This window comes from Schistocerca americana, chromosome 6 (genome assembly GCF_021461395.2).
Source record: "Schistocerca americana isolate TAMUIC-IGC-003095 chromosome 6, iqSchAmer2.1, whole genome shotgun sequence".
Classification (NCBI taxonomy): Eukaryota; Metazoa; Arthropoda; class Insecta; order Orthoptera; family Acrididae; genus Schistocerca; species Schistocerca americana.
This window is the reverse complement of record NC_060124.1, coordinates 117,905,197-117,977,285: the sequence shown is the minus strand read 5'-3', so window position 1 is coordinate 117,977,285 and position 72,089 is coordinate 117,905,197. Positions and strand designations below refer to the sequence as shown.

Sequence of the window (72,089 nt, the reverse complement as noted above, 5' to 3'; positions counted from 1 at the left end):
CAAGAAAACACTAAGAAATCTAACACGAAAACTACGTAAAGTTTTATCAAGACCTGTTAGTTACTATGCAGAGCAGATAAACACAAATAGAATCCCTTCCTTAGTGGAAGGTCGTAAACAAAATGCAAAATAAACGCTTTATACAAACAGTACTCGCTGCTGCTGGTGCTGTCGCTCTGGCTGTCACAAGACAACCTAGAAAGTATTTACGATAAAACTGACGTGGTATTGACTCTCGTTAATGACCGCAGAAGACGCTGGAAACGTCCCCCCGGTTGAGACAGACTTTGATAAAGTATTTGTCAAAAACAATTCAGTCTTCAACTCTTGAGCAAACAGTTCTCTTTTCTGTGAAGTATGGAAAGTAGGAGATCAGGTACTGGCGGAACTAAAGCTGTGAGGGCGAGGTGTCAGTCGTGCTTGGGTAGCTCAGTTGGTAGAGCACTTACCCGCGGATGGCAAAGGTCCCGAGTTCGAGTCTCGGTCCGGCACACAGTTTTAATCTGCCAGGAAGTTTCAGTTCTCCATAAGTTTTACAGGAATTGTTGTTTGCATTACACTCGACGATGAACACTCGTGAGCACCATGTTGTGTTGAATTCAACTGATCACTAAACACGTCTGCTCCTCTCACTCATTACAACGTAAAGGCACAGTGAAATATCGGGACATAGCATGGGGGAGATACACTTGAGCTGCCACGTAACAGCAGTCGCTTGGTGCATCGAAAACGCTGTTTCCATTTCCTGTGACGAGCACAACTCCTGTTCGTTATAAAAGTGTCAGTTCGTCATCGTCGGCCACGGTGGCCGAGCGGTTCTAGGCGCTTCAGTCCGGAACCGCGTGACTGCTACGGTCGCAGGTTCGAATCCTGCCTCGGGCATGGATGTGTGTGATATCCTTAGGTTAGTTAGGTTTAAGTAGTTCTAAGTTCTAGGGGACTGATGATCTCAGATGTTAAGTCTCATAGTGCTCAGAGCCATTTGAACTATTCAGTTCATCAGCCATAAAAATATTTTCTGGGACAGATTTCTTTTAGTATATGCTCCTTCAGCCACTGAACAAAGCAAGGTGGTGGGTAAATTGCAACTGAGCGAGGTGGCTCATTAATTAGCACAATGGACTCGCATTCGGGAAGACAACGGTTCAATCTCGCGTCCGCCCATCCTGATTTAGGTTTTCCGTGATTCCCTTAATCGACGGGATGCCTCCTTTGAAAGGGCATGGCCGATCTCCTTCCCCAGCCTTCCCTAATCCGAGCTTGTGCTCCCTCTCTAATGAGCTCGTTGTCATCGGGTCCTTAAACACTAACATCTCCTCCTCCTTCGGTACATCGCACTAATATTTGTCGGTTATCTTTCCTGTCCCATTCACGCATTGAGCAAAAAACAATACAGGCCCTAATCTCTCTTACCTTCACGGTCACTACACGAAATGTATGTTGGCGCCAGCGTAATGTGGCAAAATCTTGTTCTGTCTTGTTCCAAGGAAATGACAAGCAAGTCTTAATAACAGGATGAAGTTTCACAAGCACAGCAAGGAAGAAGTTACAAGGCATGCAGCACGAAAGCGCAACAACAGCAGATAGAGGGACACCAGCCAACACTTCAGAAATAACACTGTTAGCTGTAGATATAATTCAGAGCGAGAATGAGAGAGGGCTAAGGGAGAGCCTCTGGAAGAGGCACATGTAAGCCATGAAGAGCCTAGGGCAGATCCAGGACATGAATGTACAACAGAAACCTCTCTCCCTCCACTCATCTTCTGAAAAACAGTGCATAATTAGAGCCATTGAGACGGCGAGGGTCTTTCAATATTATGTCAAGTCAGGCACTGGCGGAGGCGAAGGGGAAATTGAATAAAGCTCGCATGGAGATACTACGAAGAGAGAGAGTCGCGGCAGTTGGAGCAGACAGTAGTAATGGACAGATAGTACAGACACGTCCTAGCGGAAGTGGAGAAATAGGAGTATGGGCAGAAACAACTGAAGTTATTGGCCGAGGAAGGGTGAGCCGAGTTATCTGCAATAGTTCGGAACAGTAGATGGAATTCTAGCTGGATAGCTGAGGACTCCTGCTTGTCGTGGGTGCAGCCAAAGTTAGTACTGACAGGCGCTTTTAGTACATGGAACGTTGCTAGTTAGCCACCGTCTTTGCGCAAATATTTGATCTTTCGTGGATACAGTCATTCAGGACAAATGAACACCAGATCGAGTTTGAATAAAGTCAGACTTTATAAAACACTCAGTGTTCGTCATTCAGTACTAATTCCAATCCCTATCTTTCGTAACAATGGAATTTTAACATTGAGTTACTACTCCCTACCACTTAGGCCAACCAACTATTCCCCTATTTCCCCGAACCCTGTCGCTTATTCCCGACCAACGCTCACCTTCGGAACGCGACATTTCGAATTAAACTCTCTAAATTTACCCAACGCAAAATATACAGTGGTGGCATCATGACGGTCACACAGTCTTCTTCTTCTTCTACTACAGTGTGGCAGCTGTGCATTAGGATTCCTACGTTGGCAGTACATCATGCGGTTTGCCGCTGGTTAGCGCGGCGCGACGCTCTGGTGGAGGAACTTTTTGTGTGTCGACGCAGATGTCTGAGAGAGAGAGAGAGAGAGAGAGAGAGAGAGAGAGAGAGGACTGTGTGCAGAGCCATGGGTATTGATGTTGCTGGTCGGCTGTCGCTAGTAGCTTGCTAGCAGGTCGAGAGCTGGCTTGTTTGTGTGAGGTCACCTACAAGGACAGCAGTTACTGTGGGCTGGCTGAGCTGAGCAGACTTGAGGCGTGGGAACCTGTGGAATATCGATACTGGTTGTAGAGCACTGATGTTCCTTGCATGCCAGACAGATGGAGTTGTACTATGTCCATGATGTATGTGCCTAGCTGTGCTAAGCAGCATTTTATAGTTAACAGATACAGCTATCTGGTGTCTGCTAAAATTGCGCTTGATCTAAGAACTATCCACAGACAGTGCATCGCTAGACTGTACTAATAACTGATGATATGAGTTGGTTATCCGCAGTGTATTATGTTTGCTATATAGCATACAGATCTTTCATTCACACATTGCCTATTACCAGATGGTCAGTCAGTATGCTAGACAATTTTATATGTAACGACTAACGACACTGTTGTACTGGTCACGTGCATCGTGAGTAGCATATTGATGGAATAAGACGTGGTAGTTTCCTGGTTCTAATACTGTACTGTTTCAGTTTAGTTTCTGCGATATTCCTAGTGCCCTTTATGTGCGGATGTGGACTAAGGTTCGTGTAACTGGACGGGTATTTATGGCAATTTTCAAACAGCAAACATCACTGGACCTTCAAAAAGCAAGCTAATGCTCCTAATTGTTATGGTATTCATTGTAAACATGTAATCTTTTAGACTCAATATCTTTCTGAAGTTGCCTCATGCCGGCTCGTCGTCGTATGCTGTTGTTCTTTTAATCGTAAATTCTTTGAAATATATTAATTTGAGTTTTTATTAATAATTTGATGCTGTTGTCAATATTTTATTCTGGGAGTATTTAATTTATGAATCCTGTGGTTGTAGCCAGTCATTTTGATGTGGTCTTAATTACTTTCTAAAAACACTTAAATTTTATTTAATCTGACCCTTTGTTAATATTGTATTGGTGTATTAGTATTTGATTATGGAAAAGTTCGTTTGTGAATCGGGAGGCCGTAGCCACATGGTCTGACGAAGTAAAATCTGTGTCTGTATGATGCTGTTTATTAGTGCTATCAATAAATGTTTAAATGTTGTACTGATACCACACACTCAATCTGTTCCACCCTTTAATCCTAAGGGCCCAACTACACGTATCCAGAGGTTCTCTAAGTGTACTCAAAATAGTTTCGCGACAATGACGTCGTATTTTTTCCAAGGATTCTGATTGATACTGTCTGAGCATTCTTGTCACACTTTCGTAAGGGCATGACGTTTCGCGATCCTATCAGTTTATCGCTAAATTCATTCAATGTCTCTTGTCCTGCCTGTAGGTACTCACATCTTGTATGTGATGTATCACGATTTCGCAGAGCCTTACCAACAAATCTAGGTGTTCCTTTAGCCTCACCTAATACTGATTTCATATCATCACCCCTAAACAGCAGAGGTACAGTGGTGGATGTAATTATCATAAGGCATCTGCGTTAATGAGGAACCGATTTACGTTGGCAAAAGTTAGTTCTAATTTTGCTCACCAGGTGCAAATCTGGTGTTGTGAATTCAAGAAAGACGCACATAAATGTTTCAACGTGTAATGGATTAGGAACAGGACGTGGGCAGGAAAGGCCAAAGAAGTGAGAACCGACACCAACACAATTCGTTCAATATCAGCACCGGAAACATCGACGACATGCTGTACAGTGCCAGATTTTCACCTGGCCGCTAAAACTGGGCAGTTCCAGCGTTAATGGGTTCCACATTAACGCATTAGCGTCTCCACCATATTTTTCTGCCGTACTATAATCACAGCCAACACTGGACCTCCGCCAGTAGCTGCACTTGAATTATAAACACCCGGTACTAATACGATATCACGTGCTGAAGATTTCACCATTACTCATGTAATCAGGTACCACTGGCTTCTTTCTCTTTGGTATTGACATTATATTACGCTTATAGACTTTTAAAAAGAGCTGCTGCTCAACAAGAGGAAATATGATTCAAGTCCTTCTGCAAAACCTTACGTTCATCTAACGACGATACTTTTCTGCAGATAACAGCATCGCCACAGAACAATTTCGTACTGCTCCTCACCTATCTGATTTACCCCTTTAGGTATACTGAGAAAATTGTAAGTAGTATTACGCTTTATTGGAACGCATGTGATGTCAAAGTCTTTTCTGTAGAATATTTTCTGTTCAGGATAACGTACTATGTTGTTGTTGTTGTGGTCTTCAAAGAATGCTTTGATGAAGCTCTCCGTGCTACTTTATCCTGTGCAAGCTTCTTCATCTTGTGAGTTAACGAGCATTGTGCTCTCATTTAAATATATGGCCGAAAGAGTCAGCCTACAGAAATTGTGAAACGAACCTTGTCGTCGAGGACCGTGTGCCACAAATTGCGCAGATTCACCACGAGATGGGGAAATTCACAGGCGTCTATTGTCTGTTGAGGTCTAAGCGCTGTAATGTGCGAGTGAGACAGACGAGACCCTACGTCATAGGGAAACCCAGTAGAAGCCACTTGCGGCTGAGGAGACATAGCAGTGTTAAATATGGCGGACCTAAGTCGGCCATAAAAGGAAACATTTATGAAAACTAATTAATTCTGTAGTAATGTAGGGAATCAAGTCACAGTAATTTTAATCTGCCATTGTCCATAAATTTTCATGGTGATCCCCATAAAACTTGAATATTGATAATATCTATAATAGTTTAGGATTTACTATCAAAGTGAAATTAACAAGTTTTGTAACAAAGACCTGTATGCTAAAACCTGAACGCTTTAGTCTACCTTAACGATCGACAGTTCATATAGAAGCGCATCATTAAAATGACAGATGTTGTAAGTATTACCTCTGCAACTTTATTTGTAGAGAAGATATAGTAAATTTAAATTATCAGTATTTTCAGTTAATCATCAGATCAGCATTTCCTCCACACAAAACACACTGAACGATGCCAGCATGACACCTCATTGAATCATCAGGTAATAGAATGTTTGTCGAAAAGTTTAGTGCATAATACTTACTTTTGTTCCTTATTTACTTATCAGAAAGCACATTGGTACAAGGCTACTGGCCGCGACATTCAAAGTTAAGAAGAAAGTTGTATTGGCTTTATGTAAAAGAATTTAACGTTTATTATGTAATGGATATTATTGTTACTTTACTTAGAACGTGAAAGTGGTCAAGCTTTGATTATTTAAATACGTTAAAATGTAAAATAATGTAGAATAAGCTGTAGCAAATCAGATGGACGGCTTCAGGAAAGGGAACTGCCCAATTCAGTTGAGCGACGATGTTCGGCACGCGGCGGACGCGGCCAGGGACAGACAGATACGGTGCTGGTGCACACGCGAAAGCTGACATTTCGGCTGGAGACACCAAAGGGTACAGTTCCGATTGAGACGTGAAAGCGGACAGTCGGTCTTTAGCCAGCTACGAAGTGAAACGACTTAGAAAATTTCGTGTTGTGTGGTATCGCGGTACTTAGTCTCTGAGCGGTGAGCAGCCGAGTGCCTGGTGTGAACTCTACTTTTCACGTGGATAACTTGTATTCCGCGATGAGATTGTGAATGATCGAACTGTGTCAAATGGATATGCGCTTGAATGTAACAGTAACTCTAAATACGACCACTTTCGCTATTAGTTTGCTTACTGAATAAACAAATCGCAACTGTGTGGCCTACTTCATTTATGGGGCGTTAATTTAGTTCCCGATATTATTAGTACTATTGTAATATTTTATGTTAACTTTGTGTTTCGCAAACTTACCATCAGCCACACAATTTAGCCGAAGGGTCACAAGTGTCTAATTTAGGGCGTGTAATGCGACACGTGCGGTTCAACCCCTAGACGAGTTTGAGCCAAGACATTTCGACGAAGAGGAACCTCAGGTGAGCCAAAACATCTATGGGATGTTAGCTCGCAGTCTGCAACCCACAGCCGTTTGAACCTGCTTACCGTATTCGTCTCTTGGTGTTCCTCTGCAGTTTTTACCCACTACATTTCCTCCAATACTAGATGTCCCAGAATGTATGCTGTCTTTTAGTGAAGTTATACCCAAATTTCTTTTCTCCCTAATGCCATTCATTACTATTCATCGTTGCGCAATCTACCCATTCGATCTTCAGCACTCTTCTGTAGCACCACATATCAAAAATCTCTATTCTATTCTTCTTTCAACAGCATATTGCCCTCGTTTTGCTAGAGTTCGAGGAAACACTCTAGCCATATGTCTTCAGGAAATTCTTCCTAACACTTAATTTTTAAATTTGCTGTTAGCAAATTCCTCTTCTTGAGAAAAGGTTTTCTTGCAATTGCCTTTCTACATTTTACATCCTCTCTTCTTCAATCACTAATTACTTTGTTGCCTAAATAGCAAAAATCATCTGCTACTTTTAGTGTCTCATGTGCGTGTATGGCAACACCTTAGGTGCCATTGTTGTATCTTTCTCGAGCACTTTAATAATATACCTGAACAGAGACTTCAGACCACAGGCAGCCCCTACGACACTACTTTGCTTCTGCATGCCCGCAAGCAGCCTCTAGAGCAACAGCGGAGAACCACCGACTTAACGGGTAGCGAAGTCTCTGTACAAGTATATTTCTTGGGGTGTTGCCGAACTGGGGAACCCTTTGCCATTTTATTCACGCATCCCCCTCCTCCCGCTCTTCACCTAGATCACGCCAAATGAGGGAGCAAAACAGGATGGCTGAAAGAGCATAAACACGCTTTGGTGCTTCGGATTACGTCGAAATGGTTTCCAACAGTCCCTAGTGGTTCCACCATGTATACCAGAGAAAACGTGCGGTCGCGCTATATACCAAATGGGTCAGATCACGTTGATGGGGTTGTAGCCGCGGGAAGTCGTAGAGAAGGGCTGAATCGTCCGGGAATATCAGCAGTGTCGAATGTTGTCAGAAACTCGGTCCTGTTGCTCAGCACACTGTATACTGTCGTCTTCGACAACGAAATGTATGGCAATGAGTCCCCCAGGGGAAGGGGTGGTGTCATAGACACCCTTAATGCCACCCCTGACCTCTTTTCGTGTAGATTCAGAGCGGCGGTGTGTCTGAAATGTTTTCCTCGGTCACACTTAAGTAAACCGCTTGATTTAAACTCTGAGCCCTGTATTTCTGATCTGTAATGCAGTGGCGTCAAAAAAAGGATTGAAGTGGGGATGAGACGGTGTGTGACGACCTTCCCAGCTTGTGATATGTCATCGGTGTCGTTGGACAGAATTGTGCTGAAATTTGGTGCGAATTTGACATCATTAGCCCACCTCATACTTCAATTGAACATCTGAGCTCTGGCCTTTATTTTCACATGTGTCGACACCTTGTCATTTGAAGCGTCACCGAGCCCAAGTATGACGTCGCATGACACCACAGTTTTGCACACTTACAGAGGAAGGTTGAAGGCATCTTTGAGCAAAATTTCGCGACCGCTACGGTCGCAGGTTTGAATTCTGCCTCGGGCATGGATGTGTGTGATGTCCTTAGGTTAGTTAGGTTTAAGTAGTTCTAAGTTCTAGGGGACTGATGACCTCAGATGTTAGGTCCCATAGTGCTCAAAGCCATTTGAGCAAAATTTCAGACTTCTCCTTTGCAGTGGGAGACAATCCGGGTCTTCAAAAAACTGAATCTTGAATTTAGCTGCTCAGTGTATGTAAACTTTTTGTGAACGAAATAAAAAGGATGCAAACATTGGAAACCTGATTAGCTTTTTGGTCTGTTTCAAGCTAGCACCATGGAGTAATAGATTGATATGAAATTGTTTGAAACATTTTACACTGTTTCTTTTGGGAAGTCAGCGGTTATAACCAATTTTAAAATTTTTTATAATAAAATAGCAGTGGTTATATGCCTCCTAGAGTGGCACCTGCTCCACACCAATTTCAGCAGACTCCCATGGATTAAGCGGTCTGATGACAACCAGAACAGTCGTCGAAACCGGTCACCATTAAATAAATAAGAAATTTTATGTGGCTGAAGCTGTTTTACTGTGGAAATGTTAAGTACGTTAATTGCTCCCATTTTGATGAACTATGTTGCGATTGGTAACGTCTCCAACACACTAAGTGACACAGACTGTCAGGATATCAGTTCACAAAGCTCGTACGACAGTTATGTAGGATTGCTAAGTCTCAAATAACAAGGTATTCGCTTTCCACCTAAAAACATTACTTTCCTGCTCAAAGTTCGTGCTTTCTACCAAGGCGTCCTTTCTATTGGGTTTTGCTTTTTGTCCCCTAATATGTGGTTAAACATAGAATCAAACAGAGGATCATAAATTTTAAAGTAATTCAGGGTGCAAATGCACGATGTATATGGTCTTCGTAACGCCTCATTGACGTGTTGGCAACTTTGAATTGATCTTTCAATTTTCTCTTTGAGGTTCCATTCTGCAGAGCCCTCTGGAGTTATACATGTAGATCCATTTTGGAAAATGTTCACCGTTCATCCGTTTTACACAAGATGTCCGTTTATTGCGATATTCTAAGATTTTTAACAGTCAAACCCTAAATGTAGAGTGTCTGTCTAAGTCTTCATTTTCCTCCCTGTCCATTTTTGTCACCCCCCCCCCCCCCCACACACACACAAGTGATCAAACATATCGCATTTCGGAGTATTGGACTTCAGTGTGGATCTGTGCTTCAGTCCCATATAAAACTGCTATTAGTGTCATAGAATTGTAGAAATTGAACATTTTCTGACATGAAACCTCCGTGTTCCTCATACGTTTTTATTTACAAACTAAGAAAAAAAAACGAAGCAGCACTAAGGATTTTTCTCAATTTGACGAAAATCTGTGTATGTCATGTACTTGTACAGACAAAAAAGGTTCATAATTTCAGGAGAATTGAATGATTTATTCAAGAGAAAGAGCTTCACAAATCGCGCCACTCACAAGGGAACCTCCCCATCGCACCCCCCTCAGATTTAGTTATAAGTTGGCACAGTGGATAGGCCTTGAAAAACTGAACACAGATCAATCGAGAAAACAGGAAGAAGTTATGTGGAACTATGAAAAAATAAGCAAAATGTACCAACTGAGTAGTCCATGTGTATGATAGGCAACATCATGGCCAACGGGAGCTTGGGAGTGCCGTGGTCCCGTGGTTAGCGTGAGCAGCTGCGGAACGAGAGGTCCTTGGTTCAAGCCTACCCTCGGGTAAGAAGTTTGAGTTTTTATTTTCAGTTTATGTAACAAACGCTTATATTTTCATCAATTTTTGGGAGTGATTATCACATCCACGAGAAAACCTAAATCGGGCAAGGTAGAAGAATCTTTTTACCCATTCGCCAAGTGTACAAGTTAGGTGGCTAGACAACATATTCCTGTCATGTGACGCACATGCCGTCACCAGTGTCGTATAGAATATATCAGACCTTGCGATCAAATGTTTTCGGTTTCCATTGGAGAGGCACGTCCTTTCGTCTACTAATCGCACGGTTTTGCGGTACGGCCGCAAAACACAGATACTAAACTTATTACAGTGCACAGAGACGTCAATGAACGAACGGACAGATCATAACTTTGCGAAAATAAAGAAAGTAAACTTTTCACCCAAGGGAAAACTTGAACCAAGGACCTCTCATTCCGCAGCTGCTCACGCTAACCACGAGACCACGGCGCTCCTGAGGTCACACTATCCTTTATGTTGCCTATCTTGCACATGGACTACTCAGTTTGTATATTTTGCTTATTTTTTCACAGTTCCACACAACTTCTTCCTGTTTTTTCGATTAGTCTGTGTTCAGTTTTTCAAGGCCTATCCACTGTGCCAACTTATGACTAAATCTGAGGGGGGTGCGATGGGGAGGTTCCCTTGTCAGTAACGTTTCCGTCGACCTCTTGGCCGTACACAAGCAGGTATTCGGCTTGGCAGTGACTGAAAGTTCTTTGGGCATCCTCTGTGACCGAGTGGTTCTAGGCGCTTCAGTCTGGAACCGCGCGACCGCTACGGTCGCAGGTTCGATTCCTGCCTCGGGCATGGATGTGTGTGATGTCCTTAGGTTAGCTAGGTTTAAGTAGTTCCAAGTTCTAGATGACTAATGAAAAAATGTTCAAATGTGTGTGAAATCTTATGGGACTTAACTGCTAAGGTCATCGGCCCCTACGGTTACACACTAATTAAGCTAAATTATCCTAAGGACAAACACACACGCCCATGCACGAGGGAGGACTCGAAGCTGCGCTGGGATCAGCCACACAGGACTGATGACCTAAGATGTTACGTCCCATAGTGCTCAGAGCCTTTTTTTTTTTTTTTTTGTGCTCCTGAAAAATGTCGTGCCAAATTCTATCGAACTGGCGAGTTAGATCGTCAAAATACCAAGGTGGTTGGAAGTCATTGTGCTCCGAACTTTGTGAATTGGTAACAGATCTGACCATCTTGCTGCAGAAGATAGGGTTTGACAAGCACGAAAATAAGCATTAGAAACTGTCGTTCTGTTCAAAATGGTTCAAATGGCTCTGAGCACTGTGCGACTTCTGAGGTCATCAGTCGCCTAGAGCTTAGAACTAATTAAACCTAACTAACCTAAGGACATCACACACATCCATGCCCGAGGCAGGATTCGAACCTGCGACCGTAGCGGTCGCCCGGCTCCAGACTGTAGCGCCTAGAACCGCACGGCCACTCCGGCCGGCTATCGCTCTGTGTGGGTGGCCATTATCTTCTTGAAATGTAATCTCTCGATAGCTTGTCATGAAGAGCAAGAAAATGGGGCGTAGAATATCGTCGGCGTACCACTGTTTTGTTTGAGTGCCGCTGATGACAACCGAAAACGTGTTGTTGTTAAGGGAAATGGCTGCCGACATCATCAGTCCTGGTTGTTGGGCATTATGGCGACAGACAGACAGGCAGGTTGGTATCCCACCGCTGTCCGGGGCGTCTCCAGACACGTCATCGGCCTGGAATCTCGTTGAACGGAGTAGAATTGTCTTCAATGGCGAGTTCCGTTTCGAACTGATCCCCAGTGAACAGCGATGGCGTGCGTGCAGACGCGGCACCCTTACAACACAGTGGTACTTCGACGATATTCTAAGTCCCGTTTTGTTGCCCGTCATGGCAAACCATACTGGGCTTACATTTCAGTAAGATAATGCCCACCTACAGACTGCGAGAGTTTCTATTGCTTGTTTTCGCGCTTACCAATCCCTAACTTGGCCAGCAAGGTCGTCGGATCTCTTCCCAATTGACAGCGTTTTGAGCATCGCGGGTTGCTCCCTCGAACCATCCTGGGATTTTGACCATCTGACCAGGAATTGGAGATAATTTGGCCTGAGGAGGACATCCAACAACTCTGTCAATCAATGCCAAGCCGAATAACTACTCGTATAAGGGTCAGAAGTGGACCAACCCGTTATTGACTTCTTCTATTTGTGACGCTCTTACTCCTGAATAAATCATCCAGCATTTTTTAATTTTTATTTTTTAATTTTTTATTAAATACCTTTGTCTCAGACTGTGATGTATGCGGGAAGTACTGTTTGAGTTCCGGCTGTGACATTCACAGCCCGCCTCGCTCAGAATGCTGTGGCATGAGTTAGAAGAAGGCTCTCTTGTGTTATGCCGTTCTGGAGGTCAGCGCGGTTTTCGAGTCTGATGTTAGTGATTGCTTTTTCGGTACGTTGAGAGGGTGATATGTAGCTTGCCTATGTGCATTAATGGCAAAGTTCCAATACTATTTTTTTAATTATTCACCATGACCGTGTCATTTACGGGTAACTATTTTATTTATTTCCATCGAAATGTTACTGCAACTTACATGTGTTGGATGCGTATCTCACGTGTCGAGATTCTGTCTTTTTATTTAGTGAGGAGAGTACGTTTCGGGGCTCGCTACAGAAACTGCTGTTTATTCGTCCCAGTGGTCGTCAGGGCGTCTTGTCAATGTCCTTTGTCTACGATTTGCCACATGGAAGGATTGCTCTATATTTCATTTTATTGCTGGAGCTCCGTGTTCCACATGATATCTATGTACTTACAACTAGCAGTGCAGTTAAATTACTTTCTAGGAACCAGTTGTATAGATTCACATGCAAGTATTCTCTCACAACCATTTTCCTTGCTGCAAATTTTCCTATGTAGATGAACTGCGCTGAATTGCACTCAACTGGTGGAATGCTATAACGTGATGAAAAAACGTACTGTTTTCTATCAGCAGGTGAGAGAGAATCTTTAGAAATTTCTTACTGCAATTAATATCAACAATAGTAGTAATCTTTACTTGTATTATACTTTGCATTGCTTTGCAAGCTTTCAGCAAAGAAATATACAGCTTGGCGTTTACGCAGCTGGCAAAGACGCAGTGCTTTATTGTACAGAAATTGTGCTTATTTGATGCCTTGTGTATCTGAGTTATTATAACAGATTGGGTTCATTTGCACGGAGCTGTAAACCGTGTTGCTTTAGACAGCTTTATTCTTCTTGAGACATTTGGCGCGACTGTTCACGTTCAGGTAAATTCATTTCCTTTTGCTGGGCCCATTGTGAATCGTTGCGCAAGTAAGTGGGTGTTAAGTATCCAAGTAATTTTCTACAAAGTCGTAACAGTCGTTGCTAATTTGATACGTGGGTCTGAATATTGTATTTAATGGCGCATTTTTGCTAAATTTGGTGCACATTCAGACTTACATTCACGTGTAATCCGTGTTTAAAACAGAGGAGTAACTTTCAAGATGTAACGCGTGGTTACCTATAACAAGCACGAATAAACAAACGAATTAAGAGCTGCAGTAAACTAGGATTTGTATATCACATACATGGAGCAAGTTGACATGTTCACTATGAAGATGGGAGCAAATGATTATCCACCATTACCTTAAGTTCAGAACACAGTTGCATTGATTTCAATAGAAAATGCTGCTGATCAATGAAACCTTGAGCAATAGAAAAATTGGCCAGGTGCGAGTACAACTCACGTACTGAAGATTCCTTACAAACTTATATATGTATGACATAAAGGACAGTATTATTTTCTCCATTTTGGTCAAAGAACATCGCAGCTGTTTTCGTAAATTACACTGTAGGAAATACTGCAACCAGTCACAAGATTTTTTTAAAATGATTTTACTATTCCATTGCTAGTTTCGGGGACTGATCCCATCGTCAGATGGTAGCGTTGACTTCTTTTCAAGTTCTACATTTGTTTCCTAAAATATAACCAAATTTTTGATGCTTTGTCTACAAAAGGTTTTACATTTGCGTCATAAATTATATATGTTGTGATTAGATAACTTACACATATAGATGCTCTATAAATTGGACTTACTTCTTGAAAAGCCCTACATATTGTAGGACAGAGGTTCGATTTTCTTTTACAATCCATACTGATCAATGACCTGAACTAAATACAAGATGGCGGATGCATTTGTTAACATCGGCTACTAATTCGATGTGCCAAAGAGAGTGATATGTGCAGAGATTTTCACTCTTTTGGAGTTATTTCAAAGACACTTCTTCACAGTACAGATAATTTTATACAGTTATACACTTTATTATATACGTTTGAAAGATGCTGTTAATGGCTAATGAAGAATTTTATGTCTACCTATTAATTATTAATTCTATCATTTCAAACTGTAGGAGTTGTATGATTTTTGAGGGCACATTGGTTTTTTAATTCTCGTTAATCATTCAGTATGCAGTCAGGTTTATTACTTTACTGTGAACGTGATTGTGACATTTTTAGGGAGTAAACGTAAAAACTTTTGTGAAAGATGCATCACAATTTTTTATTTTATTTTAGGACACAAATGTAAAACTTGCAGAGAAATCAACGCTACTGCCTTTCGATAGGATTAGGCCTGAAACTAGTAATGCTACAATAAAATCATTGAAAAATAAATAACTAAATAAGAACATAAAATGATTTTTTTTAAAAAAATGTGGTTGCAGTATTTCCTACCGTGTAATGAATAAATCCTAGTTCCTTTTGATTTCATTGACTTAGAAGCTAATGTTTATTACACCGCCAAGAAACCATAGAAGTAATACAAATTTCAATTTGACACGTCAACGCGTTCCTTAGTAGACAGAAAGACAGACAGGTCTGACAACAGATGACTATTTTCTAACAATTTTCGGATATTTTTTTCCTTATATTGTACTGCGGAAACTTGCTTCTTCGCAAATTCCATGATTCTAAGTCAACTGGAAATACCGTGTATGTCTTGATAAGTGAGTTTGTGGGTCTCAAAATATAAAATAAATATATAAATGGTCTATCCTTTGATTGTACTCACTCAAAAGCTTTACTTTTATACGCCATCAAGTGGCCGTAGACCTTAATATGTGACGTAAATTTCAACTTGATACCTTTACCCCTCCCTGAGGAAAAGGGTTTTGAACTGTCGGAAAGACAGAGAGACAAATGGACAAGAGAGTGGTCCTATAAGGGTTCCACTTTCATCGACTGAGGCACGGAAACGCAAAAACAAAACAAAAAAAATGTTGTTCTTACTAACGGGAAGGTTTGTCACTTAGTAGCTAATTAGAACCCCCAATTCAATTAACAATATTTAATTGCACAATACGATAAATTTAAGAACAAGTTAATTATTTTCTTCATGGTACGCCCTGTTTCGAAGGAGAACTGCCGAGCAGGAACGTCCTATTTTTTTGTGGCTACGAATCAGACTTGTAGTAACATAGAGTAACTCAGCGTGAGCATCAGCCAGATGTGGAAATGATTCCACTGTATTCATAAAGTGTACTTGTTTTGAGCAATATAACTCCAAAAGTCAAAAATGCATTAGCTGCGATGAAGAAACCCAGCATGTGGCTTTAATGTCTGCTGGAGTTGGTTTATAAAACATTGTCTGTACATTCACAAAATATGAATTTGCTCCTATGTTTCAAGCGTGCATTTGTAACCGAATACCTTGGCGCATGTTCTTTTTGATTACATTGATTTCAGTGACTAACTCTTTCATCAGTGTTCCATTTTTTTCTGTCATTCATCGGATCTTTAACCTACGAAAACATTTGCGTTTATATAAATAATATGAAGTTCAACGGTGTTAAAGAGTGCAGTATGAATCGTTCACCTCTTTACATCTGACGGGGTAAGTCAGTTGCACCGTCAGAGAAAGGCAAACGAGTATCACCTGCAATAGTAAACCATTGCGACGATAAAATGAACTGACCTATTGAGAACTGATATTTTCAAATTTAATGACTACTCGATTTGTCAACTTTATTTCTGAGTTCTCTCTTGTCGTGAAAACACGCTGAATGTGAGTTTCTCATATTACAACCCTGTAAGTCCTTGAGACAGTTATTTGTTTAGACACAAAGGAATTATATATTACTGTATATTATCCGGGCATGTCCGAAAGAACAGACACCATTTTGATCCCGCAGCCGTTATCAATCAAGATACAAAGGACTTAGGACATGTAGCTGTTACTGGGCATCGATTTAAATCAATTGGGAAAGTTGAAAACGTGTTGCGGACCGGCATTCGAACCCGAATCTGCTGTTTTCTAGGCAGATACACTGACCACTCAGCCATCCAGACACAGAGGTCTGCACGGACTATCCTAGCACGCCTCCCGTCAGACCCAAATTCTCAGCTTATCCACACACTACGACTGTAGTGCCTCTTGCCCATTAGCCTCATAACTTGCGTAATTTCGCGGGTTCCCGTAAGAGTGGGAGCCTGATGTACATCTTCGCTATAGCGATCATTGATCATCCTCCCCTTGACTATATATATGGCCGAAAGAACAGAAACACACACTATACACAGGTTCACTATTGGAAGCCCGAACTCACCATTACATCAGTGGCTCTACACATGAAGAATGCAACCTCTACAATTCCTAGCGGAAATCATATTAGTAGCATTTTAGTTTTCATTTAGTAGTTTTACTCGTATTTTACCAACGTTAACCTGAAAACCTTTTCCTGTTAACTGAAATTAACAAATCATCCTCAAATTTGGAAGTTACTCAGTAATATTTTAATGTTTCACAGTTTTTTGTGAAGCATCCATTACTGTAGGCAAGCTCTATTATGCAATCAACTATTTTAGTTCCCTTACAATTAGACATCAAAAACTATCCTCCTACACATCACTCTAAATCACTCTACGCATCACTCAAAATTACTCCGTGCTGTGTGATCGACTTGGTCGGCGTAAGTGTTTGACTCGTTGCATTCCTGTAGAGCCGTTACCGACGACTAGTCAGAAAGACGCAGTGGAATGTGCACGCTAGTATTTCTCAGTGGAAAGCTTGCTGCCGTTAGAAACACTGTCTTCTTGTTCTTGCGCGCATGTCAGTGGCTGCAAACTTTCCGTGATACATACATTTAAGAGTGGTCTTTGTAATGTATTTGGCTATCAATACTTTCATTCCAAGATGTGAAAAAAGAAGCACTGCCACATGTAAACTTTACGTGTATTTATTTGTATTATGATCGACATACATGAACGTATTTAGAAACGCTGAGTAATTCATCTACCGACAAAGATTATAATATTGAGAATAAAAAATCGTTCGCTGTGAAGAACTCTAAATAGAGATATAAAAATGGCTGTTATTGAACCTCATAATTATGGTTTAGCACATGAGTAAAGCAGTTCCCTCGATAGACTGTAGTACACCAGTGTGTGTGTGTGTGTGTGTGTGTGTGTGTGTGTGTCCTGATCCTCCCCTTAGAATTGCAGCAAGCCATTCTCATTTGCAATTAAAAGTGCAGTGAATATGTAAAACGTGATCAGCTGACACCCTGTCCTTATGAGAGGCAAAGAGTTATAAGAACAGTCATAAAAATCGGGACGTGAAAGTAAGTTTTAACAATGAATCTTTTTCTTCAAAATTATGCATTAGTATGTAAGCTATTATAATAATTTATTTACATTTTTGATACATACTGTACATCAGTACTGTTCATTAACAATTGACTAGAACAATCAAGATACAATCAAGTCATGTTTACATGCCGACGTCATCTAGAACACTATTGGTCAATCTTAATATGAACGATAAATTTTTAAGAAAATACATTTCAAGATAAAAGCGTTTCTTAATCAGATAGATATATTGCATAACCTTGTACTCGAGCGCTCGAGATTATAGATGAGAAATAACATTTGGTACAAGGCTTAAATAATACAATCTTTGTCTGAAGAGACGAAGTGTTGTTACTCCTCAGTACCGTTCCGTGGTGTCAAGGGGAAACTGGCACCAAGATATGGCGATGTGTTAGAAAGGAGATAAATTCATGGGAACAGAAAAATATTAGACACAGTATCGTTTCATCTTTTGTTGAGAAGACAAAAATCTGCATCATTGCACATTTTATTAGATCTCAAGCATACTTAAATTAAGATACAGTGTTCTGTTACATTGGAACACAATCCCTGAGAAGTTAAAATAATGAGGCATTGCAAAGCTACGTTAGTTCTAATTGTTACGTGGTATTACATTATATGATTCACTGGAAGTTCAGTTGGAGCTATTCTACGGAAATAATACAACACGCAAAAATTTTCTTGACGCCTCCAAGTCATGTTAGAGCAAAAAGGTCGTCTTCAGAATAGAGAATAAGTAATTTCTACAGAATGGCACTGTACTATGTATTATTATGGTTTACTAAGTCTTAATTGTGTAACAGTCTACTATTACACTCAGACAGATTAATTGAAAATGATGACGTGAGAAGATTATAAACAGTCCTATCGAAGTTAATTTACGATATAACAATAGTGAACAGAATTTAACTGAAATAATGGTTACAGCAACCACTAAAATCTTTCTGCTTTATAAACTATCGTTGAACTAATGTCGTCTTGAGGAATAAATTTAGTAACTATTGACGCAATTAAATCAGTCGCCAGCTGGGAGTAACTGTGGATCCTGGTGACTGGGAGACGTCAAGAACCGCTGGTAGCGATGCGGGAGAGCCTACGTCATTAATCCTTCTTGCAGTGGTAGCATTGGCAGCTCTTTGCCGACTTGAACACCAAATCTCGGGGCCCGTCGAGACACATCACACGGACCTCCACCTGAAACACAGTGCATTACCGTCTATAGCGAAACATTGACCCGAAATGGTAACACCAGGATGTCTGCTCACGTAAGCATGAGGAAACAGCAGCAGCTACCATTTTCCTGAAATAGTGCGATATGTTAAATCACAGTTTTGTTCTGCTCCATTTCATTTTTCTTTTCTCAGACAACTGTACGATCCTTTTTTTTTTTTTTTTTTCCAAGGTGGTAAGGATCCTGGAGGAAGGAAAAGTTACTACAGTGCCGGCACTTAAGAGAAAGCCGGCCGGAGTGGCCGAGCGGTTAAAGGCGCTGCAGTCTGGAACCGCACGACCGCTACGGTCGCAGGTTCGAATCCTGCCTCGGGCATGGATGTATGTGATGTCCTTATGTTAGTTAGGTTTAAGTAGTTCTAAGTTCTAGGGGACTTATGACCACAGCAGTTGAGTCCCACAGTGCTCAGAGCCATTTGAACCATTTTTGAACTTAAGAGAAAGAAGAACACCATTATGCATTTTTGGAAAGAAGGGTCACGAAAATGTAGCATTAACAGTAAAGAATATAATGCACTGAGTTTTGATTTGCGTCTATTTGCAAGTAAATTCATTTACATTTTGCCACAGACGTTTCGCCCCAATTTAGTATGAAGCACCTTTAGTAGCCTGAAGTATATACATAGTTACGTACTGCTCCTGCCATTTATTCAGCTACACTTGGATGTAATCTCAGAATTATCAATACATTGGTGCTATACTTTGCTCGTCGTAATTTTAACATGGATGTCAGCATTACTTTTGATGTACTTCGTTCATTGTAAGATTAACACGAATGTTAACGTTGCTCTACGTAAGTAAAGTAAAGCTACATCAATCTTTTCATCAATCTGAAGACTATTTTCAATACCACAGTGTATTACCACGCATGTGTTGGAGTTGGTACGTCCTTGCCGTCCTCCGACTTTTGAACTGACTTACCCAGCCTGTTACAGAGGCCACTACTATCTAAATTACACTCCGACCCGCGGTGCAACTTAGAATTTTTCACATCAACAAACATTGTCAGAGGGCAAGAAGTAATAAGTGAGAGATAAAATCCTATGACTGACCAGGGATCGAACTTGAGACTTTTGGATTTGTATTTTACCACTAAGCTCCATGAATTAACCGACAGAGGAAAGAGAAGATATGCCCAGAATATCAGCACAATGTTTACGTCTGGGAAAGAGACGGAGAGAATAAAAGCGTACATTGCAGTGATCTTAAGTCTAGTACGCTATGAGACGCAAAGCTGCGACTCAGTGTCAGAAGGCTGCTTCTGGACGGCAACTCGTATGAATTCGTTGCATTGCATCTAAAATCCAGCGCCTGCAGCACAGTATTTCCCAGGCATTTTGAGTTCCACTCGAAATGACATTCTCAGACTCGGCTTTGCGGAATATTGTCGGTGCAGACGTGAGTCAGAGAAAAGCGACAAGTTAGTATCGCACTGTGCCGCCATGCAGTGTACACTCTGACAAGTTGCAGCACACCACACATTGCATAAATGGGTTAATAATCGCAGGTTCAGTGACCCAGTGGGTGTTTATATTCGCGTTGCAGCAGTACGTTCTCACTACGTATGGTGTGTAACCGGAAAGAAACTGAAGAACTTATAGTTCTTTGCAGAGAAAAGCAGGAATTGTGGGATCCTAAAGACAATATACACTCCTGGAAATGGAAAAAAGAACAGATTGACACCGGTGTGTCAGACCCACCATACTTGCTCCGGACACTGCGAGAGGGCCGTACAAGCAATGATCACACGCACGGCACAGCGGACACACCAGGAACCGCGGTGTTGGCCATCGAATGGCGCTAGCTGCGCAGCATTTGTGCACCGCCGCCGTCAGTGTCAGCCAGTTTGCCGTGGCATACGGAGCTCCATCGCAGTCTTTAACACTGGTAGCATGCCGCGACAGCGTGGACGTGAACCGTATGTGCAGTTGACGGACTTTGAGCGAGGGCGTATAGTGGGCATGCGGGAGGCCGGGTGGACGTACCGCCGAATTGCTCAACACGTGGGGCGTGAGGTCTCCACAGTACATCGATGTTGTCGCCAGTGGTCGGCGGAAGGTGCACGTGCCCGTCGACCTGGGACCGGACCGCAGCGACGCACGGATGCACGCCAAGACCGTAGGATCCTACGCAGCGCCGTAGGGGACCGCACCGCCACTTCCCAGCAAATTAGGGACACTGTTGCTCCTGGGGTATCGGCGAGGACCATTCGCAACCGTCTCCATGAAGCTGGGCTACGGTCCCGCACACCGTTAGGCCGTCTTCCGCTCACGCCCCAACATCGTGCAGCCCGCCTCCAGTGGTGTCGCGACAGGCATGAATGGAGGGACGAATGGAGACGTGTCGTCTTCAGCGATGAGAGTCGCTTCTGCCTTGGTGCCAATGATGGTCGTATGCGTGTTTGGCGCCGTGCAGGTGAGCGCCACAATCAGGACTGCATACGACCGAGGCACACAGGGCCAACACCCGGCATCATGGTGTGGGGAGCGATCTCCTACACTGGCCGTACACCACTGGTGATCGTCGAGGGGACACTGAATAGTGCACGGTACATCCAAACCGTCATCGAACCCATCGTTCTACCATTCCTAGACCGACAAGGGAACTTGCTGTTCCAACAGGACAATGCACGTCCGCATGTATCCCGTGCCACCCAACGTGCTCTAGAAGGTGTAAGTCAACTACCCTGGCCAGCAAGATCTCCGGATCTGTCCCCCATTGAGCATGTTTGGGACTGGATGAAGCGTCGTCTCACGCGGTCTGCACGTCCAGCACGAACGCTGGTCCAACTGAGGCGCCAGGTGGAAATGGCATGGCAAGCCGTTCCACAGGACTACATCCAGCATCTCTACGATCGTCTCCATGGGAGAATAGCAGCCTGCATTGCTGCGAAAGGTGGATATACACTGTACTAGTGCCGACATTGTGCATGCTCTGTTGCCTGTGTCTATGTGCCTGTGGTTCTGTCAGTGTGATCATGTGATGTATCTGACCCCAGGAATGTGTCAATAAAGTTTCCCCTTCCTGGGACAATGAATTCACGGTGTTCTTATTTCAATTTCCAGGAGTGTATTTCGGATATCTTGAATAGGTACATGCAACTCATAAAGGAATCTGCTGTTGCCAAAAAGTTTGTTTGATACTGCAGTTGTGCAGTATGTGTCCATTATTCGTGATATATAACATATATTAAGCCTTCTAACGACATTCGATAAAAATATTTCAAACTGCAGAGTCTTGCCGACAAGTAGTTATTTGAAAAGATTATTTACACAGCACATTGCTCTACTTGTTAACACAGATGTTAAACACTGACACCAGCTCTTTTTTAGATGCCGGTACAGCACGATAAATGCGGCACTTGCAATCTTAACTTGCTCCAGCTGCAAAACTGCTGCGCCACTATTCACGACGCGGCGTGGCTTACTCCTAACTGAGTGAGCGTGAACCCTCGTATCCTTTCGACGTACCGACAACAACCGGGACGTATTCGACACAAAGAGGTCAGTGTCAGTGGACCTTAACGTGTTCCGAATACTTAACACATAAGACCGGTAAATGAATTTCCACTGACTAGAAACAGATATTGATCTGTTATAATAAGTTATTTAGATACGGTGGCCACTTTCCTTTGGAGAAAGATATGACCTAAAATACAGCAACCGAAAAGTAGCAGCACTGCTTATAAATGTTGGTGGATGCTTGAGTTTCAGTAAGAAACATGCATGGGTACAACCTTCTACATACCTATAAAGTGGAGGATGGGATGGGATTCAGAAATTACTTGTGGATGATGACAAACATTTTCTAAACGCTGGCAGAGATGGTTGGGAGACGCATTTCGAAAAAAGAGAGGCGACATTTTCAGACTTACAATTTCTGCCACCCTGGGATCAGCAGACGCACTTCGCACTCATAATTCACTGCATATTCTTCGTACAGCAGGAAATGAGTTACTTAACTTCGTAGAATCGTAATAAATATGACCAATAATCAAAACATAGCCACTTCATTATTAGACTACGGTATGAGACTAAGATGCAAAAGAATCAAATAGAATAATTTCCCTGCGATATTTTGACAATGACTGCATAGAGAAAAAAACATGCGAATCCAGATTCCGTCGTTTTTAATTTTTTATGCATTTCTTTTCTTTTTTAGCGGCGCAGCAGATGACTCAACTTTCAGCTTTAAGTTTTCCTTCAATCAAATCTAGATACGTACACGATTCTTTGCGTGGCAGCGTGAAAACGTCTGTTACAAAGAACTGTGGCAATGAGTTTGAAGACTGAATCATTGCGTACTGCGATCTACAGGAGCAGTGCCGCCGCCTTTTTTGTACATACCTAGATCAGACCTTTTCAGGAGGCAGTGGAGAGCACACGCGTTGTGATAAAATGGGGAGGCCAGACAGCGGCATGTTGCGCAAATTGTGCGCTTTCTTTCGAAGCACGACCAGATGCTGATCATAAGCGAAGCCATTCACAACACTATGATGATAGTGAATACTTTCTCTACGGTAATGGGAATACTGTGTAACAAAACAGGTCCCACAGACTTCTATAAGAATTTTTCTCGCCCTGTGTTTCCTCGACACACAAGCTTGTAGTCACGCTTATGCCCACGTCTGAAATCATACGCCGGCCGGAGTGGCCGTGCGGTTCTAGGCGCTACAGTCTGGAGCCGAGCGTCCGCTACGGTCGCAGGTTCGAATCCTGCCTCGGGCATGGATGTGTGTGATGTCCTTAGGTTAGTTGGGTTTAATTAGTTCTAAGTTCTAGGCGACTGATGACCTCAGAAGTTAAGTCGCATAGTGCTCAGAGCCATTTGAACCATTTTGAAATCACACACCTGTGTCTAGAACGTTTATTTTGCAGTATAAAAGTCGGCATGAGGCATATGCTGAATCGATTTCTGTCCTCACTGTGAAGTAATTTTTGACGATAGCTGTGTACGTCATTTACAGTGACTTTTTTCGGGTTACTGTTCAGTGGCAACAAAACTAAAGATAAAAAAGAAACTTACACATCTACATATATTTTATCGACTCAGCTGTTTATGTCCAGTAATAAACGAAAGGCAGTGCTGTTCATTAGGAATTTCTTTCCCAACATTTAGCTCTTGAATAGGAAAAACTTCACTAAGCTGTTTCTCTTTCTCGTCTTAATCCGAAAGACATTGAGAAGGTAGTGATGTCGGAGGCATTCAGTTCGTATCCGTCGACATGGTTGGCGAATTAACAACTGACTAACGATAAAACACTGAGCGAGCCGGTATCTCGGTGGGGTAAATAATGAACTGCCCAACAATACAGGCAAGTAGCCAGCTGCAGCTAGTTGTTATCGCCTAATGTTCACGAAGTTCCAATAATGTCTGTCGTTAATACATTCACTGTGGCCACATCAATGTACCGTCGGGCGTTAATGCTCATTTTTGACACTTTTAGAGTTAGTAACCTATCTTAAACTTATTAGTCCAATGAGGTAGTGTAATCGATTTTTTTAATGCACTTTAGTTACGTGACTGAACAGTAATGCAACCCTTCGTGTTTTTAGCCCCAGAAAATTTCGTTTTACCCCTCATGGGGTATTTACGCCCGGGTTGGGAACCACTGATGTAAAGGTATTAGACAGGGGTTTTCACACTGTGCGTCGCAGTTCCGAGAGGCAGTGCGGCCTTACAGTAGGGGCGACGCAATGGTTTCATAAAAAAAATAATATTTGGTTTATTAGCTTTTTGAATAAAGGAACAACGTGTGCACTAATAGTGGCATGTAGCAGGCCGAACAGTTAATGTGGTTACTATGACAGCGTGCAGTCTAACTGTATTATGTGAGTCGTTCTTATTCAATAACAATCAGTCTGAAGATTGGTTTTGTCTTATGCTGATGGTTTTAACTGTTGTTTATCTTATGTGATTTGTGCTTCTTTGTCAACTATATTTTAAATGTATCATGCAGTCTCGAAGAGAAAAATAGAATAAAAAGCATGAAGTATGACGACTGTTAACTGAATTTTGGTTTTATGTGCACTACTTCTTTAAGTGAAGAACGACCACAGTGTGTTATTTGTGTCCAAGTGTTAGCTACTGAAATCATGCTCCCTAATAATATAAAACGACATTTGCAGTCAAACTATGGTCGTTGGTAAACAACCCACGAGAATAATTTTCTCACAAGTTAAAAATACGACAGAATAAAAAAAACTTTCACTACATAAGCTATGATTCCTAGAAAGACTCTTCTTTAATCATACAAAGCTGCCTACAGTGTAGCAAAGACCAAGAAAGCGTACACCATAGAGGAATACCTTATTTTACTGGCTGCTCCGGACGTGGTATCTACACTCTTGGAAATGGAAAAAAGAACACATTGACACCGGTGTGTCAGATCCACCATACTTGCTGCGAGAGGGCCGTACAAGCAATGATCACACGCACGGCACAGCGGACACACCAGGAACCGCGGTGTTGGCCGTCGAATGGCGCTAGCTGCGCAGCATTTGTGCACCGCCGCCGTCAGTGTCAGCCAGTTTGCCGTGGCATACGGAGCTCCATCGCAGTCTTTAACACTGGTAGCATGCCGCGACAGCGTGGACGTGAACCGTATGTGCAGTTGACGGACTTTGAGCGAGGGCGTTTAGTGGGCATGCGGGAGGCTGGGTGGACGTACCGCCGAATTGCTCAACACGTGGGGCGTGAGGTCTCCACAGTACATCGATGTTGTCGCCAGTGGTCGGCGGAAGGTGCACGTGCCCGTCGACCTGGGACCGGACCGCAGCGACGCACGGATGCACGTCAAGACCGTAGGATCCTACGCAGTGCCGTAGGGGACCGCACCGCCACTTCCCAGCAAATTAGGGACACTGTTGCTCCTGGGGTATCGGCGAGGACCATTCGCAACCGTCTCCATGAAGCTGGGCTACGGTCCTGCACACCGTTAGGCCGTCTTCCGCTCACGCCCCAACATCGTGCAGCCCGCCTCCAGTGGTGTCGCGACAGGCGTGAATGGAGGGACGAATGGAGACGTGTCGTCTTCAGCTATGAGAGTCGCTTCTGCCTTGGTGCCAATGATGGTCGTATGCGTGTTTGGCGCCGTGCAGGTGAGCGCCACAATCAGGACTGCATACGACCGAGGCACACAGGGCCAACACCCGGCATCATGGTGTGGGGAGCGATCTCCTACACTGGCCGTACACCACTGGTGATCGTCGAGGGGACACTGAATAGTGCACGGTACATCCAAACCGTCATCGAACCCATCGTTCTACCATTCCTAGACCGGCAAGGGAACTTGCTGTTCCAACAGGACAATGCACGTCCGCATGTATCCCGTGCCACCCAACGTGCTCTAGAAGGTGTAAGTCAACTACCCTGGCCAGCAAGATCTCCGGATCTGTCCCCCATCGAGCATGTTTGGGACAGGATGAAGCGTCGTCTCACGCGGTCTGCACGTCCAGCACGAACGCTGGTCCAACTGAGGCGCCAGGTGGAAATGGCATGGCAAGCCGTTCCACAGGACTACATCCAGCATCTCTACGATCGTCTCCATGGGAGAATAGCAGCCTGCATTGCTGCGAAAGGTGGATATACACTGTACTAGTGCCGACATTGTGCATGCTCTGTTGCCTGTGTCTATGTGCCTGTGGTTCTGTCAGTGTGATCATGTGATGTATCGGACCCCAGGAATGTGTCAATAAAGTTTCCCCTTCCTGAGACAATGAATTCACGGTGTTCTTATTTCAATTTCCAGGAGTGTATAACGAGAGGTGAGTCAGATATGAAACAACTGGCAAGTGTGCCTGTGTCAGACAACAATATTCGTTGTCGAGTACTCGATATGGCTGCGAAGTTAGTGATCAGTTAGTTGAAAAACTCAACGGCAATGATTTTCAAATCCAGCCACACGAAGCTACAGACAATCACAACAGGAGTTCCAAAACTTTTCCTCTTACAGAACGCTTTTAAAATCCTACTACTTTAATGGAAAATGAAAATGAAAGAAACCGATTTTTCAGTGACTACTCCAATTTTAAATCATAACTACCACTTAATATATTTCCATTTATTGAGATGTTTCGGCTACTGGCATCATCAGATCAAGACTGAAAATACGAAGAACCAAGTTCACTGTCAATTGTTGCGAAACCTATGCCTAACCGAAACGTACATTTACAATGACGCATCGCTTTCAATCTGACCTACAGTTATTTTCTTATTTAAGAAAAATCACTTTGGAATTTTGCGGAAATTTTTGGCCATGTTCGCCATCTTGGATCGAATTTCATGAAAGAGAAAGAATTCCAAATTTAATTTCCTATGCATACATATTTGTTTTTGTTTTCGGGCAATTTTTTTTTTTTTTTTTTTTTTTGCAAATTTAGCCGTGGGCCGTCACACAATACTTGGACTAACTAGCATCGGGGTGGGGCACCTGCATTAGCGTGCCTATCCGACGGACCGATCACCATAAACAGTATCGCGTGCTGTCATGCCATGAGTCACTGCGGAGAGGTTTCGATACTAATCAAGGGCATTGGCCCGAAGTCTGGTACTGGCGACTAAATTTTCTTCCACCACCAAGTTTAAAAGTGGTTACGACAGAGTCAAGCTCTTCAGCGACCTCGGCCATGCCACCGTAGCTGGAAAGGGATTTGGGGGAGGGGGGGGGGGGGGGGCCGGAGAGGTTTACATTGCTCCGTGTATGCAGACACCACGTGAGCCAGCGGCCGGACTTACGTCTTCCGTCTCCATGATGTTGCAGCACTGCCCGATGCTGGTGATGGCCTGGTGTGGGTTGACGCGCAGCGTGTTGAGCGCCGACGGCACGGACCACGACTCGCAGAAGCCGCGGCACGCGTTCGTCGTGATGGGGAACTCGATGCAGTCCGGGATGCTGATCTTCCGCGTGTGCCCTGCAACACCAGCATGTGGCCGTCACACAGGTGCGTGCAGCCAGGCCAGCGGCGGTTGCCTCACTACGTGCAAACAGGCTATTCTTCTACAGAATCCTTGTAATACTCAAGCCGCTGACACTGGTATCTAGTAACTAAAAAGACACGTTTACACGTTTGATCTGCGCAGTAATAACTGAAACCACTGACAATAAAAAGAAAGTTACTGCCATCAGATTAAGGAAAAAAATGTGCAGCTTTCGGAGTTCAGAGTATATCAGCAAAATGAAACAAATGTCTCCGACTTTCAAAAAAATAAAAAAAAATTATGATTTTCAGAGGAAGGGACTGCATCAGATTAAAACATCAAAACTGTAAATCAAGTTGACAACTTAAAAAATTAAGAAAGGGTTCAATTAATGACGAAGTTCTTACGGCCGCAGCAAAAGCTCGTATCGGGATTCCTAACAACTGTGCCGGTACTTTTCAATGGCACTTTACAGAAATCAGGGGAAACCCGTACCAGTAAGACCAGACGGAGATTTGAAACGACGTCCCCCTGGATACGAGTCCATAATCGTTGTCACTGTGCCACCTCAGTTGTGTGGATGGTGATGGATAGTGTCAATATAAATAGTATAATTCAGCATCTTACACTTGCAGATCTAGCATCGATAAAGAAGGACATGCCATTTACACAAAAGAAGTGTAAAAATGCAAAACTGTAGAAGTAAGCAAATTTTCTGTCGATCAGCATTTTGAAGGTTGTGCATGTGAACTACACCTAGATAATGTAGTATTGCTATTAGTAACAGTGCAAGATCCCCATTAGGAGATTGGAAGCTACTCACAAAAATGTTTGACTCTCTATTATGCTGTCTGTCGAACAAAAACAAGAAGTTATTAATACAGTGTAAACTTTCTAAGCAATTCTGATAGGAAAGGTAAACTATAAGTGTTATTAATGACTTGTAACTTAGAATAAGTGATCAATTTCCCTACACATATAGCTCAAGACAGTAGCACTCTAAGAGGTAATGTATCTGTACAGCAAGACAATGTAAAACTAAAACATGCTTCCCCTGTGATAAACGGATTATCAGACCATGATGCGCAATTGATTAACTTACAAAATCTAGCAGGGTGTACAGTTCAGACACCATTAAGTGAAAGTGCAAGGTTGCTCAACCTGATGCCTATAGAGAACTTCAGAGAAAGTTTAAGAAATATTAACTGGGGAGATGTATGAAATGAGTCAAATTATAACGATAAATTCAACATATTTCTTGATAAATTTATATCCCTTTTTGAACAATGTTGCCCAAAGAAATTACTAAATGTAACACCAAATAGTTCTGGGTTTCAGAGAAATCTTGAATTACTACAGTTATTAAAGTGTCTTCAGAAAGAAAAAGAAACTGTATGAGTCAGAAAGAATTAGTAAAGACCCAGAAGTAGTTTTACATTGTAAAAATTATAGTAACATACTGAAAAAAGTTGTCAGGAGATCACGAAACATGTACGTTAGAGATGAAATCAACAACTAGGGCAATAAAATCAAATCAGTATGGTATGTGGTTACAAGGGAGACAGGAAAAGTAACCATTGGGATAGTTAGTATTACTATTAAAGAGAATGAGACCATCTTAATCAACAGTAACAAGTAGCTATTTCACAACCAACTCATAAGTGTACGTGAAAAAATTGGTGAGAATAGTTTTAAAAAAAAGCCAGCAGTACATGGAAGAGTCAATCTTGAGAAATTTTAGTCGGACTAATTTTCACTTAATAACCTCTTGTGAAATAAAGAAAATCATTAAATCTTTGAAAAATAAATGTCCTGTTGGAATAGATGACATCTCTAACTAACAACATATTAAAGCGATAGGGGGCAGTTACAGTTGATGTTCTGAGTCACATACCGGTATGTAATGCATCACGAACTCAAGATTCTTTCCAGACACGTTAAAATATGTGATTATTACATCTCTCTACAAAATAGGGACACCAAAATGTCAATGACTACTGTCCAGTATCTTTGCTTACAGCATTTACAAAAATCATTGAGAAAGTAATGTACTCGAAATTTCCCATCTCAACAGTAATGGGATACTGAGCAAATCACAGTTTGAATTTCAAAAATGCTGTTCTACTGAGATAGCAATATACAGTCTCACTACTCACACAATAGAGTCTTTAAATAGTAAAATGCCACCAATAGGAATTTTCTGTGACTTGTTCAGAGCATTTGATTGTGTGAACTATGACATTATGTTACAGATATTACAATTCTAAGTTATGAAGGGAACAACATGTGAGTGGTTTAAGTCATATCTACAGAACAGGAAGCAAAACATTTCTTTATATGGTTTAAGTGAGTACAGGAAGTTTTCCACCTGATCTAACTGGTGTGAAATTACATTAAGTGTTCTGCACTGTTCGATAATGGGTCCCATTCTGTTCTTGGTATATGTGAATGACTTCCCTTCTTGGCTGAAACAAGAAGCTAAACTGACACTATTTGCTGATGCTGCAAGCTTCATTATTAATCCAGTAAAAGAAACTCCAGTAGAAAGTGATACAAATAACATCTTTAGAAAAGTATTATTAACTAGTTTCCTGCGAATGGGCTTGCCCTGAACTTTGAAAAACCACAGTAATCCAATTTTCTGCTGCAAGGTGTACAGTTCCTTCAATAAATATAACATATCAACAAAATTCAGTAGCCAGGGTAGAGCATACTAAATTTTTGGGTGTACGTGTAGATGCGAATCTTAATTGAAAAATTCTTATTTTGGATCTCCTAAAGCGACTAGGTGCACCAACTTTTGCAATCAGAATAATTGCCAATTTTGAGGATGCAGAAATTAGTAAGCTAAAATACTCTGCACACTTTCACTTTCTGATATCATACGGAATAATGTTTTGGGGTAATTCAACACTTAGGCAAAAAAGTATTCACTATTCAAAAGAAAGTGGTTAGAATAAATTGTGGGGCTCATAGTCCCACATCGTGTATGCATGTGTTTAAAAGGTTAGGAATTTTTACAACAGCCTCACAGTACATTTAGTCTGTAATAAAATCTGTTCTCAATAACATGGACCAGTTTAAAAACAACTGTGACATTCCTGATTTTAATACCAAAAGAAAAAAAGACTTACATTATCCTCTACTTAATCTATCGTTGGTAGAGAAAGAGGTAAAATATGATGCTGTAAAACTTTTCGATAAATTACCAGATGAAATAAAGTATGTGATAGGCAGCTTTAATCGTTTCAAAAATTAATTGAAATCATATCTCCTTGACAGCTCCTTCTATACCATAGATGAATTCTTGAATGGGAATAAATAAATTTGTAGGTATAAGATAAGCATTTTGTGCCATTTAAGGGAATGGGGTAGGTAATAACAATTTTAAGCTTGAGGCATGTGTGCATTTCTTATGCACTTGACACGTTCCACATCATAACGGTTACCGTGTGATTGATCAACGGAACACGTAACTAAATAACTAACTAAAACTTTAAAATAGAAAAATTATGTGTTTTCATATTTCGATGGTCTACTTAAAGTTGAAAAAGAAACCAGTTACCATAATGAATCTTCCACTATACATCTACATCCATACTCCGAAAACCATTGTGAAGCGCATGACAGACGACAGCTCGTATCGTACCAATTGTTAGAGCAACTTTCCTTTCCACTCACGAATGAATGATTGCTTAAACTCCTCTGTATGATTTGTAATTAGTCTAATATTGCCATGCAGCGTATGATACCGTATTGATTGGCCTTTTCCTGGCACATGACTCATAACCCTTCCGGTGTTTTATTTGTGAATTTGTGAGTAATGTGTACTATTCGGAGGTCTAGGCCATCTTACTGTTGCTGTTAACTGCGCATATATCACTGGTTGTAAGCTGTGAGAAACTGATAGGAGTACTGATATCAGTTATAACAGTGCAATGAAGACGCACCACCCCGTTTTCCACCGACGGTGTCACCGCGCCTTATCGTAACATGGATTGGTCGAGGTTGTCTTGTAGCCTGACCTGAGCCCATTGGATTTCTGGCTAGGGGAATATTTAAAGACAATGGGGTACGCTCAATCCATCAAATCTGTGCCGACGTTACAGGATCCTGTGACCAATCTGTGTGTCACAATCTGAATTGAACGAGATGTAGTTGAAAGAATATGTGGTTCATTCCAAAGGCGTCAGGATGTGAGGTACCTACGTGCAACACAGCCTATAGTATCTACTCCTACCTAACAGACAGATGGGAATGAGAGGACAGATTATTCCAAACCTCAGCAGGTAATGGTTTCTGGACATATTATTGTAGGAACGTTTCTTCTAGTTTTGTGCAATACTACCTCCTGCAGGAATCTCTTCTTCGTCTTCTTGGCCTCATACCATTTCCCTACGGGATCGGAATTGTTATATTGTTATGAATCCGTTAGTGACAGATGGTGTCCGAATGTCTTTCCTGAAGCCAGATCGTAATGTGTGTATCACATTTCTCTGTGTTTAGAGTATAAATCTTGTTGGAATGCGAGAACGTTTTTTAAAAGTTTGCGTAACACGTATATGAGACGAGACATGTATACCAGCCCGGTGGTCACCTTTTTGGACATGGTAAACAGCCTAAAAACCAGATGCAGGCTGACTGCTGCAGCAAACCTGTCGTTAATCCACGAGGCGTGGCAGGTTCGCTCCGATCGTGCCGAATTCATTTTACAAAAATACTGCCAATGATGAAGACCTGATGTGGGGAGGCATCAGTTTAAAGGAGAGATTCACGTCTGTGTTGGTGGTAGGAGGAATATTCTTGACGCTCAGAAATACAGATGTGAAGTAACGATGTCAAAAGTGCCTTTTTTTTTCAGTGGTACATTTGATCTGAAATACCCAGTCAGACACTATAATATCCGTCCGTATCCTGCTGCTCTGGTCGATGAATTTCTCCCTGGTGGAGACTTCCGCCGCATGGATTGGCTGAAAAGTTTTCCACGTGGTGTAGAGCTTGGTTAGGGTATATGAAGGAAGATAACTGCAGCCTATCCAGCTACACCCGACGCTATTCCAAGCCCTCTTAGAGATGTTTTCCTGAAAAGATTCAACTGTTGACTGGGCTTCTGATTATTTGCGCTCGCTTCGATACTACTCCCACCTGGCGCAGGTCTTCCATGATTTTATCCATCCATCACTTTTTGTGTCTGCCAAAAGGACGTGTTCCCTCAGGAATGACCACCATCACTGCTCTGCGTCTACGGTGCTCAGCTCTGTGATCCACATGTTCCGTTCATCAAAGATTTCTTGCAATCATATTAGGCACACAGTTTTGTTGTGCATCATTTGATGCATTTCCAGGTTCTTTTTGCGTGTACACTCATCCACATCTCACATCCCACATCTCACATCCCACATCTCACAACGGGCTAAAAATGTAGCTACAGATTTTTCTTTTACATACTAACTGCCTCCTTTTGCTCGCTTTTGTGGTATTCAAGGCCTATTCTATATACAAAGCCTCTGGAGCTATTATTAAATTATGTGTGCTGAAGAGCGAATATGATATCATTATTTACTCATAGGGAGTAAATTTCACGTTTGTACCGAGTATATGTGACATACTCCCTTAAGCTCAAATGGTTCAAATGGCTCTGAGCACTATGGGACTTAACATCTGAGGTCATCAGTCCCCTAGAAATTAGAACTACTGAAACCTAACTGCCCTAAGGACATCACACACATACATGCGCGAGGCAGGATTCGAACCTGCGACCGTAGCGGTTCTAAGTCCTGGATCAATGCCCTGGTAAGCCACGGAAGTTTCAACTTCATTATGACTAGTAAGCCTTATAATTCCACAGAAGTAAAGTAGTAGAAATGATTCCAAAACCGGAAAATGGGGTAGTAATAATTTCAGTCGTGAATTTTGTGTGTCGCAGTAGGCTATTTGTAGTGGAAACTTTACCATGTAATACCGCTGTTTGGCGGTTATATGAAAGGAAGATGGTCAGCATATTCTTTCCCATCGTTACTGGTCGAATTTCGGTCCATCACTATAACACGCAGATCCAGTCTATTCAAAATGACCAGGCTTCGGTTCATTTGTAGCGAAACTATGCCCTCACCAATGTTTATTTCTCCGTAAATTAGCAGTTACGCATCGTGTGGCCAATTAGTTAAATATCCAGCCCAGTGCGTTTCGTGGAAGGCGTTCCGCTTCATTGTTTCAAAGGAAATCAAATAGCGGCCATTTTGACAACAGAAAGAGTTTCTGTCTTCTTTCAAAGAAGTAAAGAAATATTCTTGTTTCTGTGCAGTTAAATTGCCTCGCGTTCATATGCAGTGAAGCAGAAAATTACTCTGTGCTGTTAATTGTTACTGTCTAGTATAAATTACAAAACATTTGTCTGAAGGAAGCAGTTTAGTACAATAGCAGACAAGTTTATGTGTTTCAGTTCATATTCGATTAATGTCAAAGCAGTACCTGAGTCTAGAAATGAGTGGGAATAATTTTTTGCTATAGATTTTTGATGTGTTTACTTTCTGGAATATGCAATGCAGAGGTTCCAGTTTTACAGGATTCGTGTAAAATGTTTAAGATGCAAATACGGTATCACCCTTGACATAGATCTGATTAATCTTAGCGAGACATAAACGACACTTAAAATTTGTTTTTACGGTAGGGAAGCAATGTGAAATAATCCTTACTTTCTAACGGTTGAACAAACGCCCTCCTGCAAGAAGTAATAGCAGTGGTACATAAAAATTGGAAACCTAAAAGTCTAAGGACGTGTGAACTTTAGAAACATAAATTGCTCGAATACTTTTATTCCGGAAAATCAGAAGTGTCAACGGAAAGCAGTTTGTAAATGAATACAAAGCTGCAATTAACTACCTCTTTCGTTCAACACTTTTAATGTCCTTGTGATTTGATGCGAGTAAGACATCAACATTACACAATACCAAGGCTAGTCGTCAAATTTCCATTATCACCCCGAAAAGTAATATGGACACTATTTCACAGGTTAAAATTCTAGGACACTTGGAAGTTTGTCAGATAGAAACTATGATCTGAGCAGCATAGTGGCATTTCTAGGCTTTAGCGATGGTTGCAAGACACAGGGAATGCCCATCACATGCCAGACCATGCACTCATTCCACAGTACGACCCATACCAGCACCTTAGTGTACGGCGAAATCGGATATGTCTCAAAGGTAACTGCCTTCACATCTTCTATTTCAGACGTTCTAATTTCCCTACAAACTGTAAACAGGGCGTTCATACGTTTACGGTAAGGTTACCACAGGGTCCTATGCGACGTATTTCCAGATAAGAATCTCATGATCTCATATAGATATTTAGTTTGTTAATAACATAAGCAACTTAAACCTCATTGTTGTTGTTATGGTCTTCAGTCCGAGGACTGGTTTGACGCAGCTCTCCACGCTACTCTATCCTGCCTAAGTATCTTCATATCTGAATAACTACTGCAGTCCACACCAATTTGAACCTGTTTACTGTATTCATCTATTACTCTCCTCTGTTATTTTTACCCCTCGCCCACAGATCCCTCTAGTACTAAATTGACAATTACTTGATGGCTAAGAGTGTCCTGTCAACCGATCCCTTCTTCTAGTCGAGCTACGCCACAAATTCTCACAGATTTCGTTCAGTACCTCCTCTTTAGTTAGGCGATCGACCCATCGAACCTTCTGTTTTATTTTGTATTACTAGATTTCAAAAGCTATATCCCCACTACGTCGTCCATCTTATGTTATTTTACTGCCCTAATATCGAAACTCATCCGCTACTTTTAGCGTCTCATACACTAATCTAATTTCCTCAGCCCGCCTTATTTAATTCGACTACATTCCATCACCAGTATTTAACTTTTGTTAATGTTCATCTTATATCCTCTTTTCAAGCATCTATCCATTCTTCTCAACTGCACTTCCAAGTCCTTTGCTGCCTCTGATAGAACTACAGTATCATCGATAAACCTCAAAGCTTTTGCTTCTTCTCCCTGGACTGTAACTCCATTTCGAAATTTCCCCTTGCTTTCCTTCACAACTCTCTCAGTGTGCAGAGTGTCCTTCGGCTCTTATAACTGCCATCTGGTTTATGTATGACTTGCTGTTTCGTGTATCTTACGCTTGCTACCTTCAGAAGTTTACCTTCAGAAATTTAAAAAGTATATTCCAGTCAAGGCTGTCAAAATAGTGTTTCAAATCTACAAATGCTATAATCGTAAGTTTGCCTTTACCTTAAGCTAACTTCTAAGAGAAGCCGCAGAGTTAGTTTTGCCTCGCGTGTATCTGCTTTCCTTCGGAACCCAAAATGATCTCCTGCGAAGTCGGTTGCCACCAGTTTTTCCCATTCTTTTGTAAATAATTCGTGTCAATATTTTGCAACGATGACCTATTACGTATATATGAGGTGTGACAATAATGATACTGATGTGAAAAAAAAGTTGCTTACCGTTTTAGTCAAGTTTAGTGTTGTCTCCTTCAAAGTAGTTCCCTTCTGATTGCACACACTTTTTCCAGCGCTTCTGCCATTTATGGTAACATTTCTGGAACTCATCTTCTGTAATATCCTCCAAGACCCTCGTCATAGCTTTTTGGAGATCCTGTGTTGTTTGAAAATGTTGTCCCTTGACAGCCGTTTTGACTCTTGGAAATAGATAAAAGTCGCAAGGAGCGATATCTGGTGAATAGGGTAGCTGTGGTAGTACTGAAATTTGTTTTGAGGTAAAAAATTGCTGTACTGACAGAGCAGTATGGGATGGCGGAATATCGTGACGCAGAATGCAAATATCAGCAATGTTGGCACGGACACTAAGAACTCTTTCACGAAGTCTTTCTAAAATTTCTTTGTAGCAATACCGTTTAACTATTTGTCCAGGAGGCACCCACTCCTTATGAACAATGCCCTTGGAATCAAAGAAGCACACAAGCATGCATTTCACTTTTGACTTTGACATGCGAGATTTTTTGGGTCTGGGTGATCCCTTTGAACACCATTGCGAACTTTGGCGTTTTGTCTCTGGATCGTACTGAAAAATCCAACTTTCATCACCAATGATAACACAGCTCAACAACTCTGGATTGATTTCCGTTTGCTCTAACAGATCGGCCGCCACAATTTTCCGTGTTTCTCGCTGTTGTGGTGTGAGATTTTTGGGGACCATTTTTGCACAAATCTTTCTCATACCAAGACCTTCAGTTATTATTAGACGAACCGTTTCTCGATTGATGTTCAGTTCTTCTACAATCATTTTCTCGGATATTCTTCGAGCAGATCGTACGAGTTCACGCACCCTGGCCAAGTTGACATTCGTCCGTGAGCTTGATGGTCGTCCACTGCGGTCTTCATCTTCAACATCCGTAATGCCTTCACTAAACATATTATGCCAATGAAAAACTTGAGCTCTTGTCATAACCTCCTCTCCAAACGCCTACTGAAGCTTACTGTAAGTTGTCGTAATGGCATACCGTTGCGCAATATCATGCGGTTCTATTTCCGTGACGAGAGACACAATCACATGTTAACTTATTGCAGTACAACTCACGACTGAGCGGTAGCATCGATGTGTCGCTTGGACAAGAAGCAGCTTATAGACCAAGGTCAAAGATACTGTGCCTACGCAAGCCTGCAGGGTTGCCACATCTTGCAAAGAAAATCAGTTTCATCACTTTATTGTCGCACCTCGTAGCATGGTAATTTTCACATTTGTTAGCACCTGATTTCTTTGGAATTGGAATTCTTATACTCTGAGGACATCGCCTGTGTCTCAGATGTCTTGTACACCAGGTGGAAGATTTTAGTCTTGGCTGGCTCTCCCTGGGATAGCAGCAGTTCTGAGGGAATCTCGTCCACCTTAAAACTCCGCCAAGTGACTAGCACCAGTCTAGTTCCGTGCATTACACATTTCAATGTAATAACTTAATGTATTGAAAGTACTAAACTCTGGGTTGGAATTATACTGAGTGCCGTGCCCGAACGTTGCGCTAGACGTCGCGTATTTTGGGAGTATGCACGCAATCTGTTACAAGGAGGAGGGTAGTGAACATGGCTGTGCGTCGCGAGTTGACTGTTGGCTGTGAACGTGGGTTGATAATCTGTGCAAGACGTATGGGTCGTAGTACATCGAGGATAACACAAGAAACCGAGTTTTCCGAGGTCAGCGGTGACTAAGAAGGATATTCAGTATAGCAAAGAAAATGTTTCCACACGCATTAGCCGCCGCACTGGACAATCGCAGGTGTTTCACGAGTGAACTTCATGTCGAATTCGTAGAGCCATAAATGGCGATCGACGGTCTGCTGGGAGTCAGACCGCTGTTGATTCGAATTCAGGGTGTATAGAAAAAAAGCCTACCGACATAGTATGGGCGCAAATGCAATATATAGGCTTCAGCAGCCGACGACCGTCTCGTGTTCCAGCGTCTTCCCAAGATTTTCAGCCACTCACTGTTCTCGACACTGTATTATTTGGAGTCAAAATTGTAAGGGCATTTTGACGTATTGATTAAACTTTCCCGCATGATACAGCACTATTTCCAAAAGTTCTCTTGTGCAAGAAATTCTTTGACGAGCCTGTTACATACTTCTCTGTTGATTCAATAAACCGGTTTCTCCATTCCATCCAGTACGATATTTTTAATCCGTGCGGTGGTACGATATGAAATCGAAAGTGCTTTGTAACGAAGCAACTGCCTCCTTCGCATCCCATGCGGGGGCCATACCGGCTCTTCACCTCGCCGACTTAAAGGAGTTGCACGCCCGCTCTCATTGACAACTGCAGGATGGCTATACAAGAGCAAGTGTTGTCAGCCAATCATGCAGCACGTGGATGCTACGATCACTGGCCAAAATCGAATATGACTCTGAACGTGTGTGATTCTCTGATCTACCAACTAATATGCCGACAGGCACATGACTTGGGTTTGGTGGAAGACAGCCTTGGAGATTTGTCTGCTATTTGAGTCTACGGAACTTCACGGGATTAGTGAGCCATAGTCGTTGGACTTATTGTTGAGCAACTTATTGTGCAGACTCTGCGAAGTTATTCGAGACCATTCGCTGTGCCATAGGTTCTTTAAACTGCGTGTGCTGTATCGTTCGAGGATTGAGTTAACACCGATTTCATTTAAAGAGTTTCCCGGTTCCAACTTGGCTAACTTACATCGATAAAACTGTTTATGCCACAATTATTAGGTGTTGGTTCTCTAGCTACTAGCTGTCGAGTTTCTACCCTGTTGATAATTTATGAATATTATGTGTACTGGCTATACGTGTAATTTATTTTGTACACAGGAGTAAAGTGTTTTACTACGTGCTGCTTATCTTGCCTTTGCGGAGTTGTCGTTTAAATTTTGTTTGTACATTCTTTTATAGAATTAACCTGAATTATTACACCCTAAAATTAAGCTACGTGCATTAGTACATTCTTTGTTGGCAGAGGCCACAATTATTCGGAGTGTGTTCTCTAGCTATTAGCTGTTGGGTTTCTACCCTGCTGATAATTTATGGATATTATGTGTGCTGGCTACATGTGTAATTTATTTTGTACACAGGAGTAATGTGAGTTGTTTTTTACTACGTGCTGCTTATCTTGCCCTTGCGGCGTTGTTGATTCAGTTTTGTTTGTACATACTTTTATAGAATTAGCCTGAATTATTACACCTTAAAATTAAGCTACGTTCATTAGTACATTCTTTGTTGGCTGGGATTTATTTTGTAATTAATATCATGTTGGCTATTTGTTACTAAACTCAATTCTTTCAATGAGACTACCGCTGCCTAAGAATAACCATTGAAAAAGTGTTTAACTGAATTAAACGTTTTTGTTTCATATTACTTCTATAGTCGCTCATTCCTTGTTGTGATCTCGTGTGCTCACAGGTGTTAACTGATGTGTTAACTAAATCCTTACTGATGCTTAATGTATTATCCTCGAACATTTGTCAATTGAAATGTTTTTCAGTATGTTCTAGTAGTAACTGAATGCATACTCTGCTTTAAAGGATTTAGTTTGGGACAGTACCACATAAGTGACGTGAAACTCTATGCCATGTCAGGATTTGAAATCTCAAATTAATGCTGATCAAATTTGAAATACTAAATTTTTATTGCTGATTTTTTGAATTGTTATAAATAATTGCATTCATTTCAGTTTGTTAAATTTTACGCGATAGTGAAACCACAATAACAGTTTGCAAAACTTGTTAAATAAAATCAGATTATCTTTTACAAATGGCATATTATATTTTTTGTGGCTTGTTACCTTAACACTTCCAGCTTGCAGTCGTTTGGCATTATAATAACGTCCTTATGGAAACTGTACATTTATTTGGCTTTACAGGTATTATATACTACTACGTCATAGGCTGAATGCATGTCTTCTAATCCCTGCAAGGAATAATGCTCCATTTTCGAGAATCAATCACACGCTGTTAACAGCGGTCAGTCCGATTGTAGATTTAGCACAGACCGTTAAGTAAGTCTATTGATTTTCAAAGTAGTGCTACCAATGTGATGTTCTTTGTTATTGTATTATCGACTGTTGATTCAACATGTTATAATACTGAATCTAGCACACAGGCCTCGGCCAATGTGTATACAGTACCAGACACTTGTGAGTGCGTGTTCTGGTCATTGAAGTGGAATGATGGGATCGTTATTTTTAACATGGAAATTGGATTATGAATGCTATTCACACACGAAAAAAGTTGCTCGTCGGCAGATAAAGTACAAGAAGCCACTATGAAATAAACTGTAAGCGTCTCGTATCGATATCCCCCTCCTACTCCCCCGTCCCTCTCTCCACCGAGTCGAGAGTTCGCAGTACAAGTAGTTTTGGATTGTGAGTCAAGTTACTTGGCGTCAAAACTACTGTGAAGTGACAAGCTTGTGCCGTAATTCGTGGTAAAAATATGGACGGTCAGTAAATACGTATGTTTTGCATCAATTGATACGCAGGATCAAGACTGAGTGTCATTTTTTTTTGTTTGTGCACGCCGAGTGCCACGTATATAATGTGGAACAACGAAATTAAGTGCGTAAAGGAACATTACGTACTCGACGACCAGAAATAAACAACAGCGTTAAGAATATGTTCTGAAATAATGGAATTAATGCTTGAACTGACTACAAATTTACTGTAATGTAACTTTCATAGTGTTCAGTGACTATTTAGTTAACTTTAATAAAGATCTCGTGCTGTGACTTCCCTGAATCGCTCCAGGCAGGCGCTTGGATGGTTCCTTTGAAAAGGCTCGGGCGATTTCCTTGACGTAATCCGAGCTTGTGCTCGGTCTCTAATGACCTCGGTGTCGACGGGACGTTAAACCCAATCTTTTTTCCTTCCTTCTTGATCCTGTGCTCCGGAACATTTTCTCAAATTACACGAAGTGTCATCAGTACAGGTGAGCGTTTTGCGCTGATAGTTCATAATATCTTTTAATAGCAGTAATCATCTATTAAAGTAGGAACAACAAAAACATTAAATATGTTTGAGATGTTAAGCTGACTTCATCAGTACGCTCCGGCCTGGTGTGCTTGTATTGCATCAGTGTTAGTGCAGTGGATGACCACAGATTTGAAAAAACAACTGTAATGATATTTGTAGGTGAACCGACGTCTGACATCGAAGGTAAATATAATTAGGCACCTGTATTATTATCTTAATCCTGGTCTTTATCTGTGGGGTAGGACGTTCCTGCTTGGTAAACTAACAATACATAAAAATTGTAATAAAAAGTGTATGCACACTCGCAGACTGCTAGACGACCAGCTTATAGAAAATCAGTTGGACGGTGGAGTGGTGATAATCCGGTATGAGAAAATGTTATGTCGGAAGGTGCGAGGAGCTTTTAAACGTCGTTGGGCTAAATGTCCAGAAACCTATAAAGTACATAATAAAGGGTGATGTTCCAATGATGTGGTTGGTTCTGACTTCGTCTTTTCCCGTCCCCATTGTGGTTCTCTGCTGAATGAACTTCTCCCAAATGAAGAAATTCTTCGCAGAGACTGGCCAAAGTGGCCTTCAAATATATATAGATCACAGCAGCTACATATTGGGTAAAGAAAGAGTAGGCAGTCTGGTATCGAAGACTCTTTTCAGTTTCCTCAAGAGTCCGTCTCAGAGCACTTAAGCCACTCTTAATAGAGCTCACGGAAGTCTAATAGAGGGAGAATTTTACTTTACGGTCAAGTATGTGTGTTAGTTAGCAGTACCCGTAAGCCCCATGAGCCGTTACGTTATTTTGGAAAGAAACATTCATTATCTGCGAAAAATGATCACCTGTGGCTAGTTTAAATTGAAAAATACACATGACCCTGGGTCGGCGAACCCCTGTATCACAACAGCTACAAATGAAGCGCCAAATAGCTGGTGTGCCACAGGGAAACTGACAACACAACAAATCCCACTTGATAATTTAAAGAGCGCTGCCACTCTGATGATGACCTCGGCATATTATAAGAACGAGGCCGCTGCTATTGCCCAGGAGATGTCAGTGTTCAGCTATTACCAACAATTCTTAAATGTGATTTGCAGAGTATCCACGTAGATGTAGATCCTAGTATCCTTTGCATGAACTGTCGCTGTTAGCAGTATAAACAGGATAAAACCGTCCAGACTGTCATAGAGGTTTCCTTGCTCACTGCTGTCTTATCACTTTTTAACCTCTGCCCTAAGCCACTATCTTAGAAAGATTCCTGTTACTGTCTTAATGGGTGATTGCACACAGTTGTTTGCACAGCATCACAGACCAGCATTGTGTGATATCCTGATAAACACTCTTTCACAGAGCTGTCAGCAAAACTTTTTGTGATGGTCATCATTCAAGTGCAGGGGTGAAAGGAGTCCATTTCTTTCTTTCATTCTTTGAGAAACAGATTTTTTTATTTTAGTTATCGGACACGCTCATTATCAGTCGCAGCCAACCACCCACTGTAATGCTCCTCCAGTTAAGGTACGTTTACAAGGGCAATCAGAAGTGAGTATGGTAAACAATATATCCCGACAATGTTGTCAGACAAAATATCGGCCACACAGATTGTAGCTACATGTAGTAAAACATTACCGGAGACCACACTTGTGCCACAAAATGGGCGATCATGAGTGAGTGGAAGTGAGTGCGGCTCTACTGCTTTTACGTGTCGCGAGGAATCAGATAAGAAGGAACAAGAGAAACTGAGCTCTGAGGATACGTTCTTTCTTAATTCTTGAATGGATCAGAAAACTTAATTTCTGGAGGACACATACTTGTTCCAGAATTTTACCAGAATGTCGAAACACAATATCGAATGTCTCATACAAGCAATTGGTCCGAGAAGTGGTAAAGAAAGCCGACAGGAGATCCCCTTTCGGTTTTTAGCTACTGGCGTGTCGTAAAGAAGTTTAAAGGACCTCTCTAAAGTTCAGTATTCATCAACAATCCTCAAGGTACCAGAATTACGCAACGCTTTGGTAGAAGGACTGAAAGATTTCATTAAGGGAAGTTGGACATAAGAACAAAATTTTTACTTTTATTTTATTTCTGTTCACCAACACATACCTCTGTTTACACTATCAATTGAGGCGGTGAGAACCATAAGGGCCTAAAGCACACTCCTGTCGACTTTCAAATTGTAGCATGTATCATACTACTGATATATGTTGATATTTATGAGTGCTGTACTCCCACACTCTGCATATCAACAGAAGCGAAAAGCTGTCTAGCCAATCTCTGTGTTATATACTGCCAAACTTTCATTGCTCTAGGAACATGAACTGCCTACACTGATGCCAATTCCTTCATAAAAGCTGGCGGCCAGTGTGGCCGAGCGTTTCTAGGCGCTTCAGTCTGGAACCGCACGACCGCTACGGTCGCAGGTTCGAATCCTGCCTCGGGTATGGATGTGTGTAATGTCCTTAGGTTAGTTAGGTTTAAGTAGTTCTTAGTTCTAGGGGACTGATGACCTCAGATGTTAAGTCCTATTGTGCTCAGAGCCATTTGAGCCATTTTTCATAAAAGCTGTAAGCTCTTGAAGGAATGACCCAACATAACCATACATTCCATGGTTACAGCACTCCAGTCAGTAAATTGGACGCTGAGAATATCAGAACCCTTAAGAGTGTTTCTGATGTCTTTTCCAAACCAAAATCTGATGTTTGGGGTAGCAATGAATATCTTAGAAATTTTACAAAGATAAAGTCTTGAACAGGTTCCCATGAAGTGTTGTTGAAAGTAACATATTCTTCGTTGGAGTCGTGGAAGGCCATCACTTTCTTTAAGTCACGTCACGGGAGACCACAGTTTGTTCATTCCCCCACAGCCTTGCAAAATCTAACATCCAAATACTTAGATGAAAGGCAAATATTAACCTTTAAACACAAAGACTTAACGAAATAATTACATAAATCTTGAAACGCATAGACTTAACAAAACCACAAGATTTAATACACAAATCGAATAGATAGTTTTATCCGGACCAGAAGCCAGAGGATGCACTTCATGAAAATGATGATAACGACGACCATGGAGTGTTGGGATAGGTCATAATGGTGTGACTGGAGCATTTAATATATTATCTTTATCTTCTGACTCTAGTTCCATGTTAATTACAAGTCACTGTTGCCACTAGCCTATACAGGTTGAACATTAATAAAACCGGCCAACTGCAGGGGCGCATTTTTGACTGTAAATGGGGGAAAAAGGTCCGACAAACATGTCTCCGGAAATGCATCGTTGTTACGGTAGATTATGCTGACGAAGGACAGTTCCTCTGACCACTTGCCATTTTTCCCTGTGTGTTAGAGGTGGTAGGGTTCGTAACGGTATTCATACGGGATAAACAAAATCGTATTTTGGCTTACACCATGTTGGCGGGCCACTTATCTGGTGCTCGTACTAGGACTCGTCTCAGTATCCTGTAGAACCCGGTTCTCCAAATCTGGTGTACTTACAGTCCACCGCCTCCCTGCACGTTCGTCTCTCTGAAAGGACCTATGATCAAACAAACGCCTGGAAAGGGCTTGAAATGTTATGTGATGTGGTTGGTGTCTGTGTTTTGGTACAGCTGTGATGGGTCTCGACCGTTTTCATCTACTTAACCGTACTCAAATACCACCTCGGCTTGTTCCCGATATGAATATCGAACCATTGTGCTGCCTACAATAGGCTGTGTCATTCACACAGCCTCAACACACGAGGAACACGCGACACATGGTCAGAGGAACCGTCATTCGTCAGTGCCACCTACCGTGGCAACGATGCATTTCCAGACATATATGAACAAGACTTTATTTCCTCCATTTCCAGTCAGCAATCGGTATTTGCAGCTTGTCGATTTTATTATTGTTCACCCTCTGCATGAAAATTCTGTGAATTAATATTAATAACAATGATTCTAAATATTAATTGAAATTTCATAACACAAAATGGGTACATGATTTTCTTACAGGATATGTAGGATATTGACGCTTGCTTGGTGATGGTCAGCTGTCATCGTCTGATCCGAGTATGCAGAAACGAAGCAGCGGATTACTGGGGAGTGTTGTGGCTATGCATTTGGGCTGATGTGCCAGACAACATGAGAGCATGTGTTGCTTGAGGCTTTCCCGACGGACATGCGTGGAGGCGCAAAATATCGGTTGATATCGTCGCTATTGGCCAACGAATTTGGCGTCTCCACGCATGCGCACTTCCTGCCTAAGACTGGCATAAATAGGGGGCTCTAGTCATGCCTTAGCAGTGTGTTCGTCTCACCTGAAGATGTAGGCCAGTTGCGCTGATGAAATATTGTGGAGTTTTCACTATGACATCCGACGTCTCGCCCGAGAACCATATATACAACATGAGAGCAGTTCGTTGCTCAGAATATTCGGCCTGTCGCTTATGCATTGCTGTCTTGGTCGTACAGAGTGACTAGTTCAAATGTGTGTGTAATCTTATGGGACTTAATTGCTAAGGTCATCAGTCCCTAAGCTTACACACTACTTAACCTAAATTATCCTAAGGACAAACACACACACTCATGCCCGAGGGAGGACTCGAACCTCCGCCAGGACCAGCCGCACAGTCCATGACTGCTGCGCCCTGACCACTCGGCTAATCCCGCGCGGCAGAGTGACTAGTACTAGCCATCATCAGCACAGTGCTGCCATAATCGATTTGGTTGGTTAGTGATTTCTTTCAAGATTGTGCCACTTCATTTTACTGTCATACCAAGAGTTGCGAAATCTTTCACATACATTATTCACACCCATCTGTTTCAAGATAGTTCAAGTTTGATTTATCAGTTTTTATGAAGTCTATTTTGCGTTTCAAACTTAATAAAGTTCTGTCTGCAAGGTTTATGGTAACAATAAACTGCGCAGTTGCGTTGGCCTCTGCCGCTGCCCTCCTGACCCATATCGCCGGCGTGAGGCAGCCCCGCCGGAAAACAATAATTAGCGAAACTTTAATTAGCTGCTGCCTTAATATGGAAGGCACCACCGCTGGCCCGGAAACTCACAAAAGGGCGAGAAACTGACAAAGGGCAGCGAGGAGCGGCTAGCCTTGTCTCTCAGACTGCGGTTCCGAGAAGTTTTAACAATGGGCAGTGCCGATGAAACATACAAACCACTGCGAAAAAAGAAAGAGAGTGCTGTTTTCTTGGTTGTTTGTTTACAGGTTTTACGGCAGGGAATGCAGCTTCTGTTATTTTTAATCACCTTTTAGATGTTGTAGCTCTTCCTGTTTTCCGTGTATTTTAAGAAAAGTAGGAGGCAAACATGTTTCAGCACTTTATGTGTTAACTTGAGTGGGATTTCTTGCTTATTTTCTTTCTGAAAAATTATTATTACACGTTAAGCTGCCATGTAAGTTACACAAATTTTTCCCGAAAAGTATTTACTTGAACAGAAGGGAGATAATTAGGTGTCAAATATTTACATTCGTTTACTACTACAGTTAAGGCACCCTTTGTCAGGTTGATACATTATAAGACCTTCTGGTAAGCTACGCCGAGCGATTTAGGTATAGGATACTAAATTTTTAAATAATACTGTTATATCATTCTTACTATGACGCTATTAGTTGTGTATGTTGGTAGTTATAGCGACGGTACATTCTACAGCTTGTCATCTACAAACAACCTAGCATTTTCTGCATTTTGCCCATTTCAGACAGAATCGCTATACAGCCTGAAATCGGTATAAGGGCAGAGATTTTTGCACATGATATCTTAATACGTGCACACCATTGTGTTGCTTCTATGTGCTCTGCGTCGAATAGTCTTCCCAAAAACACCTCCACAGACTTCACTGTATGAACTAAACTGCATCACTCGCCCACACTTCAACACCTCACCTGCTGCTCAGGGGAAAAATTAAACATTAATGACTTCCTCTTGCCACATGTGTTTACAGGTGCTACCCAACTCAAACCATTCGACTTGTAATGCCTATAATAGTTATTCTCTAAATGTAAATACCGATGTTCAGTACACAGTCCTCAGTTACCCTCTACACCCTGTATATCGCATTATTTAGCATGTAATTTATGGTGTTTTTATGACGTGGTTGTGATGTAGCAATTGTATCGAAAAACAAAACAGACTATCTGGTTAATTGACATGAGGCTGGTAAACAGCTGTGTAGTAGGTGGGTCAACATCGATGAAAGGAGGGGGGGGGGGGGGGGGAGAGGGGGTAGTAGTTGGCTGACCTCAGTGCACTTGCTGCTTGGAAATCCTGTGGCGGGGTAAACTGCACCACCTCATGCTTATGGACACATACAAAAATGGACGGGTTCAAAATGGTTCAAATGGCCCAGAGCACTATAGGAATTAACATCTGAGGTCATCAGTCCCCTAGAGCTTAGAACTACTTAAACCTAACTAACGTAAGGACAACACACACATCCATGCCCGAGGCAGGATTCGAACCTGCGACCGCAGCGGTCGCGCGGTTCCGGTCTGAAGTGGCTAGAACCGCTCGGCAACACCGGCCGCAAAAATCTCCAGGATCTCATAATGCTTCGAAGATTCACTATAAACTCGAAACCACTTGCAGACATGCTACAGAAAATCCAAAGGTAGCGTTGAAAACGCAATGAAGAGGCGAACCCACTAAAATTATAGGCATGCACGTAAGGTAATTATTAAGAAGCTTATTAACATCTACATTGAAAATGGCTCATAATATTAATTACACATGACATAGACACGCAACCTATGCTTATGACACACTGTTGGATACGGCTTTATTTAGGCTAAACAGTGATCATGGTTCTATTTTAGTTGAACAAATATGCAAATTGCTATGAATAATTTAGTGATTACTTCCTAAAATAGTGCAAAAGCGAGGATTTCTCCACATGTAAACTGAAGATTAGCGTGAGTATGACCAATCTGTGAATTACCCCAATTTTTTATGCTTATAAAATGAGAATTTAGTACGTTAATGTTTGTAAGATGACCATATGACAAGCACAGCACTGGAGCAGCAAGACGAATGAAGATGTCAACTGGATTTCTTTTTCACCACTGCTTTTTGGATGTTCAAAGTTTAATAAAAGTTGATCATTCAGCGACGTTTAGAACTTAATAATATAAAATCAGACTGCAAATTAACTAAAATTATGTGTAATGTATGCCTGAAATATGTAAAAGTTGTAATATATGTAGTAGTGAGAATGGTGGTCTAGTTCTAAGTTGCTCCATTGAATCTGGTAATCGATCACATGGCATGGTTTTTAAATAGGTACTCAGAGCGGTTTTAGAGGTCTTTTTATGTTTGTTTCTTGATGGGTAAGTGTGTTTGGTAAGGTGCGTGGTCAGTCAGTCGCATGGGCTGTGTTGTTTAGGACTTGCAATGTGCACCTATTTGGACTTGTAGCTATTTCGGTGTATAACAGTTTTGGTAGCATGGCAACCAGTAACATAACTTTTGCTAAGGTGAATTTTTTAATGTATAACGCAGTAAGTGAACTACTAAAGTTTAGGAATTTAATTCAGTTTATGTCATTTGGTGTATGACTAAGTGCCTTTGGTTTACATATTGTTACTGCCTGTGACTGCTCTGCTTGCTCCGCTAATTCGGTCATTTTATTTCTTGTTTCTTTACTGTGTTGAAATAACAACCTGTGTGCATCCACCATTCGGAATTGAATGAAGCGATAGTTAACATTAAATCTGTGGTTCTAGCCTACGTCATTTCCTAAGGGATCACACCCAAACAACAATGTATTATCGAAACTTGTTGTACACATGAACCATGCACATGAACCGAATAAAAATTTAAAGCTGGTGGGCAGTAACAAATTGATCACAGACAACGATTTATTTCTCATAATTTAACATTAGCAAGCTCCAGGGGCGCTGCATGATTTTGCTGAAACACTTGTTTTTAATGTGCTGTTGGGGGCGGCATATTATTTATACTGGTGTTCTAACGTCGCAAGCAGCAGTTTATTTAAAAGTGATTTGTATTCACTTAGTACCTCCTTCCGTTGGGGTTCTGATTTTTGTATGTGATAATTTTCTTCTATTGTTAATTTTTTGTTGCCAGTTTTAAGAATTTTTACAACTTTTCTCTGTTCGTTCTATTAGGTGATCGTCAAATGTCGAGTGGCAGCTATTACCTTTTAATGGTCTGACAATGAGACGTGCTGTATACCCGTTTCTAGGATGGCTGCTTGTTTAACCTACGTGTATTGATTGACAGTAATTACAAACTAACAGGTGGATACGAAATTGGCTATATTTCTCAGTGCTTTCGTTTGCCTTTCAAATCTTTTATATATTGTGTTGTTAGTTCGATATGCTGTGTTGAGTCCTTCTCTCTTCAGTATGTTACACAGTGTATGTCGTTAAGTGTCATTTGTTGCTTATTGTCCGCTGATTTGTTGTGTCTTGTGTTGTGTCTGTCTGTGTGTATGTTTGCTGATAATATGTTCTCAGTTTCTGCATTTTTTTTCTATTTTATATTTCGTCTTTCCACCATAGCTATTCTGCTGTGCACTTTACTTTCCTGTGTTTAGTTCTTCAAAGTAGTCATATTTGTCCATTAGTGTTTTGTTCAGTCTGAGGAGCAAGTATCTGAAACTGACTTGTTAATGCATTATACTGTGATCGTACTGATTGTTGACAATAACCCCAGTTACAGAGAATTTTAAAAATTTGCCTTTACAGAGAAACTCTTAGAAGTAGTACCATGTGCCTGCAGGAAGGCAACCAGCACTGAATGTGTATGAAGTTGTTGCCTGCCTGCAGGCGCCTGGCACCACTTCTGAGGTATTCTCTAAACAAGTACATTTTCAAAATTCTCAATAAATGGGGGCGAGTGCCAACGAGGTTACTGCCAAACACTTTGTCGTTTTATTCATGCACATGTCAGTGTCATACCACTCCATGATCATGCCACAGGAGAGCATGAAACAGGAGCACTGGAAAAGCATAAGAACCCTTTCCTGCTTTCACGTTCATATTTCGTCGACTGATTCTGAAAGGTCGCTGCTGGTACCACCCTGTACATCAGAACAAATATTGCAATCGCACTGCACATCAAAGAGGTGATATCACGTTATGTGCGGTTGCTAGGCCATGATATCCTCACCTAAAGGCTGAAGGGTCAGGGAGATGTAAGCAGGATAAAGATTCAAATGGTTCAAATGGCTCTGAGCACTATGGGACTCAACTGCTGAGGTCATTAGTCCCCTAGAACTTAGAACTAGTTAAACCTAACTAACCTAAGGACATCACAAACATCCATGCCCGAGGCAGGATTCGATAAAGATTGTCAAGAACATCTTCCTGTTGGTCATATCTCTACAAACTGTCGCTTTCGTCGGTGAAATATGTGGGAATCAACGTTCCAAGGAAAGAGGTGATTTCATTGACGCCCTTTATGCCACCCCTGAAACCTTTCAGTATCGATTCTGAGCAGCGATGTGTCTAAAATGTTTCCTCGGCCATTCATAAGGAAACTGCGTGATGTCAACGCAGGGCGTCGCGGTTCTCCATCGCAGAGTCGTCAAACGAAAGGGGATAATGTGGATAAGAGGGGCTTTGACGACCTTCCCATCGTGTCACATGTCCACGGCGGCGTTGTGCAGAATTGTGGTCGTGTGACTAGGGCCTCCCGTCGGGTAGACCGTTCGCCGGGTGCAAGTCTTTCGATTTGACGCCACTTCGGCGACTTGTGCGTCGATGGAGATGAAATGATTATGACTAGTACAACACAACACCCAGTCCCTGAGTGGAGAAAATCACCGTCCCAACCTGCAAAATCGAACCTGTGTCCTTAGGATTGACATTATGTCGCGCTGACCACTCAGCTACCGGCGGCGGACAGAATTGTGGTGAAATTTGTTGACAATGTGACACGATTCAGTCCGCAGCTCGTGGTCGTGCGGTAGCGTTTTCACTTCCCACGCCCGGGTTCAAAATGGTTCAAATGGCTCTGAGCACTAAGGGACTTAACATCTCAGGTCATCAGTCCCCTAGAACTTAGAACTACTTAAACCTAACTAACCTAAGGACATCACACACATCCATTCCCGAGGCAGGATTCGAACCTGCGACCGTAGCGGTCGCGCGGTTCCAGACTGAAGCGCCTAGAACCGCTGGGCCACCAGCGGCCGGCTCCACGCCCGGGTTCCCGGGTTCGATTCCCGGCGGGGTCAGGGATGATTTTCTCTGCCTCGTGATGACTGGGTGTTGTGTGTTGTCCTTAGGTTAGTTAGGTTTAAGTAGTTCTAAGTTCTAGGTGACTGATGACCATAGATGTTAAGTCCCATAGTGCTCAGAGCCATTTGATATGATTCACCCACTTTACACCTCGCTTGAACTTCTGAGCTCTGGCATTTATTTGACATGTGTCGACTCCTTGCTATTTGAAGCTTTGTCAAAGCTGAGGGTGACGTTACAGGGAACTACAACTTTGCACCTTACAGAGGAAGCTTATAGGCAGATTTTGAGACAAAATTCAAACTTATGTCTGCCAGTGGGAGACAATTAAGGGGTTTCGAAACAGTGATCCTAGGATTTTATTGTGGAGTGCAAGTTCTGAAAGACTGGTAAAGATTGATATGAAAGATTTTAAAGTGAATTTAATTGTGAGGTGTGGGTCATGATGCAGTTTCCACTATAAAATGTGTCAGGAAAGATTGACCTTGCAGTCTATTTATAGGATATACCTCTTTGGTCAAGAAAATGTACTGAGGAGTGCACTTACAAACAGACGCTTAGGAGAGTGAGGAAGTTGAAGGAACTACAACGAAAAAAATCTTTTACTGGCTCTTGGAGGACAACATATACAAAAAAAATTTAAATACAAATACTAGGTTTGAAAGTGCATTGTAGAACATGAAAACTAACTTTTATGTTTAAATTTCAAGTTCGCTTAGTTCTGAGGCCTTCAAATTACTAGTTTCTTGTTTCCACCCTCAGAATTCAATCGCAGCTTTAAAAAGTGGTTTGTTGAACTCTGAGATATAACCACCTGAGGCTGCAAGATTAAAGGAGAGCTTCCGTGAAAGCAAGGAGACCTTAACATCTGCCTCGGGAGCTGTGCGGTCGTCGTGGCGGATTGCTAACCGAAGGGGCTCGGGCTAGTTTCCCGGCCGGGTCGAAGATTTCCGCCCCTGCGTCGTCCCCATGTTCGTATCGGCATCATTCATTTCACTACTGAAGTGGCAGTATAGGCGCACACCGAAAGCCAAAAAGTTTTAATAAAAGGAAAAAATAAGAAATATACATTGACTTAGTACTATTGTCAATGACGGTCGTATTTTTGATACTATTTCCCGAACATCGAACCCACATGGTGTCAGCCAAAGTAAATCAACATAAGTCTGTATTTAATCCAATGCTTGCTTGGATGCCTAAGATGTAGATTACTAGAAACAGTTCACATGTTAAGGAAATGTTGGGTATAAAGTTCACTTCAGTAACCTGTATATTACTCGATGACGTAATTTGTTTTCTGTTTGGACAACGATATATGGCATCAAATCCTTAGTCAGATGATTCTACGAAGAATTCCGGTCGACATGATTTTATATACTGTATGATTTTTGTCCTATGCACGACGTTCATGCACAATAACATATATACCATGTAAAACGCAATTAACAAGGAATTTTGAAGGAAATATCACGAGATCTTTCTGTATTCTCAGTCTCTTTGTCTCGTCAGATTGAACAAATTGAGCGGTCGACGGTTGCCTTTACCGTTCTCATCAAGAGAATGTGACTGTCATAACCTGTTGTTATGGCTTGCTTTAACCAGCAATCGGCAGCTTAATAATTGGAATTGTCGGCTTTTCCGTCAGTCCTCCTCTTCAGGAGCTACTGGCTATAGATAATAGTCGAAGCTTGAGATTCCCGATTTACAAGGCGAGGAGTTTGGGAACGTTCTGAGCAAGGAATCTCCAAGTTTTAAAGTAGAACGAAATTGTGTGGAAATAAAAAGGTAGCATAAAAATTAAATTCGTCGAGAGTGATCCACCTGGTCAAGACGGAAAATTTGTTCAAAACAAGAGCCTCTAATCTGCCAAAGACGCCAACTGCTGTAGCTGACAGACATACATCTCGAGTACTGTGATCGATAACAAGGTAGTTGTGACGCCATCCCCTCACGGAAGGAAGGGGGAATGGAAAAGAAACAGACGCTCGCGAAAGAAAATATCCAGGGCAGCGAAAACCTGCAGAGCATATCGGCTAGTATGGACCGATTAACCAATGCACAGCACGGCCCTTCAGTTCCGATTGCGATTAATCACGTTACTTTAAAGTCCACTGAATTTAAGAGGTTTAGCATTAAGAGTATCAGGCTTGCAAAGTAGTTTTGTCATGAGAATAGAAGGCTTATGATATTCTGTGGATAGCTGTTTAAATGTGAACAGTGTACGCCAGTTCAGTAACACTAGTAGAAAAAGGCGACACGTGACTTAACGTCTTTGACCAAAACAATAACTTACGCCCAGCATCGAGCAGTTCTGAAATGCATGAAAGGCACCCTTACCAAAACGGCCATGTTTCAGTGTTGTTACGAGAGACGTGGACGCCTTTCATGCAGTCCGACGTTCATAAGGCTGTCAGTAGCACTGCGAAAATTTCCCCTTAAGGCACGTCATCACACAAACTCACGATTGTTGAAGGAGTGGTCTAGATGTAGTAGACAGACCATATAACTTTCTGTTGTGTTGGCAGAAGAGCCAACACCGTGTTACGATTGGAGGCTGAAATGCACGCGTTTTAGCTCACGCAGGCTGGCGTGAGGAGGGAAGGACTATACTGACGTGAGGTCTGGAACATGACAAGGAATTAGAACTCAGAAAGCGGACGTAATTAGTTTGATACTTAACTTAATCCATTAATAATGAACGTTGCTCTTGACGGTACGTGATTCACAATATTATCTGTACATATAGTAACTGAATATGGCGCCTTGCTTGGTCGTAGCAAATGACGTAGCTGAAGGCTATGCTAAACTGTCGTCTCTGCAAATGAGAGCGTATGTAGGCAGTGAACCATCGCTAGCAAAGTCGGTTTTACAACTGGGGCGAGTGCTAGGGAGTCTACACTATAGTCTGATTTAAAGTAGTTGTCACTTGATGTTTGCGCTGCGAAATTGCGGCGTTGTCACTAGCTGGAGGAAGCCGCCTCAGCGTATCGCTACCTCCGGCGACAGAAAATCGTTTTAAAGCCTGTATCTTCTACAAAAAGTAAGTAAAAAATCTCAAACCCACAATGATGTATATCTCTACAATGTCTCTCAATCTGTCAAATATCTATTCTTAATTTTAATTAGGACAAGAGTTACGTTAATATGTTGGAAACCATTTAAATTCTCGATTTCGCAAACAGCTTCTAACTTATCATGTCATTACTGAAAAACTATTGGTGTCACAGCAAAATATTTTTTTCCATTCATTACCAAAATAATGCACTCGGCAAAGAATCCTTAAAAGTTTTCGTAGTGCATCACGTTTCCTGTATGTAAACTTCTGAAAACAGCATTTTTAAGCAACCCCATCAGTACTGAACTCCAAACAAGTATGACGTTTAAAATCTCTATCTCCTATAAATATTATGTAAATATTTTGAAATTTACGTACAGTATCGGTCTCAGTGGTATCTATAAGCAAATCAAATATTTTTTCTTAATTTTAATTAGGGTCGTTGTTTCATTAACTATTGAAGTGTGAGAAATTTTCGCGTCCGGAAAAGTTTTCTTCTTTAGATTGCAAATCTCGAAAACTATTACACACATTGAATAACATCTTGGTGTGTATACAAAATGAAATAGAATTAAAAATCAGTCTAACTTACCGTAAGGAGATGACGAGAGCTGGCCAAACAGTATTTCTTAGTCTCACAACAAAAATAAGAATTAATCGAAATAAATATTTAATGGCAGTACACTACACACTAATCAGACAATGCGAAATCACCGCTTAATTCAGAGTCAGAGTCAGTGGAACTATCCGTGTCGCTGCTCGTATTGACAGATATAATCAAGTCTTCGACACTTTGTTGTAAGATACCTTCGTTGTTCCACGCGTCCTGTGTCACTCCTTTCACGTGATGTACTACCTTCTGCCAGTCTTCCGATGTCACAATTTCAACTGCCTCTTTCAAAAGGCGTTCCACTTCGGTTAATGTGAATTTTTTATTTTCTACAGCAATATGCCGTTTAACCTGAGCCCAAATCAGCTCTATTGCGTTGAAATGGCAATGGTAAGGAGGCAATCTGAGCACTTTATGCCCGTATTTGTTTGCCACTTCATCCACAATATAAATCGGGTTCTTTGGCTTGTGTTGCGATACAAGTTCTAATGATTCTGCCCTTGTAAAATTACTGTCGAACTGCACCTCATGTTTCTGTAACCAGTAACAATGTTGTTTTTCCTCGTTGCCTTTGTGGGTGCTTTGTCTTGTATTACTGAATGATAAGGAGCGTTATCCATAACAATGATAGAGTTTTTTTGTTAAGTTCTGGAGCACGCAGTCTTCAAACCATTTCACAGAAGTATTGTGGTTCATCTCTTCGTGGTAGTCGGAGGTCTTATTTGAACTGAATAGCAGCAGACAATTTGGAATGAAACCTTTTGAATTTCCGACGTGTGCTACAATTATCCTTTTTCCTCTGCCGATCGGAGCTGCCATACTTCCGCTGATGGTACCGTCTGCCCAGCCTTTTTTTAAACTGTGTCCTGCATTCACCCACATTTCATCAAGCCAAACGAAAGCATCAAAATTTGTCCCCACTAATTCTCTAAGAATGCGGCATCGCCAGGCTGCACTATCTTGGCGTTCCATTAGTAACTTTCTGCCAGAGATGGATTTATAGCGGAATCCTAACATTTTCACGACTCGTAACAGAAGACCTGAAACAGGTCAGCCGCTGTGAGGGTAGCATGTAGTTTTTTGAGTGTTGGCTACTCCTTCCTCGAATAAAATGCTAATATTTGATTACGAATGCCATCTTCCTGAAAAGAGTCAAGTTTTGTGACCCTCTTCTCTAGTCGCCTCCTTTTCCCAGGTGTATCCAATTTAGGTGAATTTATCCTTGCAGATTCTTATTACTGATCGTTCGCTAACTTGCAGAGCAGCTGCAGTTCGCTCCACCACCTTATCCAAAGGAACGAGAGGCCCTCCTGCATCCCTCTCTCTCTCAAAATACTCCCTTACAGAACATACGTATTCACGCGCCTGACTGCGTATAACGACGCCATGTCCGCCACTTTTTGGAGGTTTCCGTGGAGTGTGCAGCCTCGGCTTCCCTCTCTTGCGACTGCTTTCATCAGACATCGTAAACACGCGAAGCTACAAGTCCCTCAAATCTCTCACCCGCACGTCTACAACGGCTCGCTGAGGACAATGCCTTAGTCAGCTCAGCAGAGCGAAGTGGCAACGCAGTGGCAGCCGACAGCGCCGGCTGCCATTGGCTTATTGGTGGCGGGAGCCCTGCAGTCCGTTGCCTGTCAAGTGACAACTACTTTAAATCAGACTTATAGACCTGCCGTGTGGCGGCGCACGGTCTGCAATCACTGATAGTGGCGACACGCGGGCCCGACGTATACTAACGGACCGCGGCTGATTTAAAGGCTACAACCTAGCAAGTGTGGTGTCTGGCGGTGACACCACACTTTCACATTCTTTTGCGTTGTTGGATAACGATTCCACACCCGCAATGTGCCTTTCACGACAGTGTCTACAGTACCTCTAAGTTTGTCGGTGTGGTTCTGCTAGACACTCTGCAGGATGTTTCGAAGTCCTTCTATCAAATGTGTAGGGGTGATAGGCCACGTCATGTGGAACAGTTTTTGTTAGGGACAAAATGTTCTGTGGTTTTCCAGTGACACTAGGTGTCTTTTTACTGAACTCATCGGCACTGGGACTACAATATTTCACCGAAGTAACATGTTCTACTAACCAGATTTATCGTATCTGCATCCCACCTACTCCCTTAAATTGATAGAGTTATTTTCAACAATAAAAACCTTAATAATGTTTGTCTCTAACTTGAGAAAGACTTTTAGAAGTATACGGCTTACCCCTTCTCACTGCGAAACAGATGGTGTGACTGGAAGTAATTGCTTTTCATTGTTAATGTATGCCTTGATTCATTCCATATGCATGAAGGTTCTCCTTCATAGAGAGTACTTTATAGACAGATCTACGGAACACACTGTATTTTAGTGAACAATGCAACTTTTCTAATACATCTGTCCAATAATGTACTTCAGTCATGATAATTATACAGAATTGTTACGTCTGTCGGAGTGTTTCTTTAGAAATTCGAACCTTTGGAACTCTCTGATTCTTTCAGTTTCAACCTTTTCGGATGACTGACTTTGCCAACAATTTTACCAAGGCCACACAAACGTGGCTGATATCGCGATGACCCGATCTTTTAAAATGCGATCTCCATCTTTTCCGCGAACTGAAAGAACATCAACGGGGAAAGAGATTTTTCAACGATTCACACAACGGACCTCGAATGGGTCCGAGACGAAGGAGCGGTTTTCTATCGTCGTGAAACTAAACAGTTGTTACAAGGTTCCGTCCGTTGTTTACAGAGACTTGGTGATTTAGAGTCACGTTTACGAAGTATGATATGGCACTCCCTTGTGACCTGAATGCGTGTATTGGTTAGGTTGTAAAGTGTGTCATAAAGTAGTTTTTTCCTCGCCTGATATAAGCCGGCACACATCTGTTGTAGCTGGTCCTTGACATCCTGGATACGAATACGTATATGGAGTTAACGTCGGAACTGGTCTCACACATGTTCTCTCAGAGACAGTTCTGGCGATCTAACTTGCCGAGGGAGTACCTCTTCACCTCGCAGACAGGTCACAGAAACAAGTGTCATCGTGCATGAGAATTTTCGTGTTGAAAAATGGCACCACAATACAGTCAAAGAGCAGTAATACAAGATGACGCAGGATGTCCACGATGTACAACTGTGCCGTTAGAATTCGCTCAACAGCTACCAGCAGTGACTAGGAGTCACAGCATGGCGACAGAAGTAACAGCGGTGCGCCTCTCCAAAACATTGGAAGAATGGGATCTCTTCCGAAGTCACTGCAGTGCTTTCAGACGATGCTCATCTGCGATAGTGCAGAACAGCGGTATATTGCCGGACACAGTGATGCGATGGCATTCATCGGCACTCCATGCTTCTCGGCCACGTGACGATTCCAAACACTGGCGGTAATGTGAAGGTGTTAACGGCACTCTACGTGCGGTACGGTAATCTCCTAGTCTGGCTGCTGCTGCTGACCTCTGGCCGACGGTGCGTGATGACACAGAAAGTTTCAGGGAATCCGGTGCCTGTTCTCTGACTTTTCACGCTGGCATGTATACGTTACGATGTGGTTGGTGCACTGTAGGCCGATCCTCCCTCGGAGTGGTTCACGCCAAGAGTGCCTGCCCCTCATTCCTATGAAGTCCAACATCGGACCACTTCACACAATGGTCCCCTACAAATCTATATATTCGATCAACTGGCCAAATGGAGAACCACAGTGATGACCCTTTTAAACTGCCAGGTGTTGATAACGCTGTTCACACGAGTATAGGGGGTCTCCGTATCCTTCACACTGTCACTCAACAGCTAACGATGTTCACGCCTGTCATATACACTAACAGGCCTGGCAACACTAATGTACTTTGGTGGCTGTTCTTCCTGTCGCAGAGAATTTGCATCTTCAGTGGTGGTGCGTACGTTTAGCAAGTTACATTGACGTGCCAGTGTGGGTCTTTTGAATGTTTCAGTTTTTTGTTCATCAAGAGTAATTGAAGTGGTCTTTTACGACCATGGTCTCTGATTTCAAACTCTTCAGTTTCGGATCTTTTCCGCCTGTATACGTTTGACGGTAAAGATTTCGGAAACCCTGACTGTACTCATTAAGTGGCAGTCCCTGATGCAGGGTGGGATGATACCGACAAATTTAGAGGAGCTGTAGAAATACTCTTGACAGACTAATTCAGGAGAGGACATCAAGTCCGGAAATGTCTCTCAGATATGTTAAAAAACGTCGAAGTTAGATCGACGAACTCTTACCACCAGGACATTTCTTAGATAAAAATCCCAAATTTGTACGGTGACGGACAGCTAAGTGGACTTCTTTCATATGTTCCGAGAGCGTTTTGGACGTTAGACGTCGTCAAACGAAAACACGAATCTCACAACAAAAGAGCAGATGTTGCTCAGCGCAGCGATAGCAGGGGCGTCGGCGCCGAATTCACTTTTGCTGACCGATCGGTAGCCTAACGAAAGGCGTTGGCTATCTTCACGGCTCAGTGGCATCATTGGCTAATATTTCGAGATTATGGGTCCGTCCTTAATCTGTACCTCAAGACACCCTCTGCAAACGCTCGAAGTTTGTCTTTACAGTTTTGTAACACCGCGTCCACACCACTTCGCACGACTTATATAAATAGTTAGCAATTAAAGTTACAACACAAGTAAAGGATTGCAAATAACTAACTATTACACACTGTACACATACCATATGTGTAGTAGGAAAATTCATGATTAAAATTTGTATGTGATTTGCGGACATAAAGGATGTGAAATTTAGTACAAAGCACTGCCGTTTGTCAGTAACAATGGCGCTAACCCAGCTTGGCTGATGCGAACGGGTATGCCTTTCTTTGCCGCTTCAACTGACACAGTTCATCAATGTTAGTGCCTGGCGAACAGTTACGAACATGTCTCACGGTAACCTATGGTCAGATCTTTTCAATGGCTGAAAGATCATGAAAACATGAGGACCAGGGGAATAGTTGAACATCTTCTGCATCGAAGCACCTCACAATAGGGACAAAATGTTATCTTGAGTTACCTAGATGAAAGATAACGTCATTGTGACCTCGAAGATACGGCGCAGCCACCAGCACTATTCCTGCGATCTTAGTTTTTCCCGGCTTATTTCCAATTTGAACAGTTCTCGGGTATCCGACCGGATAGCGTCGTAATTTCTCCACAATATTTCGGCAGACGTACACTCTCCCATCTTCAGGTCCTCGCAGTACCCAAGTACCAAGGAGGGGGGGGGGGGGGTCGGGATCATGGTACTTTATTCCCACCTTTGAAAGCATTGTAATCTGATCAGTTTCTTTACATTTCTTTCAGATTCGAAACATATCCCAAAAATATGAGTCTCAGTGATAGATCTCACGTACCCGAATAAAGGTTGTATTCAATATTTACAGTCTCAGATCTTTCTTAGCTCTTGAGAGTTAAAGTCAACAGCGATGAACAAAATTAGCCTTTTTTATAAGTTTTAAACATGGCTGCGTGGTCAGCGACCGTTTATAAATTAAAGTTAAAGCAATTACAGCTAAATTACAGCTAAAATTAAGTTTTTTGACCTGGTTTCGGCACTTCTATGAGTGCCTTCATCAGAAATTAAACATTCAAATTGGCCTATAACATAAGTACAAAAATTACGGGAATTTTTTCTGTAAAAGTGCAAGTACTGACTAACAGCATGAGAAATAAACTATACTTACACGTCATGTATAAAGTAAATATCAAGCGATAAGAAATTAGTCACAAAAATTTTTAAAAAAGAATAAATGGAAGGTAAGCCACTATGGGCTGTTCACACATGTCAAGCCACAGGTAGCAACTGATTGAGGCGCTCGCGTTAGCAACTGCGAGCAGCTGAACATTACACCAAGAATGCCATCTAGTAGCAGCAAATATAAGTAGGCTACTTAACATTTAAAATACAGACAGATGCTAAGTAGCCTACTTATATTTGCGGCTACTATATGACACTACTTAACATTTAAAATACACACAGATGTTAAGTAGAACAACAAGACTAGAAGACCGAGAACGAAATGGACTCAGATTAAAAAGTCTTAAAGACAGGGCTATAGCCTTCCAGTCCTACTGTTCAATACAAAAATCGAAGAAGTAATGACAGGAATAAAGAAGGGTTCAAGAGTAAAATTAAAATTAAAGATCGAAGTACATCAGTGATAAGATACACTGATGACATTGCTATCCTCAGTGAGAGTGACGAAAAATTACAGGATCTGTTGAGTGGAATTAGCAGTGTAATGAGTACAGAATATGGATTGAGAGTAAATCGAGGAAAGACGGAAGAAATACGAACTATCAGAAATGAGAACAGCAAAATCTAACATCAGATCTAGGGATAAGGAGGTAGACCAGGTTAAGGAATTCTGCTATCTAGGAAGCAAAATAACCCATGACCCACTAAGCAATGAGGAAACAGAAAGCAGACTAGCACTGGCAAAAAGGGCGCTCCTGCCCAAGAGGAATCTACTAATATCAAATACAGGCATTATTTCTGAGGATGTACGTTCGGAGCACAGCATTGTATGGTAGGGAACCATGAACAATGTGAAAACCGTAAAAGTAGATAATCGAAGCATTTGAGTAGTGGTGCTACAGACGAATGTTAGAAATTAGGTGGACTGATGAGGTGGGAAATGAGGAGGTTCTGCATAGAATCGGAGAGGAAAGAAATATGTGAACAACACTGACAAGAAGAACAGACAGGATAGTAGGGTATGTGTTACGACGTCAGGGGATAATTTCCATGGTACTAAAGGAAGCTGCAGAGGGTAAAAACTGTAGAGGAAGACAGAGATTGGAATCCATTCAACAAATAAGTGAGGACGAGGCTGCAACTGATACCTTGAGATGGAAACATTGGCATAGGAGAGGAATTCGCGGCAAGCTGCATCAAACCTATCAGAAAGAAAGAACTCCTCCAGAGCACATGTCAAATACGTCATGATACACTATTGGCCATTAAAATTGCTACACCAAGATGAAATGAAGATAAACGGGTATTCATTGGACAAATATACTAGAACTGATATGTGATTACATTTTCACGCAGTTTGGGTGCATAGATCCTAAGAAACCAGTACCCAGAACAACCACCTCTGGCCGTAATAGTGGCCTCGATACGAATGGTGATTGAGTCAAACAGAGCTTGGATGGCGTGTACAGGTACAGCTGCCCAGGCAACTTCAACACGATACCATGGTTCATCAAGAATAGTGACTGGCATATTGTGACGATCCAGTTGCTCGGCCACCATTGACCAGACGTTTTCAATTGGTGAGAGATCTGGATATTGTGCTGGACAGTGCAGCAGTCGAACATTTCCTGTACCCAGAAAGGCACGTACAGGACCTACAACATGCGGTCGTGCATTATCCTGCTGAAATGTGGTGTTTCGCAGGGCTAGAGCCACGGATCGTAACACATCTGAAATGTAACGTCCACTGTTCAAAGTGCCGTCAATGCGAACAAGAGGTGACCGAGACGTGTAACCAATGGCACCCCATACCATCACGCCGGGTGATGCGCAAGTATGGCGATGACGAATACACGCTTCCAATGTGCGTTCACCGCTATGTCGCCAAACACAAATGCGACCATCATGATGCTGTAAACAAAACCTGGATTCATCAGAAAAAATGACGTATTGCCATTCGTGCACCCAGGTTCGTCGTTGAGTACACCATCGCAGGCGCTCCTGTGTGTGATGCAGCGTCAAGGGTAACCGCAGCCATGGTCTCCGAGCTGATAGTCCGTGCTGCTGCAAACGTCGTCGAACTGTTCGTGCAGATGGTTGTTGTCTTGCAAACGTCCCCATCTGTTGACTCAGGGATCGAGACGTGGTTGAACGATCCGTTACAGCCATGCGGATAAGATGCCTGTCATCTCGACTGATAGTGATACGAGGCCGTTGGGATCCAGCACTGCGTTCCGTTTTACCCTCCTGAACCCACCGATTCCATATTCTGCTAACAGTCATTGGATCTCGACCAAAGCGAGCAGCAACGTCTCGATACGATAAACCGCAATCGCGATAGGCTACAATCTGACCATTATCCAAGTCGGGAACGTGATGGTACACATTTCTCCTTCTTACACGAGGCATAACAACAACGTTTCACCAGACAACGCCGGTCAACTGCTATTTGTGTATGAGAAATCGGTTGAAAACTTTCGTCATGTCAGCACGTTGTAGGTGTCGCCACCGGCACCAATCTTGTGGGAATGCTCTGAAAAGCTAATCATTTGCATATCACAGCATCTTCTTCCTGTCGGTTAAATTTCGCGTCTGTAGCACGTCATCTTCGCGGTGTAGCAATTTGAATGGCCTGTAGTGTATTTGTGAAAAAGGGTGCAATACTTCGCTGTAGGTAATGCGCGGCTTCTAAGTTACACACTTTCCGTACGGGCGCGCACGCACCCCTCTCACGCCGGACGGTCGGTCAGCGTCACAGCACAATGGTTGAGAGCTGCGGACAGGTGCCGACAATACGCCCACGCCATTTACAGTACCGCCCCACCCCACCTTCGTCGCCCGGGCCTCCCCCTGGCCCTGCCGTCAGCGGCGCAGCTTAAAAGCGTAATTAACCAGGCTCCGAGGCCGCGGTGGCGGTGGCGACCGCCCCTTTTTCATACTTAGTTAGCGACTCATTTATTCTGACCCGGCTGCCCGCCGCGGCGCGGCTTCTCGCTTTGATCGCACCGCCTGACAAGGCGTCCACTGCCGGCCGCCACTCCCTTCATTCCGCTTAACTGCCTTTCTCCTTCTGTTCCACTCCTTATCCGCCTCTGCCGAGCCAGCGACTGAAAAAGATTACACACGCAAAAGTCACCGTGTAGTGTAGAGGGCCACCGTCAGACATGTTCTTTATCTTGGTCTACTGTATCGCACGATCAGCTTCTCGGTCTTTGGAAAGTTCTTGTTGCTGTAGCAATGAGCCACATTCTGATACCGAATACTATCGATCCATACACGAAAAAGTGTGAGTTCAAATTACCGCTTTGTATGCAGCTTTCAAATTGCTAAGGGGTACTTTTTTCCATCAGTTTCCGATTTGTTTCATGTGGCGCATCACGAATCCCTCTCCTGCGCAAACGTTTTGATCTCAGAGTAGCATTTGCAACCTTTGTTGAATGTATTCCAATCGCTGTCTCACTTCAGTTTTTACACTCTGCGGCACCAGAAGTACGAAGTAGGTTATTGGCCTGTAACTGTCTGTTAATGAGCAACGAAGTATGGCAGCTAATAGTATTCTTGCCGCAACTACTTAGCACTTAAAATTATTTTGATAAAAAAAGAAGTCAGTTTTATTTTGGGTCTTCCAAAGTGCAGCGATCTTTGTTTCATTTTTTCTTTAGTTTTTATAATGTTTTTAAATTATCACCTTGCATCCATACAGCTTAAGGACTGTATTTACTGATGTGGTGAGCCTTGGGTGTAACTGTCTTATTTAATAGTCACATGTCCTGCTGCTTTTAAATTGTCTTTTCTTACTAATTGTAAAACGTCTGATATTTTTTGGTAATAAACTACTGTTAAATTATATACAGTATTGGAAGCAAAATCAGCATTGGCCGTATTTTGTTGTTTTATTGTCAGCAAAATCGATTGTCGGTCACTTAGTGACCATTCTCAGTGCTGTAATATACAATTAAAATTGGTAGGCACTGGTATCAAGCTATAACCAGAAGCTTAGAGCGATCATCATTGTACTTTATGTGATACAGAAGACGGCCAATGCTGATTTTCCTTCCAATTCTATCCACTATTTGGTCGTGGTGCACACAACACGCCATGGAGTCGCCAATCAATATACAGTATTGTTACCAGATCCTTACCACTCGTAGCACGTGTTCTATCACACTCATAGTTTGTAAACACCAACGTGAATAGTCGCTTTGTTGCCACTTACCCCAATGATTTTATAAATTCCAGTGCAATGTTAACTATCACAAGTTGTTCAGAGCTCTTTTAAATTCTGACTCTAATCCCGTGCCAATTCCAATTGTTCCTTCTATGAAGTTATAAGTCCAGACCCTCCACCTATCCCCTTTTTCCTCTGCGTAGGGTTACCACCACACTCTTAATGTTACAGACCTTGCTTTTAATTTCGCTGAAGGCTGTACTGGCCTTTCTACATGCTCAGTTAGATCTTATTTCGATCATTTCTTTCTCGATTCCATCGTATTTTTCCCGCAGCGATTTCGCCTTGACTGCCAAGCACTTCCTATTTATTTCATTCCTATGTGATTCATACACTGAAGCGCTGAAGAAACTGGTATAGGCATGCGTATTCAAATACAGAAATTTGTAGACGGGAAGAATGCGGCGCTGCGGTCGGCAAAGCCTATATAAGACAAAAAGTGCCTGTCGCAGTTGTTAGATCGGTTACTGCTGCTACAATGACAGGTTATCAAGATTTAATTGAGTTTGAACGTGGTGTTATAGTCGGGGCACGAGCGACGGTACACATTATCTCCGAGGTAGCGATGAAGTGGGGATTTTCCTGTACAACCATTTCACGAGTGTACAGTGAATATCAGGAGTCCGGTAAAATATCAAATCACTGACATCGCTGCTGCCGGGATAACATACTGCAAGAACGGGATCTACGATGACGGAAGAGAATCGTTCAACGTGACAGAAGTGCAACCCTTCAGCAAATTGTTCCACATTTCAGTGCAGGCCCATCAACAAGGGTCAGCGTGTCAACCATTCAACGAAACATCACCGATATGGGCTTTCGGAGCCGAGGCTGATAGGTGTACCCTTGATGACTGCACGACACAAAGCTTTTCTCCTCTCTTGGGCCTGTCAACACCGATATTAGACTGTTCATCACTGGAAACATGTTGCCTGGTCGTAAGAGTCTCGTTTTAAATTGTATCGAGCGGATGGACATGTACAGGTATGGAGACAAACTTATGAATCCATGGACCCTACATGTCAGCAGGGGACTGTTCAAGCTGGTGGAGGCTCTGTAATGATGTGGGGCGTGTGCGGTTGGAGTGATAGGGATCCAAAGTAAATCTAAATACGGCTCTGACAGGTGACACGTACGTAAGCATCCTGCCTCATCACCCGCATCTATTCATGTGTACTGTGCATTACGAAGGACCTGGGCAATTCCAGCAGGACAATACGACAACCCAAACGTCCAGAATTGCTACAAGTGGCTCCAGGAACACTCCTCTGAGTATAAACACTTCCACTGGCCACCGCACTCCCCAGACAAGAACATTACTGAGCATATCTGGGATGCCTTGCTACATGCTGTTCAAAAGAGATCTCCACCCCCTCGTACTCCTACGGATCCCTGCAGGATTCATGGTGTCAATTTCCTCCAGCACTACTTCAGTCCATGCGACTTCGTGTTGGGGCACCTCTGCGTGCTCGCGGGGCCTACACGATATTAGGCAGGTGTACTAGTTTCTTTGGCTCTTCAGTGTATATAAAGTATAGGGAAGCTAAGATGAAATGGCTGCATGAAAAATGTGAAGAAATCGAAGAATAAATTACTGTCGGAAGGACCGACTCGGGATATAGGAGAGTAAAACGACCTTCGGTGAAACTAAAAGCAAAGGTGGTAACGTTAAGAGTGCAAGAGGAATACCACTGTTAAATGCAGAGGGAAGAGTGGATGGACCGAAACAGTGTGTTGAACGTCTCTAGAAGGGGAAGGACTAGTCAGATAATATGATAGAAAAGTCGGTAGGGAAGAAATAGGGGATGCAGTATTAGAACCAGAACGTAAAAGAGCTTTGGGAGATTTAAAACCAAATAAGGCAGAAGGGATGGATAACATTCGATCGGATTTTATAAAATCATTGAGGGAAGGGGCAACCAAACGACTATTGAGGTGAGTGTGTAGAAAGCATGAGACTGGCGATGTAGCATCGGACTTTCGGAAAAGCTTCATCGACACAATTCTGAAGATAGTAAGAGCCGACAAGTGCGAGAATTGTCGCACCTACGACTTAACGGCTCATTCGTCCAAGCTGCAGACGAGAATAACATACAGAAGAGTGGAAAAGAAAATTGAGGATATGTTACGTGATGATTAGTTTGGATCTAGGAAAAGTAAAGGCTCAGGAGAGGCATTTCTGACGTTACGGTTGATAATGGAATCAAGACTAAAGAAAAATCAATACAATTCATTGGATTTGTCGACCTGGAAGAAGGGATCGACAATGTAAAATGGTGCAAGATGTTCAGAATTCTGAAGAAAATAGGAGTAAGCTCTAGGGAGAGACGGGTAATACACAACATGTACTAGAGCCAAGAGAGAATAATAAGTGTGTAAAAGCAAGAACGATGAAAAGGGCTTAAGCAAGGGATTAAGACAGGGATTAAAAAGGGCTTAAGACAGGGATTAGTCTTTCGCCTCTACTGTTCAAACTATACATCGAAGGAGCAATGATGGAAATAAGAGAAAGGTTCAGAATTAAAAGTCAAAGTGAAAGTGTATCTATGATACGGTTTGCTGGTGTCTTTGCTATCCTCAGTGAAAATGAATAAGAATTACAAGACCTGTTGAATGAAATGAACAGTCTAATGAGTGCAGAATATGGATTGAGACTATATGGGAGAAAGAACTTGAAGAAATGAGACCACCGAGAAACTGAATATCAGAATTGTAGATAAGGAAGTAGGCGACGTTAAGGAATTCTGCTACCTAGGAAGCAAAATAATCCATGATGCACGAACCAGTGAGGACAAAGAACGTATATTAGCAGTGTCAGAAAAGGGCATTGCTGTCAATGAGAATTTTATCAGTATGAAACATTGGATATGTACATCTGGAGCACAGCATTGTACAGTAAACCGGAACAGAAGAGAATAGAAGCGTTTGGGATGTGATTTTACAGCCGAATGTAGGGAATTAAGTTGAATGATAAGGTATGGAGTGATGAGGTAGTGCGCAGAATCGGAGAGGAAAGAAATATATGGAAAACGCTAATGAAAAAGAAGGGACACGTTGGTAGGACATCTGTTAAGAGATGATGCAATAACGTCGGTGGTACTAGAGGGAGCTGCAAAGGGTAAAAATTGTAGGGTAAGGCAAAGACTGCAATGCACTCAACAAATAAGTGAGCAAATAATTGACGACGTAGGTTGAAAGTGCTAGTCTGAGACGAAGATGATGGCACAGGAGGGGAATTCGGGGCGGGCCGTATCTAACCAGTCGGAAGATTGATGATTCCAAAAAAGGAGGAAAAGCGAATTTGGATAAAAACTATTGTACAGTGAGACGCTTTGGTGTTATATCAAAGCTGACAAAGTTCGCGCATTACCAACACTTTCCGAGAATAAGGACATGTTTTTTTTCCTTCACATACACCGCTAGCAGCAAAGAAAAAGAAACTAAACGTAGTATGGACAAAATGGGACTAAAAATGGAACACAGTATACTTTATCAGACAAAAATTCCAGAATGTACTTTCATTGTGCAATGGAGAGTACGCTGATCTGAAACTCCCTGACAGATTAAAATTTAGTGGCGGATCAGGACTCGAACCTCGGACCTTTGCCTGTCGCTGGCAGGGTCTCTAACGAATGAGCTACCCCTTTCTAAAAATTTTATCGTTTTTGGGCCTCCTCCTCCTCCTCTTATAGACCACCATTTGCTCTTTAAAATCGCCTTCATTGGCATGGGTTCCTTCCGTCACGTGTACAGTTTTAATGGAAGTGTTTGCTTATGTTATTCTAAACTTTTCGTTGCTAAATCATGTAAGGTGTTGAAGACTTCCCACCTTTTTCGACGCGAGCTCTTGTCTACATGGTTCGAGGGATATTTAGGATTATTATATGACTTGAAAAGCTGCTGGATCAATGAACACGCCTTTCACTCATATTGCTGTTTTAGTCACTAGGTAGCCTCAGACCGAAAATATACTGTAGTGGAAGTTATCATAAGACAAAATCTTAAATTCACATAGCCTGTTCTCTAGTTTATAGAAGAGGATGGGGTGGGGGCGGTGAGAGGTTGGGTGCAGGAAATAAGGGAATTTGGCCAAGGGTTAAGGTGTCATTATAATGCATATGAAATTTAGATGTTTAGGTAAGTTTTTATCTCGTTCACAGGCACCTAAGTAGATACCAAGAAACCTGACCCAGTGGTTGGAATCGAACTACGAATTCTGTACAGTCCACATACATTTTCAGCTGTATTTGACAAAGATTATAAAGCCAGTCGTTGAGAAAATCTTACATACGTGACGTATTGCAAAATGTGTGCTTGGAAGCAGTTCGTAACCTCCAAGACCATATACGTCATGTAGAGTTTTGACGTATGTGTGTTGGAACAAGAATCTTCTCACGTTGAACGAAAGAAGATTTAAATACACTTACGATACACACAACACTGACGCAATACATTTTAAAAAGTCCTCAGGCCGAAACTGGCCGGTAATGTCATGCGTTCCCTTGGAACAATGAAGTAATAGAGTTGATAGGCTGTAGTGATATTTTTAAAAGATGAATCCATTACTGAAGCTTCCAACTCAGTCTGCCATTCGTATTGTTCCCTCTTGGTTCTTATACATACTAATTTCCGCCTTTCCCAATTGCTTACGCCTATTTTCCTGAGAATTTTAAATATATAGTGAAATCTTACGTTATCGAGCTCTTTTTCTTGGACGAAAAACCCTGTGAAAGAGTCTCGATTTTTCTTGAGGTTTACCCCCATTATCACTCTCAGTGTCAATGCCTTGCCTTCGTCGTATTTTGGTTCTTGTTACAACTTGTAACGCTTACACCTGCCATGTTTTGTGGAAATGTGACATATTATATGGTTTCAGATGTCTGAAAATGAAAAAGAGTCGAAATTTCATTTGCCACCAATAAAAGTTGATAGCAACATAAAGGGAGAGGATTATATTAGAATATTAAGATGTGGGTTTTGGACTATAACCAGAGATCAGTAAACATATCGTTGTGTACTGATCAGTGTTGACGTCATAGCTACACGTTTAATAATTTTATTCGGCTGTTTCTTCTTGGTATGAAGTGGAGTCTGTGCTGCCAGAAAACACGTACCAACTCTGTGGCAGCCGGGCTTCTCCCAAGCGTCTCTCTCGCCGTCCATGCCTGCTGACACCGCACTCAGACAGAGAGCGACCGCCAGGGCGAAGAAGTGCAGGGCAGTCCGGGAGCAGGGTGGCACCATCCTGAAGCAGCGGAGGCGGCGGCGGCACCTGCACACACCGGGGGTACACTCTCAGCAAGGTCCGCTCACATCATAGTACAACAAGTATCATGTGAGTAAAGGTCACCGATAATGAAGAATGCTAACAAAAGAGCAGGTAACGGTGTTACATCGCATTTATCACTCGCATGTCATATCCCCTATGAACCACAACCATAAGATCACTGCTCATCGCGAGACTGAATGCAACATAGTGGTATTGTTGGCGTGAGATCCGCTAAGTATACAGAGTGAGACACCTAAGATAGACCATTCCAAAAATATTCAGAATGAATCAATATATCGAGGTGCGGCTTCGCCAGGTTATAGCGGTGAATTTGCTGACGTTCGCAAGTAATTTTTATCGTTTATAGTCGCCGAATTACAACACCAAGATTTTTTCTCTCCCGCATTTGAAGAGAGCTTCTAAAAGGACTTCATAGACATAACATGTATAGGACTTAGCTCAAAGCCTCAGTTACATGTTTGCTTACATTTGTTACACATCTTCTCCTCACGGCGGGACAGCGGTTTGCGGTGCTGTCCCCTTGATACTATTTGACCAAGTCCCATTCATGTTATGTCGTTGAAGTCCTCTTAGAAACTTCTTTCAAATTCTACAGAAAAATGTACATAATTCCCTTGGAAAAAAAAGAAACGAAGGCAGTGTATAATTCGGCGACTATAAGCGATAAACATTACTTGCTAATGTCAGGAAATTCTTGTGTTTACCCGTGCGCTTGAAGTCCAACAGTCTGTGTGCTGCTTTTGTGCCGATCGAATAACTTGCTCGTAAAAGCATAGAGACATTCTAAATGCTTATGACAGTCGAAAAAGTGAATATCGTGAATGGGGAATGTCACCAAAAAGAGTGTATGCTGAAGAATAGTCCAGTCGTGCCAAGCACTAAGGATCTATCTTTTTCAAACTTCAGAAAAAAGTTATAGAAACTGTAAGTATGGAGAATAATTAACTCTAAGGAAACAGAAGAGCAAGTGATGGAAGAAATGAAACTAAAATTTTACGAGTAGTTAACAAATCGCTACAAAAGCAGGACACAGACTATTGGGCTTCAAGCGCACAGGTCAACACAAGAATTTCCTGACATTATCAAACAATTCTTATCGTTTTTAATCGCCGAATTAGATACTAACTGTTTGTTTCTAATAGAACTATATACATTTTTCTGTGGAATAGAAGTTTCTAAGAGAACTTCAACTACGTAAGATGTATGTGACTTGGTCAAATAGCATCAGGGCAACAGCTCAGCAAATCACAGTCCCGCCGTCAGGTGAAGAGATCCCACAAACGTCTGCCCTATGTAAGTAAACATTAAACTCATGTTCTGACATGTTTCTGCCCTCTTATTCCAAACGTATGCAAACATGTAGCTTGATCTGAGTTACATGTTCGCTTACATTTGGTATAACAGGGCAGACGTTTATGAACCTCTTCTCCTAATGGTTTGCGGCGCTGTTACCTTGATACTATACGACCAAGTGCCACACATGTTACGTAGTTGAAGTCGTCGTAGAAGCTTCTGTTTTACAAGAGACGGAAAGCTCAATAGCTGCAGCGTGTATGCAACGTAGCGCGACTCCGATACACCGACATATGGGCAAGGGATCAGTGTAGCATTTGTGTCTTTCCGAAGTACGGGCGGTGAATTCGTGGACGTGAACTGTGTGACGTTATTAACAAATGCCTCCAAAAAGGACATTTTATTGACTGCTGAAGGACAATCAGTGGAAAACATCCATCGGAGAATGAAGCTTATATATGAGACAGAATGTCTGTCAGAAACAACCTTATAGATTCTACACAAGAAGCCGGTCGATCTGGGAGGTCATCTTCACGGACAACAACAAGTGGGCGGACCGACGCATAACCCTTCTTGCGCTAGCAATGAACCTCGACATCAGCT

At 42.1% G+C, this 72,089-nt stretch overlaps 1 protein-coding gene across 1 annotated transcript; it reads right to left on the bottom strand.

Annotated features, from left to right (window-relative positions):
• Positions 1-17,733: 17,733 nt before the first annotated feature.
• LOC124619822 (thyrostimulin alpha-2 subunit) lies at positions 17,734-70,164 on the bottom strand. The gene is made up of 3 exons (XM_047146426.1): positions 70,018-70,164; positions 27,488-27,663; positions 17,734-18,715 (listed from the first exon to the last, which is right to left on the bottom strand). The coding sequence occupies exons 1-3, from the start codon at positions 70,145-70,147 to the stop codon at positions 18,623-18,625; spliced, it is 399 nt and encodes a 132-aa protein (XP_047002382.1). The 5' UTR covers positions 70,148-70,164; the 3' UTR covers positions 17,734-18,622.
• Positions 70,165-72,089: the final 1,925 nt, after the last annotated feature.

Coding starts and splice junctions, on each gene's coding strand:
- LOC124619822 (XM_047146426.1), bottom strand. CDS start 70,147: ATGGTGCCACCCTGCTCCCGGACTGCCCTGCACTTCTTCGCCCTGGCG. Junction 27,664..70,017: donor GCCCGGCTGCCACAGAGTTG/GTACGTGTTTTC, acceptor CTGGTGTTGCAG/GGCACACGCGGAAGATCAGC. Junction 18,716..27,487: donor ACATCATGGAGACGGAAGAC/GTAAGTCCGGCC, acceptor ACTGTGTTTCAG/GTGGAGGTCCGTGTGATGTG.